Source organism: Barbus barbus (assembly GCF_936440315.1).
Source record: "Barbus barbus genome assembly, chromosome: 22".
In the NCBI taxonomy this organism is placed as follows: domain Eukaryota; kingdom Metazoa; phylum Chordata; class Actinopteri; order Cypriniformes; family Cyprinidae; genus Barbus; species Barbus barbus.
The window spans coordinates 20,933,399-21,005,487 of record NC_136750.1 but is presented as its reverse complement, the minus strand read 5'-3'; the positions used below and the strand labels follow the sequence as shown (position 1 = coordinate 21,005,487).

General features: G+C 39.0%; 3 protein-coding genes across 3 annotated transcripts in view; all 3 read left to right on the top strand.

Moving 5' to 3' along the window:
- Positions 1-21,015, top strand: part of LOC306888596 (zinc finger protein 423) — a 164,294-nt gene extending 143,279 nt beyond the window's left edge. The window contains exons 7-8 of the mRNA XM_079447023.1: positions 2,129-2,244; positions 20,152-21,015. Of these exons, the coding sequence (XP_079303149.1) occupies positions 2,129-2,244; positions 20,152-20,181 (146 nt within the window). The 3' untranslated portion in view covers positions 20,182-21,015. The remainder of the gene's footprint in view (positions 1-2,128; positions 2,245-20,151) is intronic.
- Positions 21,016-23,110: 2,095 nt separating this feature from the next.
- Positions 23,111-50,944, top strand: LOC306888435 (plasmanylethanolamine desaturase 1-like). The gene is made up of 7 exons (XM_079446735.1): positions 23,111-23,241; positions 23,463-23,627; positions 39,031-39,150; positions 39,317-39,408; positions 44,129-44,273; positions 45,397-45,609; positions 49,352-50,944. Exons 1-7 carry the CDS (start codon positions 23,232-23,234, stop codon positions 49,471-49,473), a joined length of 867 nt encoding a protein of 288 aa, XP_079302861.1. The 5' UTR covers positions 23,111-23,231; the 3' UTR covers positions 49,474-50,944.
- A 19,062-nt stretch (positions 50,945-70,006) lies between these two features.
- LOC306888216 (cerebellin-1-like) overlaps positions 70,007-72,089 on the top strand; it is a 5,250-nt gene continuing 3,167 nt past the window's right edge. Inside the window, exons 1-2 of the mRNA XM_079446410.1 lie at positions 70,007-70,610; positions 71,043-71,162. Coding sequence (XP_079302536.1) covers positions 70,356-70,610; positions 71,043-71,162 — 375 coding nt within the window. The 5' untranslated portion in view covers positions 70,007-70,355. The remainder of the gene's footprint in view (positions 70,611-71,042; positions 71,163-72,089) is intronic.

Sequence of the window (72,089 nt, the reverse complement as noted above, 5' to 3'; positions counted from 1 at the left end):
GTGGTCAGTCTGCACAAGATCAACCTGCTTGTTTCCTTTGCGGCTCCTTTAAATACAAGACGAGCATACAATCTACGTCAGAGCGTCAGCGCGTCCACAAATCTTTTCTACAGCGTCGCAGTCAGGGCGGCCAGGGCGATTTTTGACGCTCTCGCCGGCGGCGGTGTGAACGCACAGCAACTGTTGTCTTCTCTTCTTGTCTCATTTTATTTTTTTGTTTTTATTTTATTTTTTCTTCTCTTTTTCATCTCATTTTATTTTTTCCTAGCTTTTTACTTATTTGTTTTATGTATATTCATCTGATGTAATCTGTTTTCTTGTCTTCTTGTCTCTTTTTGTCTTATTTCCTTTCTTTTAGTTTGGTTTTTATCTTGTTCCTTCTCTTCTCTTCTCTTCTCTTCTCTTCTCTTCTCTTCTCTTCTCTTCTCTTCTCTTCTCTTCTCTTCTCTTCTCTTCTCTTGTCTTTTTTACTTTTAATCTTCATTCTCTTCTTCACACTTGTTTTCTCACCTCTTTGTTTATCTTGTTCTAAACGTGTATATTTACTGTACATATACACACTACATTATATAAACAAAGATCAGTTTCACTAGACCTGACATAGAAGAGAGATATTATGACACACTCTTATGCAGACGCACACAATGGTTAATAAAGTTCAACGTGGCCAAGACAGGTGGCTGCGGTTTGTGCAGGCGACCTGCTGAGCTGATGCTAAAGCTAATGAGAGCTGATCTTCCCGCTGTGATACCTGGTGGGACTCATGACCCCTGGGCAGATCGAGCCCCTGTCAGACGTTCCACTTTCAGTGGACCAGAAGGCACCTCAGTAGAATAGACAAACAAGAGCCCACAGTTAACTGGATTTGTCAAATCATAATGGCCATTTTTGTAAGCTATAAAGTATCTCATAGAAACTGCTAGTTTTTTTCTGTAGGCCAGTTGTCATGCTGAATGTCTTTGAGGTGAGAAGATCCGTGTGTGTGTTCAGGAGAGGAGAGGTCAGAGAATAAAGGGCAGGTTTATAGAAAGGCAGTGTAATCCGCTCTCGCTCTCCAGGGTAGGACCCTCCGTGTACGTGTGCATTTAGTTAAACAGGCCCAGTGTGTGTGTGTCTCCTCACACTAAGTTTGAAAGTCACTTTAGACAGTTTGTCAGCTAACCTTTGGGAATCAGAAATCATTACTTGAGCTTGTCAACATTAAAGACTGGTGTTGGAGGCCATATTGTCCCCAGCACTGCAACACGCCATTCTCCAGATAATTTCACACTGGTTTTTTATTCGATTCATCTTTTTCTTCCCTTACCCATTCTTTATTACTCCTCTTCCAGTTCCAGCTCCTTCCATATTCATTGTACACTCCCTCTTGCTTCTCTATTCGTCCTTCCCTCCATCCCTTTGATCAAATCATTTGTTCTTTTGCCTTGTCCGTCCCTTTGTCTCCCTCTCTCTCTTCCTCCTTGCGGATTAGTTCTCCGTCTTTCTTTCACCTTTACGGAGTTGTTTGGCTACACCACGTTCTCTTCCCCCTTTCCTCCCTTACAGGTACAGTCCTCTTTTAAACTTTAACACTATTCCTGTGTGGCTCATGAATAAGTAAGCGGATGCCTTCTACTCCAGGGACACTCAATAATTCATAGTCTCCACACACAGCAAACTTAAGTTTACTGAAACAAAAAAAAAATACAAAAAAATACACGAACGGAATTTAAAAACCCGAGGAAAGAGGAATGATTTATTGATAAATATCACAAGGTCTGGTGGGGATACTTTAGTCTGTCTCTGTCTCTACCTCCATCTCCCGCTGTCATCCCCTGCTCTCCGATAAAGAGAGTTTGAGAGCTTTTCATTTGAGAACGCCCCCTCCCCCTTCCTCTTTCCTTAGCGCCGACACATTGTCTCAAATCCCAAAAATTCATTATTTTTATTCTCCCTCTCCTACCCAAAGCGTGAAAGTTGGTAGTCATGGATTTTTCTTTCTTTTTTCTTTTTCTTTTTTTAATTCCTCGAACAGGATTAGTTCTTAATCGAATCAGCTATTTTCACTGCCAATTCGCTGTACACTCTTGGGTAAAGCGTTTCGGCCAATCGTTTGACTGCTGATTCCCTTCTGTCCTTTTCCCCCCAGTGTTTGTTCAGGCCAATAAGCTGCAGCAGCACATATTTGCCGTCCACGGACAGGAGGACAAGATATACGACTGCTCCCAGTGTCCGCAGAAGTTCTTCTTCCAAACTGAACTCCAGGTGAGTAATGCAGAAGCACATGGCAGTGCAACAAAAGCAGGTGAACATTCATGACTTTCTGGAATAAATCCAAAATTCACTTTTACAAGACCTGCCAATGGTGGTTGAGAATGGTGTTAACAGCCGTGAATTTTTTTAATTTTTTTTATTTTGCTCTTACAATTAAGTTTAAAACCCACATTGTTACACAAGAAGTGATAAGAAAAACAAATCTAGAACAACCAAACAACCACTGTATGTAGTAAATCTGTTGGACCTTATTTGACCAATCAGAATGAAGTTTTCCAGAAAGCCGTGTAAGAACATCTGATGTTCATATTTGAATGTTTTATGATCATATTTTATGTGTCATATGTGCAATGAATCTCCTTGTAGTAGCAAAATGTGTGTCTGCTTTGTGATGTTTGGAATATAGTGGGATTCTGTAGTCGATCTCAGATCTCAGCCCTGATAGACACAGATGTGACACAGATCACAGCTAATAAGGGAATTAAAGGAGAAAACAAGGTGCATCCTCAAGCCAGTAACGATTAGACCCATTACTCTGCAAATCAATCACACCACCTGCTGTGACTGCTGGAACTCACATTCATCCACACACACACGCGCATGCTTTGTCAGGGCAGACAACTGGGAATGCTGTCCTGGGCCCACTCTCACGCACATTTGCAATGCATATACAAAAGCAGATTGCCATTCATAGACATTGTGTACACACACACTAGTTCTGTGCTTCTCAGCTTGAAACTCTGGGTTTGGGAGAAAAATAATGAATTCAAACTTTTTTATAGTATTTTCTACCCCGTATAATTTTAATTATGAATAATTAATATTTATTAATATAATAAATAATTTTGCATATTTTGGGGGCTAATACCCTTCATATATTTTTTTTATTTTAAAGGCATTTAGTTTACTTTTACTACATTTTAGTAGTAAAAAATGAACTCTTCTGGTACTGTGTTGGGTCACAGCCAGTGTAAAATCAAACGAAACCAGTTGAGAACCACTGCACCACTGAACAATATATATATAGTATATTGTATGAAGGAATGTACACTAATCACAGTTCATATTGCCTTGAGCAGTTAGAGATACTGTACAGACAACTGTATGCCCTACAGGTTCACGCTCAAGTTCACAACACAATCTGATGTCTGACAGCTCATCAAAAGCCGTTTGCCTACTGTAACAATAACACACTTTGTCCACTTGACATTATTTCTTTCCGGATGAGTCTCTGTTTCTTTCTTTCTCTCTTTCCCTCTTCCATTCTCTTTCTTTTTGTCTTTGTATCTGTTTCTCTTTCTGTCTGTTCTACTGTGATAGATATAGTCTCTTTCTCTTTTACTGAAGCCTTTATCTGAGTTCCCTGAGGGAGGCCCTGAACCCCTCCACTCAGAGACTGACACACTCACACACATATAGACTTTAGCGAGTAAGCACTGCCACACACGTTTACAAAGTGCTGCCACACTCTGTGCACTTTTTGCTATAACTTTCCTTTATGACGCTGTGGCACCCGAAGTCCCTTTCCTTTTGACATGAATGTATACCTTGATGTGCATTTTCACTGACAGCGATTTATTTCTGTTCAACTTTATCGCACTGGCAATGTTTGCTATTGCTATTACGTAGCCTCAAATCACCTCTTTTTAAAAAGAATTTACTTCTGGTCAGTTTGTCAATGCTAATCACTGTCAGTGTAAACACACTTTAAGAAATCTGTCATTTTTTGATGCATTTAAATACTCCTTATTGACGTTCTTTGGAACCACCATGTATTTTTGTTCTTTATTGAGCAGGAGTTTTGTGTCCTCATTGCCCAACCAAAAGATGTTTTTGTATAGAAATATAGACATTCTAGTGGCCGTGGTTTGGTTTTAAGCACCTCTGGATGCTCCTGACCCGTGGTAATGATTCCCAGCGGATGCAGACATGGCAGAGCAGTGAGACACATCTGCTGACTCAAGTTTAGCTGGAGATATCACAGAGCTGTGAGGTGAAAAATAGTATCAATTTAAGCACCAATTCAAATGCAGACATCTCAGCCAAGCCTAAGGGCCAGGCAGAATTTAAATCTCTCTCACACACACACATTCTTCCCACGCAGTCCCTTCTAAGGACTAGAACTAAATGTACTGGTTAAAAAAAGTTACTGCTAACTGGTTGATTCTCCTTTAGGAACTTGTCTCTAGTGGTGCAACCTTACACTCCGATAGTATCAGCACTGGATTCAGGATTGTCAAAGGATTTTATGGCTATTTTTGGAGTTTTTCTTGATTGTTCTTGGATTGGAGTATTGAGTATTGGAGTGGACCAAATGCAATGGTTAAAGAATTATAAGGCGCAGTCATATTTACAGTTGCTGTGAGATATTTCTTGGCCAAAATCCTGTCACTTCTGTTGGAATCTGTGGATAGAGATTGTTGTAGGAGTCTAGCAGTTTGTGCATGTTTCATGAAATCTGACCCAAACCTAACCCAATGCTTGACAGTTTTCCATGTCCCATCAGAGTAGCAGACCTCTTGATGTGTGTTTGAATCTGACTCGCATTCAACATTTCCTAATCCTGTTTCTCCCCTTAAGTGACATATAGTCCAGATACAAAATGCAAAATGTGTTTCTCTAGGAATTTAACAATAATCTTAATGTACTGTTGCTAGGTGAGTGCCAGTATATGAAGGCGATTGTTTCTCTCTCTCTCTGTGTGCTGATTATGGGGCAGACAGATTGAGTAGGGGCAGGACTGTGAATAACTCAGCCCACAGTGGCTGCCACGGGCCGCTGGGGTCAGCTGCATCCTACCCTAGCCCAAGTTACATTCATCTTTGTGAGCTATGGGCCACCATCCCTGCAGCCCCCTCCAGCGCCCGCCTGTGTGTGTTGGTGGGTGGGTCTTTATAAGTAGCAGAGTGTGAGGTTAATAGCTTACTCAGGTCCATGATTTAATATTTTAGGGGCTTGGGGGTGTGACCTAAATCTCCTGCATGGTTTCAACAACCCACCCCTCCACGTGAGCCCCCGGCCGCGGCGTGACAGTGATATAAGGCCGGCGGCGCTGGGCATATGGCCGGTCAGTCCATTTAGCAGCAGGGGGATCGCTGGACCCTGTCGGTCACTGTTTGCCTCACCCTGAGGCCGGCCAACCGAGATACTCGCACCAGCCCATGGCTCAGCGGGCCCACTGCATCTCTCCCATCCGCACCACCCACCTGAGTGGTGACGGAGGTGAGGAATTGAGCAGTCAGCCGCACGGACAGCTCCGTGCCGGGTTTTACCCTGCTCCTGCCCAGGTGAAATGAGACTTGAACGTGTGTGTATGTTGTTAACAAGACTGAATGGATGGACTGGCATGGCCTATGTGCCCTACCCAGTATGCCCTCCCAGTGCGGCCCCACTCTGAGTTAATCCTCGTCTTCCCATGAGCCTTCACAAGACACGTTACTGTATCATCCCCCTCTCCCTTATGGCAAACTTTGCTTCCATCCTTTATCTTGTCTCTAATTCTTTCTCTCGTTCACACTCCCACCAACTCTCTCTCTCTCTCGCCTTTTTATGTCTCTCATTCTATCTCCTTTTCCCATTTTCTTTTTTTCTGGCTCCCAGAAGAGCCAGCCCCCATGCATATTTTAGCCCCTCTGTGTTGCCCCCACCCACCCCTCTCTCACCGTCTCCCACTTTCCTTTCTGCCTCTCCCTGGTGCCCCATAAATAGTGCAGATGTAAGCTGGTAAATAAGTGATGCTTCGCCCCGATCAGCGCAGCTAGACCTACTCTGCTGGATCCTCCACTCCTTTGTTAGAAACTTCAGAGACTTTTTGTGTGAGTGAGTGTGTGTGTAGATTTTCTTTCAGTTGTTATATTGTTTCCCCAGGTGAAATCCCAACCGCCCACCCTTCGGCCCTTCCATAGGCACTGCTGTCACTCTCTGACAGCGCGCCTCATTTTTACACACTGCCGGTTCTGATTGAGCCCTCCAGGGGGCGTCACATTCCCCCCACGCCCTGTATCCCTTCCCCGCTGGCATGTGTGTGCGCACGTGGGTGTACGGTGTTTCCTTTAGCGCTGGTTAATATTTAACCATACTCAGCAGTTTGGATGGATGGGTGAGTGAGTGTGTTTGTGTGTGTGAGTGTGTGTGTGTGTGTGTGAATAAAGGCACTTGTTTGTTGATTCCTCCTTGTCTCCACCAAATCCTTAACTAGAAGTATTTAAGGTTCTGTATATACCACCATTCAAAAATTTGGGGTCAGATGGATTTTTTTTTATTAATTGATTTGTTTGTTTGTTTGTTGAGAGAAATTAATACTTTTATTCAACAAAGATGCATTATAAATTGATCAGAAGTAAAGATTTTTACTGTGTTACCAAAAAATTCTACTTGAAAATAAATGCTGTCCTATTGAACTTTCTATTTATCAAAGAATCCTGAAAACAATGTATCACAATTTCCACAAAAAAGCAACTGTTTCCAACATTGATAATAATAAGAAATGTTTCTTGAGCACCAAATCAGCATATTAGAATTATTTCTGAAGGCTCATGTGACACTGAAGGCTATAGTAATGTCTACTAAAAATTAAGCTTTGCCGTCACAATTATAAATTACAAAATATATTAAAATAGAACAAATTTATTTTGAATAGTAATATTTCATAATATTACTGCAATAGTGTATTTTTGATCAAATAAATGCAACCTTGTTGAGCATAAGAGATTTCTTTCCAAGACAATTTAAACAAATCTTACAGACACCAAACTTTTGAGTAGTGTATTTAAAATGTAGGCAAAAATAAAAATGCAATTATTATAATTTGTAAACCGATTGGACAATTTTTGCATGGTAAACGACAAAAATATAAAAAACAAAAATAAAAATCCCATAGACTTAATTAGAAAGCAGAGAACCAAAATATTATAGAATATAATTTTTGGTTTGTGGTAGTTATCACCTAGAACACAGAACCACACAACAGTACGTTAAAAAAGCCACTAAGAATGCCTTAGCAACAACACAGCAATGCGCTCAAAACACTCGGGTGAGTTTAAAATCACCACAGACATTTTCTTCCGAAAACATAAAATTTGCCTTAAACTCAAACGCATATAAACCCACATTAAGCAAATCAAGGCGTTAACAAGTGTAGAAGCTCCAAAAACATCCATAGAATCTGTTTCATTATGAGTGATATTAGATTTATAATGTACATGGAGAGTTTGTCTGGTGTGCTTTGAATCTGCTTTTGTGTGCTGTAGATATTGATATAGGTTTCTATTGTGATGCTCAATTTTATTAGTGCCAGTGTGTGTGTGCGTGTCCCAGCTGCCCTTGCGTCTGGAGTGGCAGTGTACGTTATTAGAATGGGGATCTGGGGGGCTCTCTTCAGAGCCCTAACCCCAACACACACACACATGCCTACAGCTCCTCAAATCCACCTTACCTGCTGCCGATTGGCTGGCTGGTTGAGGGGTTGTCAGGGGACTGCAGTATAGTGTCTCCAGCTAAAGCTATGAGCCCTGTGTTTAGAACAGATCCCTCTCGAAGACCACGACATCCCTGAGTCTGCAGCCACGTCTGAGCCTTCTGACATGCTAGGCCTCGGATGTCTCAGATGGCTTTAGAGCGGTGATATGAGAATAGGGCGTATAGCGGGAACTTAGCCAAGAGTTGATAATGAACTAATGAAACAGTTCACTAATGTATTCGGTTATCTAAATATGCTGGCGTACCAAACGGGAGCGGGTGAGAAGTGTCGTGGTGTTACGAATTTACATTGCCACACGGTTTTCGATGGAAATTCTCCAGGCGGTGGGCATTGGAGTAAACTAGAATTGGAGGGGACATGTTTAAGTTGTTTACCTGTTTGCATTTGTTTTGATGCTCTGCTCTTGCTGAGATGGAGATTCAAACAAAGCTCCGGCCTGGCGAATTCAAATCAAAAACACTCACCATGGGGCAGCACTAATCTTCAGAGTAAATCAACACATTCGCATTCATTTATTACAACGTGGGACACCGGTTTCGGGCCGCAAGCATGCACGTACGTGTTTATGTTGAGATAAAAATGAAGTAAATGCCTTTTTACTAATTTTCCAGCAAACACACCCACACTCCTGATTCTGTCATGAAATACCCCTGCTTGGAACAATCTATAAAGTGGAGGAAAGAAGAGAGGACGACGTGGAGGGAGAGAGAACTTCAGCGGCATGGCACATAGGGAGATATGGTGTCTGCGCTAAATTAAATAATTTGGGGACTGGCATGAGAGGGAGAGAGGGAGGGGGTAAGTAAGAGTGAGCGGGAAAAAAAGAGAGATGTGTCCACTGGGATCACTATAAAGTGTTTTCTCATATCCGTCTCTCATGGTAGCCTGTTCCTTTAACGCACAGACAGAGCGAAGGATATGTTGAGACGCAACATGAGAGAAAGCGAGCTGAAATGAAAATGTGAAGACAACAGAAGAAGGACGGGGTGTGTACGGCTCATGCCCCAGTCAGATATGACAGTTGAGCAGGGTTGTGCTGTGGCGCTACAGCTCCGCGCTGCGTGGTGTGTGTTGTTGTCTCGCGTGCGGGTTGCCAGCTCGGGACTGGAACAGTCGTGGCTGTGACAGTGACGTATGAGTCTAAGCGCTGTCGGTGAGATGACTCTCGCTGCTCGACACTCTCAACGCTCGACGCACACACGCACGCGTGCACACTGAGCGCAGCTGTGATCTGGAGGGTTTGGGAACTGTGGATACTTCACTCTGTTTGCCTCACTCATTAACATAGCATAACAGATGAGAAGACTTTATCTTAAAGGAATAGTTCACCCAGAAAGGAAGATGCTGTCATTTATTTTCTCCCTCATGCCGTTCCAAACCTGCATGGCTTTATTTTTTTGTGGAACACTGAAGAAGATATTTTGAAAAATGTCTCAATGAAAGTCAATTAGTGTTGTGTTGACTTTCATTATATGGATAAAATTAGTTAAAACATTCTTTAAATATCTTATTTTGTGTTCCACAGAAGAAAGTTATTTTGGTTTGGCATGACAATAGGTTAAATAATGATAGAATTAGTTGTTTTTATTTCTTTATTCATATATTTCAATTTATTTATTTTACATTTTTCAAAATTTTGTCTTTATGTTTGGAGCAACATGGGTGAATAAATCATGACAAAAAAAAATTCAACTAATGTCTTTAAGGCCAAAAAAAAAACAATTTTATTCCTATATTAATTTATTTCAATTCATTTATTTCAATTTTTCAAAGTTCTGTAATGGTTTAAATTAGTTTAAATGAGATTAATTAAATCCCAGATTTTCAATGTGGTCTTAGACTTTTTGTCTTCATTGTCAAAAGTCTCAAAGGTACCGTAGCAGTTTGTTTAATTCTAACTAGACAAGTCACTGTAAAATGCTATATACTGCTTTTTAATTTATATTGATCGTTATTTATGGATGAGGAGAGACTGACTGTGGAAGTTTAGAGTTTTAAATATGATCAAATATTAAATGTCAAATGCCTTACGTTTCACAAGGAAAAACGTGTGTGTGTGTGTGTGTGTGAGTGAGCAAACAGAGAGAACTGTTCTGATTGGCTGTTTTGTGTTTCACATCAGACCCTATTTTTATGTTTGATGTCAACATACAAATTGTTTGTCACACCTGAGTAGGACAGTGTTTTATAGAACAGAATTGCTTGTGTTTTGATTTCAAGAAAGCTTCACTAACATTACAAGTGGACAAATAAATGCTACAGAAGTGTAGAATATGGCCTTTAAAAAGTTGTCTGTTTTTTTCTCTCTCAACACACAGATACTGGTAGGGGTCTCTCTCAACCTGACACTTTGGTTCAGCAGCTGGAGTCTGACAGCACACTCTATAAATCACACAGCTCTGACAGCACACCTCACACACTCTCATTCTCTTTTCCTCCTCACTCTCACTTTCACTCTCTGCCTGTTAGGTTCACATATCGTTGTGACAACAAAGTGTTGACGTTGACTGGCTGTAGATAACACACACTAGCCCTCTCTCTCTCTCTCTCTCTCGCTGCACGCCGCATCATTCACCGCGTAATGCATTTTCTCTCTGTCTTAGTTTAGGGCTGCTTTGGAGTCAAAACCTCCTTCCTGAGGGGAAGCAGGGAGGGTTTTAGTGAGACTATGACATGGAAAGAGAGTGTGTGTACTTTGAGTGCATCTCTGAGTGGCAGAACACAGCTAGCGTAGCGTAGCCTAGTGTTAGCCTAGCGTAGTGCTATCGCCCATGACACGGCTCCACTGAGGCCACCGAGCTCATCTAACATTCGAACCTCCACACTCCACAGATCTCACGAACGCACAACTGTGTGTGCATGTCCATAAGGGCTTGTGCATGTATGCGTGTATTGTTTTTGTATGTAGTCTGTCTTTATGTCTGCGTATTGTTGTTTGATGCCTGATAGTAGACGTAATGAAACTGAGGAAGCTTAGTCTTTGTTAACATGAAATGGCATTTTCGACTATTTTTTACTTACATCAGTTTATCCATCATGAATGAATTTGTAAAAAAAAAAGGGTCTCTTATGCTGCATTTAATTGATTGAAGACTGTAGAAACAGTAATATTGTGAAAATAATAATAATGTTAAAATAACTGTTTTCTAGTTGAATATATTTTGAAATGTCATTTATTCCTGTGATGGCAAAGCTGAATTTTCAGCAGTCATTACTTCAGTCTTCAGTGTCACATGATCCTTCAGAAATCATTTTAATATGCTGCTAATTTGTTGCTCTATTATTATTATCAATGCTGCAACCGTTGTTTTCAGGATTACTGTAATTTGTTATCAATTTAAAGCATCATTGCTGAATATAAGTATTAATATCTTCAACAACGAAAAAGGAAACTCACTGACCGTAAACTTTTAAACGGTAGTGTATATATGAAGAGTTCATTTCTCAATCAAACTGCAAATGGGTTATTTTGACGAGGTTAAAAAATAACTAAAAAAACAGCTAGCTAACACAATAAAGCACAGTAAAAACATAACAATAAAAAACATAATTTTTGAAAATAAAAAAAACAGAGTTATGTTTTTGCAAATAAACTCTTATATTACTACAAATTCTGCTTGTAATTATATTTTTTTCTTTACCGGTATAAGGGTCCGTCTATATGTTAGTCATGTGCCGCTATTTGATGCCTGCAGAATGTGTCAAATGTTATATTAGAGACAGCCGACAGCATATGTTGACTTTTAGAGCCAACTGTACTCTGTTGCTGAAGATTACATCATCGAGTTGCTTATGTACATCATTGCTGTATAATTAATCCCCTGTACATTTAGTATTTATTTGGCAACCTGGTGCTTGACAGAGATGTACCAATGTCAGATATACAGTATGTATGAGTGTAAACAGAGCATGTGTGATGGTGGGGTATATGGTAGCGCACGCACGTGTGTATGTGTGATGAATGTGAGGAGGCCACCCTGGAGCACAGAGGGTTAGAGGAGGTCAGTCATAGTGGAATCTCACTCCCTACGCTCTTTTCAGAGAGAACAAAACGACCATACAGATTTTGACTGATATCACCTGGATTTTTCCCTCCAAGTTGCTAAAGGCATAAAGAAAGTTTATGAATACAAATGAACCACATCTGAAAGTGTGAACAGGTGTGTTTATGCCACTATTATTTATTATTACACTTTTAGGTGCACATATATCTTGTATCGGTTATTTACATATGGTGGCATATAATACAAACATAGTTTGTATATTAAAATCAATCGCTGTGTGTGGTTTTTCTTTATATAATATTAGCTTTACATACTGTAAATATCTTTTTTATGTATAGTTTTTATTTATTTACTTTTAGAATAATAAAATGTATTATTTTTAGTATTTTTTCTAAATTTAGTATTTATTTGTAATAGTACACCTTGGCTTAGTGGGAGCTATTTTCTAGGTCATCTATCATAAGTATATTTATGTTTACATTTCATTCAGATTCACACACACGCCTCCAATCCTGGTCAGGCCAGAAAGGGGGAGAGCATTTGGACAGTGATGTGGGTGTAGTTCACTTCAGTACAGCAGGACGTAGTTGCAGGGAAGGTGCTAAATTCAGGGACAGGCACTATCTGGGTGGAGAATGGTGTGAGTAGGTGGGAAGAGGGGAGGGATGAGGGAATACAAGGGCAGGGCAGGGGGGCATTTATTTGTAGCACACTCCCAAGTGAGTTTCCTGTCTCTGGGAGGTGAGAGCTGGGAGCATATGAAGCTTTAAGACAGCCCATATGCTAGTCTCCGGCCATTGGAAGACTGTCAAGCGGGTCTAAAAATAAGCTACTCTAAAGTGCACCAGGCGGCAAAGGTGATTTTTCATTTTGTGTTAAAAACGGAGCAGAGAGGGACAGACTAGCGTCCTAAGAGCAAAGCCCCCACCTCTCTCTCTTTCTCTGGTACTCATTCACGCTCTCTCTTTTTGACAACTTTACTCTCTCTTTCTCTGTCTTTCTCATTCATGATCCCTCTCTCTTTCTTTCTAAACCCCCTTCTCTTCTCTTTTTCTATCAGCCTCAGTATTTCCTCTCCTATCTATGTTTAGCCATACAGACAGTAGACAGACTCGATAGAGAGCACTTTATAAACCCGATAGCACAGAGACACACTGTCTGTTGATTTGTGTGTGTGAGTGAGCATCTAGATACAGTAATACAGTGTGTAGTGAAGAGTGGCTCTTTCTCCTCTTCTTCAGTCTCTCTATTATTATGTATTGATATATTATTTATTAGAGATAGAGAAAATAAATATATATAAAGTAATATGTGGTCACATGTATATTGACTAATTTAGTGTTCTTTGCATTTTTATTTTGCACTGATACATATATACATATACTTATATATACAGTATCTCACAGATAACACCCCTCACATTTTTGTAAATATTTTATTATATCTTTTCATGTGACAACACTGAAGAAATTACACTTTGCTATAATGTAAAGTAGTGAGCCGTCCCCTCAAAATAACTCAACACACAGCCATTAATATCTTAACCGCTGGCCACTAAAGTGAGTACACCCCTAAGTGAAAATGTCCAAATTGGGCCCAAAGTGTCAATATTTTGTGTGGCCACCATTATTTTCCAGCACTGCCTTAAACCTCTTGGGCATGGAGTTCACCAGAGCTTCACAGGTTGCCACTGGAGTCCTCTTCTACTCCTCCATGACCACATCACGGAGCTGGTGGATGTTAGAAACCTTGCGCTCCTCCACCTTCCGTTTGAGGATGCCCCACAGATGCTCAATAGGGGTTAGGTCTGGAGACATGCTTGGCCAGTCCATCACCTTTACCCTCAGCTTCTTTAGCAAGGCAGTGGTCATCTGGGAGGTGTGTTTGGGGTCGTTATCATGTTGGAATACTGCCCTGCGGCCCAGTCTCTGCTTCAGTATGTCACAGTAAATGTTAGCATTCATGGTTCCCTCAATGAACTGTAGCTCCCCAGTGCCGCCAGTACTCATGCAGCCCCAGATCATGACACTCCCACCACCATGCTTGACTGTAGGCAAGACACTTGTCTTTGTACTCCTCACCTGGTTGCCGCCACACACGCTTGACACCATCTGAACCAAATAAGTTTATCTTGGTCTCATCAGACCACAGGACATGGTTCCAATAATCCATGTCCTTAGTCTGCTTGTCTTCAGCAAACTGTTTGCGGGCTTTCTTGTGCATCATCTTTAGAAGAGGCTTCCTTCTGGGGCGACAGCCATGCAGACCAATTTGAGGCAGTGTGCGGCGTATGGTCTGAGCACTGACAGGCTGACCCCCCGCCCCTTCAACCTCTGCAGCAATGCTGGCAGCACGCATACGTCTCATATGACTCATACTTATACGTCTTGTGCATTATTTGACTCATATGTTTCCCAAACACAACCTCTGGATATGACGCCGAGCACGTGCACTCAACTTCTTTGGTCGACCATGGCGAGGCCTGTTCTGAGTGGAACCTGTCCTGTTAAACCACTGTATGGTCTTGGCCACCGTGCTGCAGCTCAGTTTCAGGGTCTTGGCAATCTTCTTATAGCCTACTTTATGTAGAGCAACAATTCTTTTTTTCAGATCCTCAGAGAGTTCTTTACCATGAAGTGCCATGTTGAACTTCCAGTGACCAGTATGAGAGAGTGAGAGCGATAACACCAAATTTAACACACCTGCTCCCCATTCACACCTGAGACTTTGTAACACTAACGAGTCACATGACACCGGGGAGAGAAAATGGCTAATTGGGCCCAATTTGGATATTTTCACTTAGGGGTGTACTCACTTTTGTGGCCAGCGGTTTAGACATTAATGGCTGTGTGTTGTTATTTTGAGGGGAAAATAACAACACACAATAACAAAAATTTACACTGTAATACAAGCTGTACACTCACTACTTTACATTGTAGCAAAGTGTAATTTCTTCAGTGTTGTCACATGAAAAGATATAATAAAATATTTACAAAAATGTGAGGGGTGTACTCACTTCTGTGAGATACTGTATATATATATATATATATATATATATAGACTATATATATAGACTATATATAGACTATATGTATACTATTTTATATATATATATATATATACTGAGATAAGTCTTGTATCAGTGCAATATATATATATATATATATATTATTTGTATATTTTATTTTATTTTAGTAATTTAAATTAAACATTATTAATTTTATAAATGTTGCCATTTTATTAATCTTTAAAGTAAAGAAAAAGTATTTATATATACAGTGAGAAAGTATATAATAAATAATAAAATACATTTAAATAATAACATAAAATGTCCTAATGTATTCATGCAAATGTATAAATAATATATATAAGTTTAAAAAAAAATTTGGTATGTTTTATACAATTTATGTCATTTATTTAATTTTAAAATATTTTCTAGTAGTATGATTAAATAAAAACATTTTGGTTATATGAATTCATTACAGAATTTTTGTTCCAAATCATATAGCAGTAGATGTACATGCCTTTGCGTGCGTTTCGCTGGGGAGCTGCTGTTTTGCACTGTTCTGAGGTCAACTCATAGACGTCAGTAATTCCAAAGAATCCTGTTACGAAAAACAGTTTACTGACAGAATGGCCACCCTCTCCAGCAACACTCTTTTCTCTCTCTCGCTCTGTTCGCTCTTGCAGAACGAGCCAACACATTAGAGTTTCACTGACACTGCACCGTCCCCAGGGGGCACCATGGAGCCGGGAGCCAGGGGCCCTGCGGCACACACACGCTCGCACACACGAACAGCCCTGATTGAAAGTGACATGACAGCCGCTCGGTCCGGCTGTATGTGCATGCTCTGTGTGTGAAAAGAGGCTGCGTAGGGAAACGTAAATTTGATTTTCCTTTATCTTTATCTCCCCACCGCTTCCCCCTTCTCTATCCTCCCTCCTCCTCCTCCCCCTCCCCCTCGGTGAGTGCAGCAGTCTCGCAGTCACTGCATCAGTAATGTGACTGGGCCATATTTCCCAGGAGTACTCAGCTCCACAGGATTTAGCCTCTCTTTTATAACCAGTTTAGGAAAACAATGACAGCGTAGATATTGACTGAGCTCGCAGGGGCTGTTCTGCCCACTGCACCGCCTCCCCCCGCTCCGTCGCCAAGCCAAGGGAGGGAAGGGTAAGGATGCTGTTCCGTGCATTACTCCATGCCCTCCTCGCGTTACGTAGGATCAGCTGTACGAATAAAACTACAATGAGCGCGTAAAACTGCACTTGAAATCGAGAGGAAGTTGTCACATTTCTGTTGCAACAATGGCGCATGAACCGTGAGCGTTTTTGCAAACTCTTGAAGATCTTGCAACTGATTCGACAAATGTGTCCATGCGCATGTTGTGGTGCGTTCAGTCGCAGCTCATCCATGACCGTTTAAACAGCTTTCCTCTCTCCACCTCTCTTGTTCGAGCTTGCCCCCTTCAAGAATATATCAATTACAGCTGCATTGCACTGATGTCATATTGCGAGTCATTATCAGATTCAGAGACACACACCATTCTGGCGATCGATCGCCTGCGGCTTAATCAATAGCGCTGCCCCCGTCAACGCGCTCGGATGAAGAGAACAAACTGCAACCGGCCTGAAAATGTGTTTGTTCCAACACACTGATTAACTAATTTAAACAAGTGTTGCTGGTTTGATCGCCCACACATCAGCTGCCATCTTTCAAGAGAGATATCGGAGTGATGGAAATAGATGTGTTGGGGTGTGTGTGTGCAGTGGGCAGCTGAAGTGCGACAGTGTGTTGCGTTTATAAGGGTGTGTGTGATTAGACCGAGCAGATGTATGATACCACAGTGGCTCGTATATGCCAGAGTTCATGAAATAAGCCGACGGTGTGTGTTGATTGTGGCTAGTGGCCGTGTGTGTGTGTGTGTGTGGTGTGTGAGAGGTAGTACATAGGCATGTGTGCTGGGGAGTCTGAGCGCATGTCTTTTGTTTTAGTGAAGGATGTATGTGTGTGTATGAAGGAGGTTGTGTACTGTATGTTAGGTCGGACTCCCTGCACCCCTCCAGTCCTACTGTGCAGTTTCCATCAGGCCACTGCAGTGCTGGTGTAACCCTAGACCCCAGGGATCAACACTGCCTCTCTGTCCCTCCACCTCCAAATCAATACAGCTCCACACAGCCCTGACAACCTGGGGGACATATACACACCATACATACACACACACACACACACACACACACAGAGTAAGTATATTGCAGGTCATAAGATTTCAATATGTAATTTTATAATCTTTGATTGTATAAAAAGAATTTATATTAATTTCGAATTTAGGGCTCTAAAGATGTTTTATTAATTCATTAATTAAGATTTTAATTAAATAAAATTTCAAATTATATATATATACACAATGTTTTTTTATTTTATTATATATTTTAAGTTAAAAAATTATATAAATGTATATTATTTATGGAAATATATATAAATTATAGAAATAAATTATCATACAATTATCATATCATTAATACAATTATTGAAGAGATATTTACAATTTATTTATTCTATTCTATTCTATATTCACTTTTTGTTATAGGAAAGCATAGACAGGAAAGTACGGGTGAGCGAGTGTTAATGGTTTCAGGACCATGTTAGAGTCAGACCTGGGCTCTGACACTGTATTGTGTGTTTTAACTGGAATGCAGTATTGACCAATCAGAAACCAGAAAAAAATCAGTCTGTTTAACAACATGTAGTAATTTATTCTTAATTTAAGATGCCAAAAACAAGTCACAAAGGCTTGATCAATGCCACTACTGAATGAATTGAGATTAAATTACATGAGATTATTATTACTATTATTAGTGTTTTTATTGTTTTTGTTGTCATGATCATCAGCGTAAATGAAAAGATAGGCGACCCAGATGTTAATTTGGTTTCACATCGAGTCATAGTATCAGGTATATAATGACAATGGCTGAGTTGCATTTGGCTCTGCAGCAGGTGAAGATTGGCTTTGTGGGGAATAACTGATAATTGATTGAGCAGCAGCATATTCTTGGGGACTCAGCTAAGGCAGGTTTGGGTAAATTGGGTCGTTAGTTGCTCTTGACATGTGCACATGTGACAGTGCGGGCAGGTATGCCGTATTGACTCATTGCTCATTGTCATGTGAGTCCCAGGATTATTTTCAGTTATGTTTCACCATGCCATCACTTTTTCCCGTTCCGTTTTGTTGTAATTCCGATATGTGAAACAGGTGCTTGATGATGAGGACAAATGATTTGCAATATGTTTGGGTTTTGTCCGATGTGCACCTCCGTCTCGTTCTCCTCTCCGGCAGCGCTCAGAGCGAGACATAGACAAGGCCGGCCTCTGCTGGAAGGGGGGCAGCAGCGCAGGCAAGAGAATGCAAAAGGAGAAGTGCTTTGCTCTCATAATGGGGTCAGTGGCTCCCAGAGAGATGCGTCTCCTCACTCAAGAGCCCTCCTCGTGCACGTCTCCTCTCTGTTCCATGCAGGAGGGGTGGGAAAAGAGAGAGAGAGAGGCCAGGATGCAAAGAGAAGGAGGACGCGAGACGCGCATCCCCTGTCAGGCTGCCATTGATTCGGTCTGGGGTTTTAAGACCCAGTGGTTTGTCTTTCCTCGGATGGAACTGCCCATCCCCTTTTGCCAGCAATCATTTGCAAAATATGTGCACTAAGATAAGAGGACGAAGAATAAGAATAAGTATTTATCAACGAAAAAACATGTTTAATCCTTCAGATTTGTCTCCCCCTTTCTGTTTTCTTTATATCGGGCATAAAAACACAGCCTATCTCTCTTGGAAAGATTAATCTGGGAAAGGAGCTTTGAGAGGGAAAGTGGGATGATTGCCGGCTCTTCTCTGGGAATTGGGTTTATGGTCCAGGGAAAAGCATGCGGAAAAGCAGAGCTGCCGAAAGACCTCGGCAACACAATAACCGTTTAGCTTGTGCATATCTGCTCCGGTTTAACCCCTCTTGCAACGGCTGATTGATCTGTTTGTGTGATCCTGGTTTTAGGACATTTGTTAGGCCGTTATGGCTTCCTTTGTGCACAATGTATGGTGATTTTTTTTTTTTTTTTTTTTTGAAGTTGTAAATGAAACAAAGATTTCACTTTTAAAAATAAAAGTTCTTTACTGGCATTGATGGTTCCATGAAGAACCTTAAACATCTATGGAACCTTTCAATTGCACAAAAGGTTCTTTAGATCAAAATATTCCTCAGATTAAGAAATGGTTCATTTATGAATTGTTCACTGAAAGATTCTTTGGGGAACCAAATATGGCTCTTCGACGGCATTGTTAAGAAAACCCCACTTTGGAACCTTTTTTTTAAAGAGTGTTTTGGAGTATGTTTTACAAGAAAATACGATTTCAGTCTTTTCAGTCAAAACAAAAGCAAAACACTGCTCCGGGTGTGTGTTCACGGTGTGTGTGTGTTCACTGCTGTGTGTGTGCACGTTGGATGGGTTAAATGCAGAGCACGAATTCTGAGTATGGGTCACCATACTTGGCAGTATGTCACTTCACTAAAAATTTCATATTTAATCTTTAATTCAATGTTACTTGCTATTTCTTAGTCATTATTTGTGAATTTTACTAGCAATTTCTGAGTGAAAATTGTTTCTACAATTTCCAGTTTTTTTAAAGTGTGCATTCTTAAAAATAAAGTTTTATTGGCAGCTATGGTTCCATAAGGAAACTTTAACATCCATGGAACATTTACATTGGACAAAAGGGTTCTTTATATTGGAAAAAAAGGTTCTTTGGATTAATAAAATGTTCCTTATACTAAAAAATAAAGGTATTTTAAGAACTGTCCACTGAAAGGTTCTTTAAACACCCTTTTGGAACCTTTATTTTTTTAAGAGTGTGATTTGACAACTCTTTTCTCTACTACTTTTCTTCTACACTCATGTTATCATAAATGTATGTTCTGTTCTCAGGAGTCCAAAGAACGAGAGCCTCATAAGGCATTGTGCTGATTTAAAAGATTCATAAACATGTATCCAATACTCTAGAATAAACAAATCAGTTTTTTTGCATTAGAAACAGAGAACTCTAAATCAAACGGAGGACGAATGTTGTGTTTCTCTGCCCGGTGCGGAAGTGCGGCGCGTGGGTGGATGAATGGGATCGCAAGTGCACATGTGCCCAATATTTAATGGGAGGGTGTGGAGAAGAAAGAAAATGGGAAGAAAGGAAGGTGTTTGCTCGTGGCTGCAGAGCTCGAACTCCTCTGTCAAAGTGGGGCTGCTAGCCTTGAGATGGACGGACAGGCCTGGTGGGTAAATGGAAAGAGAGATGGATAGAGGGAGAGAGCGAAGGAGACGGGTGGAGGTGTGGGCACGTAGCTTATTATTTCTCTCCTCATGTGTTCTCTTCTGTTCCCCTGCAGAACCACACACTGAGCCAGCACGCACAGTGAGACTGGGCCCCGCAGGACTCCCGGTTCAGCCTAGAACCCCGACCCAGGCCTGGTGGGGGAGGAACATTTCAACATCACAGCCAATCAAAGTGTCATTTGCTACTCACATGTAAAACTCTAACGATTCCGCCACCAGGCGCAGCTATTACGAACGGTGGGGAATGAATATTAATGGGATATGCTATTAAAAAAGAAAAGGAGAGAAAAAAAAGGAGATGGAGAGAAAAAGGTATTCTACGTGCAGTATTTTTTATCGTCCCTTCTTCCTGGTTGTGTGTTCCTTATTTTCTCCCCGTTTTCTTTTTGCTTTTTCTTGATTTTTTGGGGACAAAACATGAAAAAAAAAACGGAAGGAGAAGACACCCTCTGCCTGATTTTAATCTCTAGAAATGCATATCTTGTCCTCTGTTGCTTCATGTATCAAACTTCATACGTGCCAATTTTGTTCTTTTCCATGCATATATTCTCAGCCCTTTTTATTTGTTGATTTATTTGTACCATTTATTTCTTGCAGTAAATAGGTACTTGTGCTGTGCTGTGATTGCTTGCCAGTCGTAATATTTTTCCTTTCTATTATTATTGTTATATATTTTCTTTTTTCTAATTACAGTAAAAAGACAAAAAACATATAAAGAAAAAAATAAAAAACATAATGGTTTTGATTGGATTTTCCAGTACATGGGCCTTATGGATGTTGTAAAAATGAATATCATTGATTTCAGTGCAACTGGATGATGTCTGCTTTTTAAATGTGAATTAACCAGATTGCAATAAACTAGTACAGTTGAAAATAAACAAATAAATAAATCATGAATAAAGGGAATCCGTGCATCTGAAGTGAGTGTTCTTTCAAAGCGCAGATAAAGCGTATTGAAGTGGCTGAACTCCTTAGAGTGGCTCTGTTCCCCGGATGCTGTGTGAGCTCTATTCGTCTTGCCATGCTTTCTATTTAACAATAAATATCTGGGAGCCACAGTATGCTGCTCATAAAACATACAGATAATTTGCATTAAAAAAAAAACTATAATGACAATGATGAAAACTCTTGAACGTGCTTAACACAGGCTTAGTTTATTTTTACATTAAGAGATATTAAATAATAATAATGGAAATATGTGCAGTGGATATTGTTATACATGTTAACGTGGTAACAACTTAATGAATTTTATATAAATTCAAGTCTACTATGATTCATGCAGGAGTGAAGAACAGTGAGTCGATGTTGCATCACAAACCATGATTCATGCTGCTTTCATAGTTTAATTCAATACAAAAGGATCTGAATAAAAGACTTGAATCTTTGCCAATTTTATATGGTGATTATAGCACTGCTCGCTGTAACATGAATTCAATTGCAAAATATGACGATCTGAAAATCATGGGAAAATGGCAACTTTCATTGGTATACTTCAAATTTATTAATCAGGTTTTAAAGGGAAAGATTTATCTTGTATAATGGTAAAAAAAATCATAATGCAGAACTATGTATGATGCAAATTTCCCTGAATATTTAGCATTATGATTGCTGTAAATAGGGAAAAACCCAACACTGATCATCAGATGATTTAATGCCTGTGACTCACTGAATAAGGGCAGAAACATCTATTTAAAGTATATAGTGTTTCTTTTACCAGTGCAGTTTCTGCTTTGATTGCATCCATGTGTTTAAGCAGCTGGTTCGGCCGCTGAGTCTCATAACTTGAGCTGGACAGAAGGTCGGTGCTGTTCCCAGAAATCAGCCATCGGAACGCATCGATACACTATGGGCCCCGGGGGGCCTCTGAACCTGTCCGCTTGGGAAACAGGGTTCAGCACACCATCTGAGTAATTCCTAAATACTTGAAAACTAGCATGTGATTTTATGAATCATCTACAAATACCCAATAGTACTGAAAGATGCCCTTAATAGGCTACTGGTGTTTCAGTTGTTTCAGTATTTCACTTTACTGCACTAGTTTATCAAATCTGTGCTGTATTATGAGCATGTGCTTTTTAAGGGTAAATGGAGATTTCCAAATGAGGCAAAGTTCGAAACTGTACATTTGTATTTTATGGTAGAATTATTTTAAATATTTGAGGATATTAAATTAGCCAATCAATTAACCAATCTATCTGACTGTCTAGGTGTTGCCAATGTTCACAGCCTCAGAGGGTTTTACAGACCCCCCACACAGACACTCAGCATCCCAAGGGCTCTCAATATGACGAGATTTTCTCTAAAACACTTTATAATTACTTTCATTAAGAAAATTCAACAACATTACCACTTTATATAATGCTTGACAGATCATTAGCTAGCAAGTTAAAAATAATCTTCAATTACATACATGTAATTACAATTGCATGTGTGTGCTGTATACAATTATTAGCCTATTTTTTGACATACCGTTATAAATGATATATTTTTTATTTTTCTGTTTGTTTTGTTGATTAGCCTAATATATTATAATATTCATTATTATACATCCGACAAAACAAACTGAAAATATATATTCATAGAGTGATATAATTTATATTATTTTCTATTATATTGTGACTGTGAGCGTTTCAGTACCACATAATCCAAAAGATTAACATAAACATAAGATAATATGATTATCTTATCTGTTGCTTATCAACAGGTAGTACAGAAGTCGTATGTACTCAAACAATTTCGCCTCAAGATGCTTGTTTTTCTTATCAGCGTCTCAAAGTCTTATGATAGACTCGCATGAGCTGTTAGGGGCCATCAGTAAAATACCGCGCATATTTGTACGATTATAAAATTTAATGGACAACACCTGTATAACCACACACACACACAAAAATCGTTAGTACACATTTAAAATATAATGTATTTTTGTGAATTATATTAATCCTCCAAGAATAACAGACAGTGACTACAACGATTGTTTCGGGTCACAACGCAAACATACATTTTACCACTGTCCCTAAGAACACTCCACACCAGAGAGCACAAGAAAAGTTTAGCAAATATTCACTTTCTTCAGGCTATCGGACAGTTTAAAGACCTGGCTCGAGCAATATTTATCAATCATTTAGCTAACGAGATGAAACAAGGTAAATAGTAATAATTATTATAACCTGTCTGTTTATTGTAGCGAAGTATTAGACAGGCAGTTCGTGCGTATTTTAGTTCCGGGTGTGTTTCACTAAAGTAGGAACCTCAGTGGGCTTACCAGGAAAGGTGTCATTTAGCGCTAATCCCTGTGTATTAGTTACTGAATGCACGATACAGCGTCATTATTAATGCATTTTCTCTGAAAACTGGCCATCATAAGGGAGCATGGCTGCGGCGCTACTGTCAGAGACGGAGATCATGCATCGGTCTATGGCAGAGGAGGATCCGAACGGGAATGAACATGGGGCGGCTGCGCGCAGCACCGCGCCTCGCTGGGGACCGCAGCACGCCGGGGCCCGGCAGCTCGCCAAGCTTTACTCTCCGGGTAAGACAAGCACATCTGTGTTTATATGAATCGTTCTTCTACTGTTTCACGCTGCAGCATCATCGGGCCACATTAAGGCCAGGAATACACACACACACACACACAAGTTACGTGCAGCTTTGTGTATGGAGTTCAGTTTGAGATCAATAATATGTGACAGCAACGCATGAATGACATCAACATAATATAATGAATGTTGGTGCTTGTATAACATCCTCCTGCACATAAGACTTCCTAGTTATGGGTTGCGTGTATTGTGTATTTGCTACTTTATAAAACTTGTAACACTTCTGTGCGTTCAAACCTTTAGAAATAACTGACATTAGAAATTGTACCTCTAACGTCAGTTATTACAGATCGTTTGCAAATCTTAAAGGGACTGTTCACGCAAAATTGAACATTCTGTCATTATTTTCTCACCCTCATGTTTATCAAGACCTTTTTGACTTTTTTTTTTATTGCAACACAAAAAAGATTTTGGGCAGTCTGTCACCATTCAGTGCATCTTTTTTCAATAAAATGAAAGTGAATTGTGACATTCTGCTTTGAGTAAATGATGACATTTGTTTTGGGTGAATTTGTTTATGATTTGCTGTACAACAGTTACTTATTTATAGATTGCATAGGTGCATATGAATAATAGCTTTTTAAGTTGTGTTTTTTTATTATAAATGTGTATGCATATTCACATTGGAAATATTAGGGATGTTTTATATTACTTTTTATATTTTTTAATATCAGGGATATATGGAAAAGTCATAGTCAGTTGTTAACTCATTTAATATTTCATTTTTCACAGATAAGTGTAATTATTTATATCTTTTAATTTGAATGATTGGTTCCTGCTATGCAGAGGAAATATTCTTCAGAAAATCTATAAAATTATTATGGTAATTTTTCAATAAGGTACCATCTGCTCTGCATTAATAACATTAACTAACAATAAGCAATACATTTGTTACAGTATTTATTCATCTTTGTTAATATTAGTTAATAAAAATAAAGCCGTTTGTTGTTAGTTCATGATAGGTTAGGTCTAAATAGTATTAAGGATACAATTTATGATTTGAATAATCTACAGTATTGGTAAATGTTAAAATTAACATTAACTGCGAAGTCTGCGATGCTTTAGCATTTTTCTTCATTAGTTCATGTCAATTAATGCAGTTAACAAATAGAACCTTATTAAAAGTGTTAACGTGATCTTAAAAATCAAGCATGCAATAATCTAGAATGACAGCGGAAGTCTATTGTGATGTTCCCAGTTACTAGACAAGCTGTGCTTTTTTATTTGACCTGTGTCCACTGTGGGGAGTCTGATACAAAACATCAAATAAACAAATTAATGCATGTTTCAGATTTGACTTCATTCCACTTTTGGCTTAATGGAAAACAGCTCCATCTCTGCACATCATGAGCCGGAGATCAGCAGCGTTAGGAAAAGCCTTTAACCCCCAACCCCACCATGCCATCCTTCTACCCCCCAACTAAAACAAGATTTAGCATTGAAAGTCCCCCTCCACTGTCCTCTAGCTGCAGAAGCAGTCTCATTGTGTCATGGGATGCTTGTAGTTTGCAGCTGCAATTAAAACTACATCGATTTAACTCAAAATGCTATTAAGAATGATAATGACCACTCCATTTTCTTTGGCAACGCACCCAGCGCGTTAAGCATATGCTACCACCGGCACGTCCAGCATGTAAATTACTTGGCCATGTTGAGATCGTTTGAGAGAAGTTTTGCGAGGTTAATAAGATAATGTTGTGATGCTTCTCTCTATGAATGGGGGGGTTGGGTGGGATTGTGGATGGGATTTTTGGATGAGCTCAGTCGAGTTTAGTATCCACCAGCTGTGAAGTGCATGTCGGAGAGGCTTATCTGTGGGATTCTCAAGGAACGTACGCTGGAATTGTTGTTTTGCTTGTGCTGTGGTTTGCATGCTGTTTGCAGTTGTAATTACCACACTTTTAAAGTTTATCGACCATGACATACAGGATTGTGGTTGGGGGAAAATAATATTTCATAGTATTGCAATATTTTACCTCAAAATGTGAACTAATATTCTCAGAAATATTAATTTTTTTAGATAAACACTACCTTTCAAAAGTTTGGGGTTGTTTAGGGTCACCAAGGTTGCATTTATTTGATTAAAAATCCAGTAGAAACAGTAATATTGTAAAATATTATTTCAATTTAACTGATTCCTATTTTAATTTAAAAATTTAATTTATTCCTGTGGTGGTAGAGCTGAGATTTCAGCAGTCATTACTCCAGTCTTCAGTGTCACATGATCCTTCAGAAATCACTCTAATATGCTGATTTGGTGCTCATTTGGAAACATGTCTTATTACACTTTCACTGTTTTTCGTATATCTTTTTATTATCAACACAATTTTCTGCATAATATTTTTGAAAAAAACTGATAACATTTTCTCTTTCAGGATTCCATGATGAATAGAAGGTTCAAAAGAACAGTGTTTATTTGAAATATATTTTTGTAACTTAAATGTCTTTACTGTCACTGATCAATTTTTAGTCCTTGCTGAATAAAAGTATTAATTTATTTTAAAAATTACCTCCATTAAGAGCTAGTATTTAAGAAGACGAAAAGCACCTTGAATTATTTCTGATTCTGATTTAAATTTAATTTAAATGGTGTTAGCAAACAGGATATAGAACCACAATTTGAACATGATGTAAGGAAATAATACAATTGAATTAATTTGTAATAAACTGCTAAAACAAGTTTGTTGAAACAACTTTTCATTGCTTTGAAAAAGGTCTTGAAGTTTGAAGGCTTGTAGGCCTTAAGGAGAAGTAAATAGATTGATTGTAAATAAGTGTGAGCTATGGCCAGTTTAATTCCAATTCAATGCATTTTGATGAAGACTTGGAATTTTTGATTCTTTAGGTGTTTATTTCCGTACAACCAGAACCATAAGAATTTGTTTCTGCAACTTTTACGCCATAGAATGGCACCATGTAGTTCCAAAATTATAATGACTCATGGCTCGCTTCTTGCAGGTATCGAACCATCAACCTTGTAGTTACCATTCCTGAATCTTTAAGTACACCACACCACCCCCAAATGGTCTTGTCCACCTCAAGCCCTTGTATAATTCGATCCTTTGTCCACAAAAATTGCCATAGACTTGGAATCCAAAGGTTTGGTTACCTAAGAGACCCTTGACTACTTCTGATGGAATTCAGCTGGCATGAGCTGATGCTGAACTGTGGTCCGTCTGGAGAGGCCATGGAGAGCAGAGGGTTGAGCCACAGAATATAATGTCAAGGATGCTAAAAGCAGACGCTCCGGAGGCTTGTCTGAAGCTGGTTTGTGCCTGAGATGAGGTGAGCAGGAATGGCGTTTGGAAGTGTTGAGGTTTACTGGTGAAAAGGGATTGATGAGGCTTCAGTCTGCTCAATGAAGCCTCCGGCTCATTACTGTAACCCCAGGACAGCGAAACAGCTGGACGCCTCTCCCTGCCATATGTCTGCGTGTCATGCACCACTGACTGCTCTTTGTGCTTTTTATCCCACTTTACAGATTCGCTGCAAAGTAAACAGGATTTACAGGCTACTTTCTGTTTCCCCCATCGCCTCTGCCAGCCGCCATGCTCTGGTTACCGGGGCGCTTGCCGTGTGTTCGAGAGTGTGTGTTCAAGAGAAAAAGAGATCAATATAGTATTACATCGCAAGATCTAGTTTCCTATGCAGTCAGCGATCTTGACTTCAATTGGTTTAGTCACTTCTTATTTGTGGCAGGCAGATGTCTTGACTACAGAAAAGCTTGAAACGTGAGGAAAGGTGAATTATTCAAGCTGTAAATGGGTGGACGGCACTATAGACACACTGACCTACAAGTGCGAATGTGATTTTAAGCTTATCAGCTGTCAAACACCGCTATATTTATTTACAGTAGCAATCCTGCAGATAAGCCAACAATGTGTCAACACTGCACACTAGGAGTGTTACTCTTCTTTGTGTCTGAATCCGTTCCGCCATAACAGTCCACTCGGAGATACATTCCTGTTGTACACGCACCTTTATGTTTGAGAATAAATTGATTCTTCCTCCTGCAGGCTTTGAAGTTAATATGAAACTTTATGCAATTCAAGAGCACGTATATCTTTTCTTTAATCTTTCTGCCTGGAAACAAAGCTGTATTTCCAAAGCACAGGGTTGATATAGTTGAACACTTTTGTTTTATTTTGAAGAAATAACCACAGGTTTTGCCGATATTTACAAGATTGGTGACATCAAATTGAAAAAAAAAAAAAGTTTTTTTTTTTTTTTACTTATTTTTATCTTCGCTAATTTTGTATGGATATAATTTTAACATTTTTGTGTTTTCTGTATTTTTTCACTCCACTCTATTGTGATATGGTCCATTTTCGATTAATCCAATGAAAAACAGTGCGTAAAAACAAAAACTATGGTTGACTGTTTTATGTTGGTCAGATGGTTTCTTCCTGTCTAAGTGGCTAGTTCTGGGCCAGAATAAACTGCAGTATGTAGACCATCTGCCAGTTGCAACAAACTCCTTAAGTTACACAAAAAAAACTGAGTGATAGTTTGTTTACAATTATAACTTAGGCTTTTCTTAACTGGAGGGGTTGAGGGGTTTTGCAAAGGCTACGCAAAGTCTGACCACTTGAAATCCAGCTGTTTGCTTTCCTGTCACTTTAAGTTGTGACCTCTTGCCCTAGATCAGTCTGAGGGAATCTGGTGGCCTTGGAGATGGAAATTCACAGAAGAAATTCACACTGAGTGTCTTTAAGTTGCAGCTGCTATGTCCACCTTTAACCCTGTAATCTTAGGTTCACTCCCCTATACTCTCTCTTAATGATCTAATCTGTGACTGACTCTGAATGCCGTCACTGTTTCATCTGTCCTTTAAATTCTCCTAACCCTAATGGACTTGTAATGTTGTTATATATGCTTGTTTGTCCAAGTGATTTTTATATTTGGCACATGTAAATATTGTCACCTTCTTTACTTAGCCTTTGTTTTTTACTTATTTGTTATATGTTTGGTCAATGGGCTTCTGTATTTGGCACATGTAAACACTGTCACGTTCTTTACTTGCATAATAAAAAAAGAAAGAAAGAAATAAAGAATTCTCCTGGATGTAGGTGAAGTGAAAGTGTCTGAGCATTTGGAAACTTTCTTCCATTTTTTAACTTTTTACCAGCTTGGGTGATTTTTGGTGAACATATGATGTGAGTTCATACAGATGTTCACACAGATGTGCTAGCAGAGTAATTACTGTTGTATTTCTTCACATCAAATAGGAACATACACCACCATAAAAAGCTTGGAGTTTCTATGTATAATTTTTTTAAATATTTTACTTTAATACAGCAACGATGCTTCAGTTTCATCAAAAGTGTCAGTAAAGACATTTATAATGCTACCAAATATTCCTTTTGTACTTTCTATTCATCAAAGAATCCTGAAAAAAATTCCACAAAAATATTAAGCAGCACGACTGTTTCCAACATGCAGAGAGTTAGAAGTCTTTTAATGCGTCAGCCACAGTAAAGTATATTTTCACTGTTCTGCACCCGTTATCTGTTAATAGTAAGCTAGCAACAGAGACGCTGCAACATTTCCATGTAAGAAATAAAAGTTACAGAAGAGCCTGAGCCAAAAAAAAGCAGTCGATCTTTCGGCTTGCTGCCTTGTAGGCAAATTCTCCGGTCTGTGGCGCAGGGCCAGGGGTGTGTGTTACAGCACAGAGAAGAGATCGGGCCACGGAGTAGAATGAGACACCAGACACGTCTGTTTGACACTGAGCATAACCCTGCCTTCAGTCCTGCTGCACTGCACCACACGCTGTACAACACATCCAAACACACCCACAGTCTTCAATCACTCAGATGAACACCGTGTACAGTATGAGTATGTGCTTCTAATAGATTGTAAATCTATTGTTTAGATTAATCACTTTTTTTAGAATGCATTATAAAAATATACTGATTTACTGTGCAATGAAAACTGAATGAGAAGACTGCCTTGATGAATGAATGAATGAATGAATATACACTCCATACATAATTCAGAAGTTTGTGATCAGTAATTTGTTTTATTTTTAAATAATACTTTTGAGCAAGTATGTTTTAATTTATCAAAACTGACAAGATTTCTTTCAAATACATGTTTTTTTTTTTTTGCAGCTTTATATTCATCAAAGAATCCTAAAAAAAAATTAAGCAGCAAAGTTAAGGATCATGTGACACTGGAGACTGGAGTAATGATGCTGAAAATTCAGCTTTGCCATCAAAGGAATAAATTATTCTTTAAAATATATTAAACCATAAAACAGTTGTTTTAAATTGTAATGATATTTCACAATATTACTGTATCTACTGGGGTTTTTTTTACCAAATAAATGAACCAAAAAGCGTTAATCCATTTGATAAAACAGATAATACTTTATTTTAAGGTGTCCTTGTTACATGTACTTACTATTGTAATGGCAATAAATTATGCAAAATAACATGCAAGTAAGCCAAACCCTAATCCTAACCGTATGTAGTTACATGTAGTTAATTAATACTACTCAGTACTTAAATGTATAATTAAACTGTAACAAGGACACCTTAAAGCAGGGGTGGGGAACGTTGATCCTGGAGGGTCCCTGCAGAGTTTAGCTCCAACCCTAATCAAACACACCTGAACCAGCTAATCAAGGTCTTCAGGATGCAGTTAGGGGTTTTTTTTTTCAGGGTTGGAGCTAAACTCTGCAGTAGAGTGGCCCTCCAGGATCAACGTTCCTCACCCCTGCCTTAAAATAAAATGTAACCAAAAAAATCTTACTGCCTCAAACTTTTGAACAGTAGTGTATGACTAGAGAAAAAGTTGAGTTGCATTGGACTCTCCTATGTACCTGTACATTCCTGTGCAGATTTTGTTACAGAAGCCAAAATATGAAACATCTGTACTTGTATGACTTTCTTCTGTGAAACACATACTGTAAGGAGATGTTTAGCAGAATGTTTACACTTCTATTTGCCATACAATAAAAGTATATGGTGACTAGGGACTTAATAAAAGCACTATGACAGTATCATAGACCAGTGTTTCTCTCTCTGACACAGCTCTGAAATTCCATTTGTGCGTTTGAATATTTAAACATGGTTTGTTGTGATCTTGACAGACTGCTTTAATGATGCAAACCCCTGCTCGCAATTCACTTTCACTGTATGGTAAAGCAAAAATTCACAGTCTGCTAAATGTCTTTTGTGTTCCACAGAAGAAGGAAAGTCATACAGGTATGAAAGAACAGGAATGAAGTTAATAGCTTTATGAGGGACAGATGTGTTGAATCTTTCTGGTGATACATGACATTTATCTACTAATACAAAATATTTTTTTTCCAAGTAGCCAAACTTTTCAGACTTACCTGAGTGTCGGTTGTTAAATTACACTCTGGTTCTTGCAGATTCTGTCCTCTCTTGTGGCAAACTGCAGACTCCAGCTAATGGTCTGTGCAGTCTGATGACCGCAGTTTTTCTTGCTAAAGCTGCTGGATGCAGCTTTCACTGATTTAGAGAGCCGAACAGCTCTGGGTGCACAGCTATTCTAATCTCATAGTCACTTCCTGACTGCAGAACTATTGCATTTCTAACTCTGTTCCTCTTGAAGTTCATTCACACCGGCCCAATCAAACACTTAAAGTTGCTTAGCCATGTAATGTTATCGGGCCAGGCCAACACTGCCCCCTGGCAGCACCAGAGCCCAATCTTTAATGGGTTTTCTTTTCTTTCTGCATGTGCATTAGAGTCCCCTTTCTCAGTGGAGTCTGACCTGCTGTATAATTTATCCTGCCTTCCCTTCAAACTCACACCAAGTTGACCTCATCATGCCTGCCGAGTGCTCTTGGCTCTCGTACACTGACCCTGGGGTCAAAAGGTCATAGGTTCAAGGTTCTGAATGGCTAGCTCTTGGCCATACACCTGAGATGGTCTTGTGACCCGGGCCGCAGCAGAATCTGGCACTCGCTATGTGATGCAAAACATATAGTGTTGCTCTGGTTTTCACTACACCACTCTGTCCAGCATAAACTGCACACCGGCAGCGTAAACAAAAGCCAAGTGGGCTCTCGAGGGGAAAGAGGGAGAGAAGAAAAGAGAGGGAGACAGATAGACGAGGAGGAGGGGAACCTGGCTACCTGCAACCTCTCCTGCTGGGCTTCTCAATTATACACACACCAGGGCAGCTAAATGCATTAGGACCTCAGCTGTATACATGATACAAAACCAGATTCGCTCACTCAAATGCACACACACACATAGAAAATTGTCTCTTTTGCATGCCTACACGCACATAGAAGCGTACCAGGGCGCCCAAATACATTTAGACTGGAACCACACAGCCTGTTATTAATATTTGATGGAGTTCTCCATCAGCTTTCTGTGTGGATTCAGGTGGTTTGTGGCAGTTGGGGACAGGGACAGTGGGTGAGCCGTATAATTACTATTATCTAAATTCCATTTCTGAACGCGGCCCTTCCCGCACCATCCTCAATCAGTGCTGTATTTAGTATGGAGTTCTCGGTGAAGTGGCTCCGCTGTGAATTTTCAATATTTAAAATCCACTCTCTGCATTTTAATCCCTCTCTCCCTTATTAATGAATTTCAATCTAAAGGCCATAAACCTGCTTAACTCTTTGCATTCCCGAGGTCAGCGGTTCAGATTCTAGTTCGTAATGTAAAGATGTGAGAAACATCATTTCGAGTTTACGGGACGACATGTTTCGTTCAATCTGTCTGTCCTGACTGATTGCGTACAACCTCTCGCTGTGACCTTCAGCACTCATCACTCTGGAGATTTGGAGATATTAAAAGGTAGCGTGTGTGAGTGTGTGTGTGTGGGGGAGTGGTCTCAGGGGTCGCTCTTTCCTAAGCCTGTCATCTGTGGCCCTTATCAGGGTCGGTCTGACTGGGTACACGCACAGAAACGTATAAATGTGTGTACCTATCTCTCTCTTTAAAAATGGGGGTAACTAGAAGGAATGGGAACCGAGAACCAGTTCCTTGTTTAGAAAAAATATTTTTTTAATGATTTTGTATGAAATCATATATATATATATATATATATATATATATATATACAACCTTTCAAAAGTTGAGTTTTTTGTTTTTGAGAAGTGGCTTATGCACACCAAGGCAGCATTTATTTGATAGAAAATACAATAAGACCTGAAATATTGTGTAACAACATTCAAATTTACAATGTTTTCTATTTTAATATCCTTTGTAATGTAATTTTGTGAGGGCAAAGCTGATATTTAGCAGCTATTATTCCAGTCCTCAGTGTCACATGATCCTTCAGAAATCATTAAGATGCTGATTTGATGCTCAAGAAACATTTCCTATTATTAAATAGAGATAAAAACAGTTGTGCTGCTTAAGTTTCTTTCATTTTTTCAAGATTCTTTGAATAAAAGTTCAAAATACCATCATTTATATGAAATTGATTTTTTTTTTAACATTATACATTTTTACTGTCACTTCTGATCAATTTAATGTGTATAAAAAGTATTTTTTAAAAAGTATTGAAGTATAAAAATTATAGTGATCCCAGATTTTTGATGCTGTGTTGTTAGTTTATTATCTAAATTGAGTGCAACAAAAGAAAACTGGTCACCGTGACATCATACAAAGTCAATAAATGTCTTATTTGTAAACAGTAGTCAGTCATTTCATGAATTGGTCAAGAAGCCTCACAAAACAGCCTCAAAGTCATTCGTTTGAATCAATCTAATAATCATTATTAGAGTGGCTCACTGACCTACAGAACAGAATTATTTGCTTCCTTAAAGTACTAAAATATTTGTTCATCTTTAAGGAATCAGAATCACAATTGTTCTTTTTTTTATGATTCACATCCCTAGTAATCAACTTTTGTCCCTAGTGGTGAACTTTTTTGTTCACCCAGTCCAAAATGTTTTTGTCTCTCTTTTCTAACAGAAAAACCTGTCTATCAGTCCTCACACACTTGGCTGTTTTTTTTAAATAACAGAGCATTCTATGGCACAAAGTGTGTGTGCGAGTGTGTCTGGGTACATGTGTTAGCGTGTGTGTCCCAGGTTGAGTTGTCCTCTGAGAACAGATGAAAGCAACAAGGCCTGTGACTGATCCATTTGTCCTGATCAGGGGAATTTTACCTCCCTCTCTCTCACTCTCTTTCTCTTCCTCTCGCCATGTATGACCCACTTTTCCTGTCTCTCCTTTCTTTCCCAAAGTCCCCTCTGAAGACAGGCCTACAGAGAGCTGGCAAGGGGACAATCTGTGTGTGCGTCTGTGCCATTATGTATCCCGCTAAATATAATTGTGTGTGCTAATATGAGGTTCATTTTCCTGGCCAGCATTTGATGTTCCTAAATCAATACCGTTTCCTTTTTGCCCACATGTAGATGCCCTTGGCATTGTTGGGGGGAGGTGAAGTGGGGTAGAGAATGGCTCAGTCATGGCATGTTGACAGGACTTTGTGGCATGGCCGGCCCTCTGAAAGGCTGCTATTCTGAATCTGTGAGTTGCTTTTTGTCTGCCTCTCCGGAGGAGGTGAGAGCCGTTCTTTCAGTGCCTCGGCTGCGCTGAGAACAGAGGGGCCCGTGCACCACCGCAACCTCATCAGGAGAGCCCGCCGAAGAAAAGAGCCCTTTGTTCGTTGAGGATAGAGACAGAAAAAACACCCATCTCTCCGCAGCACAAACAACACATACTGTTCACACTTGCTGACTTCTGCTAGCGTGACAGGTGATAAACCCCCGCCCCGCCCCTTTTCATCTGAACTCACCCCGACTCGGCATGGGATCTAAGCGTCCTATCAGACATCCCATCAGCTTGTTAGAGCTGTAAAAGTTTTTCTATACTCATTTATTACAGGATTAGTCCATCCAAAAATGAAAACTGCCATCGTTTAAGTCTTTCCAAAACTTGTTTGACTTTCAGGAGGACACAACGCAGGACGTTTGCAGTAATGTGATAGAAAAAGAGGAACCTATGTAATTACATTGAACGAGGTGGAGAGTTTAAGCGCTGAAAAGAATCTAAAGTCTCATAAGTGGTCTTAAATGGCATAAAAAGTTGAATTTAAGTAGCTGTTTTACTTAATTCTGCTGCAACCAGATTATTGAGTCTGAGCCTAATTTGAGAACAAGACCAGTTTTGTGAACTGGATCAGCTGGTTCTTTGAAAAGATCTTATTTAAAAGAGTCAGTTGATTCATTCACTACTCCTTTTTTGAGCTAGCTTCAGATATCCATATTTGTAGTGGATAAAAACTTACATTTTTGTTTGTTCGTCACAATTCTATTGTATTTCTTCAGAAAACATGCTCTTAATATTTTATGACTTATGGTACTTTTAAAGGGATAGTCATGTTATTTCATGCTGTATGCATATTTTTTTATGTGGAACATAAAAGAAAACATTTGGAAGAATGTTGCTTGCCAAACCGTTTCGGGTCCTATTGACAATTTTCGCTCATACCATGAATCAGAGAAACAAGTGCAATCTTTAGATTTTTGTCTTTTGAACTTCCCGTTTTGTGGTATGCTCTATAGCAGTGGTTCCCAAACCTATCCTGGAGGACCCCCTGCCCTGCACATTTTGTATGTCTCCCTAATCAGACACACCCTATTTAGTTATTGCAGTCTCTACTAACAAGCTGATGAGTGAAATCAGGTGTTTTAGATAAGGGAGACATACAAAAGGTGCAGGGCAGGGGTCCTCCAGGACAGGTTTGGGAACCACTGCTCTATAGAATCACTGTTGAAGTGTAATTAGCTATTGAAGTGGATTTACTTATTGTAGAGTTAACAAAACTTATCATGTGCATTGTAATGTTTGAATCGGATGTCTTAACAAATTACAGCAGACTGGGAAGATTTTAAAATGCATGAGCTTACCTTCACACTGTGGAAATACAAATGGAAGACAGAAGACAACTTGAGCAACACTGAAAAGGGGCAGAGCTACATAAGGTCTATAGAAATCAGTCAGTGGGAACTGAAACTATCCATTAGATTATTTTTTATTTTTTTTCCATTTTTGGAGCCTTGCAGACAGTCCTATTAACTTACTGTAATTATATTCACGTTTTGTTTTCAACAAGAAAGGAAGTCATGACATGAAGATGAGTACATGATCATATTTGGGTGAATGATCCCTCTGAACCAGCATTTTTTAAAATTTACAGAAGTGTGATGTTGAACAAAATGGCTTACCCAGGAAAGATTCACCAGGTTTTTCGCCTCAAGTTGTGTAACCATGCTTACATGCATCAGCAGGTGAAGCATGGCGAAACTCGAGGATGGACGACAGCGTATTACAGCTTTCTGCAGAAACTTGCGCACATTATGACAGAGCGAGAGAGCAAGAACGCCATTAGCATTCACGGACGTTGTTTGGCACTCCAGCCGCCCCTCTGCATCGAATCAGGCGTAGTTGATTAATTTCAGCCTATTAGCACCCCCTACCCTCCCCCCGCCCTTCCCAGGTTAATTCCCCACGCCAGCGAGCGGGAAAGGGGGCTGCGGGTGTGAGCGATGGTGCAGGGGGTTGCAGGGGAGCACGTTGTTGTCAGGACTGTATTAATGAGCGCGCCGCTCAGGTCCCGTGGACAGGGGGACGGTGTTCCTGGCTGCGCACGGCGACGGCGGCTCTGTCGAGGCCTGGCCTAGTTTCTGCCCTCACCGGGGAGCAAGAGGATCCAAGGAGTGAAGCTGATCACCTGACAGCGGCCCCACTGCTGCGAGAGAGTGTGTACGCACGTGTGTGTGTGTGAGAAACAAAAAAGGCAGGAAAGAGAGGACGCAAGTGCTGGAAGTGGGTAAAGTGGGTGTTTTATTATTTATTTTTTTTATTTGGGGTTTCTGTCTCTGAATAATTTTGGAACTTCTCAGAGATAGTGTCATGTGAAGTGTTGATCAGCGGTAGATATTTTCCCACTTTTCCTTTCCATGACATTCTGTCAACAGAGCTGTAATATTGTTCCTCTACAAAAAAGAATTACTGTAAAAGTGCTTTCATGCAAACCTCGTTCAGATTTCGAGACCATGTTTGAGGCTGCTGTGATATTGGTGTAAAGAAAAGAGCACTATGTCTAGTTTTGAGCCCTCGTGGTCATACACCTGGATGTGCTAACTTACACCTGGAATTTCTCATCCCTCCAATTCCTGTTGAGCTACCACATTTAGTCCAACTTCACAGTTCATTGTGCCATCAGAAAGTGAGTATGTGCTCTATAACAACATCAGCTGACCCTGGATCATCTGTTCCCTCATATATTTACTGGTATATAGAAACAGGTGTTTTATGTTCATACGTGGTACTGTACGACATGAGACAGAACCAGAATTTTATATTCTCCCTCTTCCTGATGGCGTTTACAGTGTATTGGTATATAGAATCTTCATTATCAAAGCAATCATATTTTAAAATAAAAATGAAGTAATTTATCCAAGTTGTGAGCTTGCAAATAACATCAAATGTGATATATTTTGTAACGCTTTACAATTCTGTTCAATTTGTCAGTACACTAGTCACTGTATGTTTTTGAGCACCAATAAAAATGGCGGAATAGAAAAATTTTTAATGTCATGAGACAATTTTTTCAGGACAAACTTTATAGTACTTTTGTAAGATGGACCCCAGAAAAACTTACTTTTATTGCAAGTTCAATTAAAGAACCTTTTATACTGTATACAAATAGTTTAGTCTTTTTTTTTTATTATTATTATTTTTTTATGTTTGTCTACCCAAAGCTGTTTACTGTTAAATAATGGCAAAACAAAACATTTTTCTATTGGATTGTCTGCAATGGCTGCAATAAAATATATATCCACTTAAAAAGTATTTGAGGACAATAAATGGAAGTTCATTGCAGCCTCAGATTGTGCGATGATTTATTTTAGCTGAGACCCAGGATTTGGTTGTTGGTGTGCAACCGAATTCAAAAGACAGCTTTCACACAAATCCAGCAAACAATTTTACAGTCCATTGAACTCAAGTCTGCACAAAAACCTGTGCATTGTGGGATACAAGCTGTTAAGTTAAGGATTCCATAGGTTGGTGCTCTCATAACTGCACGAAATATAGCGCAGACTTTTGAGTGCATTATAAGAACCGTGGTCCATCGTTCAGGCACACGGTGTTGGCTGGCCCACTGAGGCGCTATAAATAGCTGTCATCAATATCTTCTTCTCAACCTCCTCACGTTCCCAATCCACTCAGGACGGCTCCTCTAATGGCATTAAATTTTCAAAAGAGCTGAGTCCACTGCGCCTCTCCGTGCCCACATCCACCCAACAGGAGAGCAAAGGAGATAGCGATGGAACGAGAAGAAAGAGTCACAGTGAAAGAACGAAAGACTCAGACGTGGTCGAATGCGGTTTAAAATTGAATATGCAAGTTTTTAAAAATGGAGATTGAATGTAGGCTGTGGAGTGATGGGGACATGTAGATGTGGTCGGTGTCCATATAGACTAATTCTCTACTCTGTTGTGAATAATGCATTAGCACTTTAATCATCCTCTACGGCCACCCGCCGTGCCACGCCGCTGTCATGGTGGTCTGAACAGTGCCCGTTGTGGCCCCTCCATCGGTGCCCTCTGCCCTGACCTGGGACGTTTAGCTGTGTCAGGCAAACGCGCCATCGCAAGAGATCCTGACCCTCGCCTCTACCTACAACTTGTCCTAGTCTAATCGATTACTCCTGAGCACACAAGATAATGGGACACACACACACTGTTACACACGTTCAGCTCGTCTCCTGTCCACCGACCCCGATGACCTTTTCTGCTTTTGAGAGATGTCGGTTCGCTGCTGTCTGTGACCTCGCAGTGGATACTGTAGTTAAATATACTGTTACTAAGGAGAATTAATAACATTCAAAAGATGGCACTTTGAGTTCTTTCTGTTGTTTTTACATTTAACACCTGATGAGAGTCATTATGGTCGACTATTCATCCAATTACTGACTAGTCAACAAGGAAGTTTTTTTTTTTTTTCTTCCTTTGTCTGTACAATTTCAACAGTGTGTCTTTTTCCCATTCTGTTGTATCTCAAAATGTTTGTTGTTTTGGTTGTTTTTCCCCCTGTTCTTCTTTTGAATATTTATTTAATTTCATTTCATTTTTATTTATTCTCTTCTTTTATTTATTAGTGTTGTTGGTATTGGTCCAATAATTAATTAGGCCAACACACAGTATTTAAGCCAGGACAATTTAACATCAGAGTCCAAATTCATAGTTGGTCTATCAATTGTTAAAATAACTTTTTTTTTTATGTATGTGATGTATACATTTTGTTTCCTCCAGTTGTTTCTTTCTTTTTTTTGTGTTAATAAAATATGTACTAATGTGCCTTTATGTGTTTGTTGTCCCTGTAGGAAAGCGGCTACAGGAGTGGATCTGTGTGATTCTGTGCCTCTCGCTCTTTGTTATAAACCTCTCCTTCCTCTTCCTCAACTTCTCCACAGTGCACATCTGCAAAATCATCTTTGGCATTTGTAAGTCTTATTCTTTGTGACATTTCTGTTCATGTCTTTCCTTTGTTTTCTAATAAAGTTCTGATGTCCACAGAATCCCACTGGTTGTAGTGTACTTTTTTCCATGTCATGGTCACTTTTATTTCAGTACTGACTGAATTTAACAGCTTCTGTCTTTCTCTCAAAGTGACTGGTATTGTGACAGCAGACTTCGCCTCTGGGATCGTACATTGGGGAGCCGATACATGGGGTTCAGTGGACATCCCAGTAATTGGGAAGGTAAGGACCAAGGCCTATGCATAGTTCAGTATGTATGGCATAATTGTCTCTATACTATATGAATGTGATTGGCTGTAGGTGTTTGGGCACATTTCGGTACAATGGCATCATCTTTCTGGCACACATGCATTTCCCACACACTCATATGCACAGTGTGGTCTCTAAGCGTAGTATCTTGTTTGATTTTAACAAATTACCCTGTTTAATTTTCATATCAGCTTTTGCTCTATTGGCCTGTTGTGGTTTACCAGGCTCAAAAAACGGCGAGTGTGAAATGCCATCTCCACCCTGGGGAGTTCAGCCCTTCCTGCTTTCCTGGAGCGCCACATCTTAACCCCACCCACTCACAACCCCAAAGGGTGCTGGGGATACTCAGGAGGGTTGCATTAATGCATAGTACGGTTGCACTCTCCTTGCCCAATCAGAGAAAAGGTCACCCCCTCGCTGTCCAATTAAAAAGCAGCCGACACTTGCTTTCTGTGTCGGACAAGTAGGGGCCATGAATCTGGGAGCAGTTATGTGTTTTTGTGCTGACAGGGGTCATTGTGCTATTATGTGGAAGGGGGCAGTAGAAAAATGGCTAACCTAAGCTAAATCTGGTCCCGTGTGCCAATTATTAGGCTACTTCTGGAAATATGGACTGTTAAATTTGATTACAGCAAAAGGAAATGACAAGTATACAGGTTTAGCAATGATCAGAATACACTTGACAATGAGTGCAGCCATGAAATTTTCACAGTTTGAGGCCTGTCCTTTGAGTAACACCAATCTTTCCTGTTCTTTTCTGGCTGATGTGTGCTCTATAGAAATGGCAACCTGTAGGACTGGGCAGTATGAAGCTTTATACTGTGCAACTCCAATTAGTCTGCTTCAGCATTTATACCTTGACATGATTTATCATGATACATGAAATATCAATATGTATATATTTCTCAAGAATCTAATGTTAAATACAGAAAAATGAAAAGGAGTTCATCTAATTTTATATATTTGCATTTAGTCAAAAAAATTAAAAACAGTCTGTTATAGCATTATAATGTATAGTGTGAAAATGGACAGATGCATCACTTATTACACAGCTTTTCACCATATAAATAATTGGGATATGAAATATTGATTTGAGAAGTAACCATTTTAAAATCTTGCCTGTTTGTTATTTTATAATATATTGCAGTGTGAAAAACAATCGTTCTAACAACAAGACGAACACTTCAACAATATTACTGTAGTATATTATTAATATTACTGTTTCATTTTACAGTAAATGCAGTTAATAACTGAGGCGTAAGATGGTAGCAGCTGTGTTTGAATGAAATGAGAGAGTGCGTTCCTCGTGTGATATAATAAGACACGTGAAAGAGGCACTGGTTAGGGCTGAGAATCAATTCCAAAAGAATCAATTTCGATACTTGGGGAATCGAGAGTCGATTCCAAAAGTTGGAATTGGTTCCATTAGGTGAATTCACTCCTCTTTTTTTTAAATTCAGAGCTAATTATTAATTTGCTTCGCTAATAGTGATTGAAAGCCTGATTCATTTCTGTGAATAGGTCCGTTTGATTCAATGAAATCGTTTCAGAAAATCGATTCAGTAGGTCTTTTGCTCCATTGTGTAATGAAATCACCTAGAACACATTTCTATCAACTCAGTGTTGTGGTGGTATGTCACTCTAAAACCTTCAAATAACTGCACATGTACGCATATAGCTAATTCTTACATTTCAGTGGTGTTCGTTGTCGCACTTTCAATTTGTGGTCTTGCATGTCAAACCTGGCCGGAATGTACAGTGGGCTACTGATAAATATTGAGTTGCCTACATATTGGACAAGTTTCCTGCGATAAAGTGTTGCACTCAAAGCATGCCGTACAAACACTACTGCTGCTATAATATTGAACACAACTCCATGCGCTCTTATTTTTTACTTCAATGTCCTTAATGTTGTGGTTATTTCAGGGTACGGTTTGCTTTGTACATTCTGTGCAACTTCATATAGTTAAAGTAAACTTCATCATTAAACTGAAGCGTGCACAAGCAGTTTATACATGTTATGCTCTTGCTCCAACCATGCGATAAATGCACGTCCTTCAATGAGCGTTTTTGTGTTTTGCTGCTTATCTATGGGCTAATTGGAATCGTTTCCGATTGCTTGTTCTCCAGTAGTTTCCAAAAAAAAAAAAAAAACAAATCTGAATAAAACAACCATAGCACTGGCCTCAAATTCCTGGATGAGTGGCCATTATACGGCATTCATTGTCAGGGAATAACTGACTTAAGAATGTCCCGACTGACCATTCATAATCAAGCAATTCTGAGAGCCATGTAATTGATAATTTAAGATTCTCTAATATTGTCCATGACCGATGTACCGTGGTTTTGGTCATACTGCCCACTCCTTATGCCCTGCTTCTATAAATGGGGCTGTGTTTACATGCTGGTCATTGAGGCCATGAATTGTCCTATATGGCCAATACTTTGAGGCCAAGATCAGGATTGTAGAGAGCAGGTGATCTGAACGGCCCGTCCAGCTCCCGCTGTGGGTCAGGCCTAGGGGCCTGCGTTCTCTTGCTTTCATCATCGTCCGTCTGTGCTGTAAAACGGCTCAGCCACACCGCCCCACCGTGTAGGGGTTTCCACCCGGCTCCGCAGCCACCACTGATCCTTCTGCTGTCGAGGATAATTAGGATCCACCACCTGGGAGTGATCGAACTTCAAAAAAAGCGAGGGAATTTACAGACATCCAGAACGCCGCGCTTTAAGACCCTTAACCAGCAGATTAAAGGCGGCACTTAGCGGACCCATATATATGGCTTTTTGTCCACATGTTCAAACAAGAAGCACCAACTTGAGGGAGAATCATTAATGACCGTGATTAAACAGGCACTTAAGAGCAAAGAGCGTAGGGAGGAGGAAAAAAGGCAAGAGAAATGAAATGGATCTCTCATGTGCGCTCTGGGTTAAAGGTGGGGGAGGACGGGCTCCGGTCTTCGGCTGGGTTGCTAGGGCAATCCGAAGATGTGAGTCGTGATTAGGCAGAAGGCGGGTGAGGCGAGGCGAGGCAGGCCGTTAAACGGTGTGGGATTAGCGGCGGCGAGGCACAGGTTTTCCGCTGCGTGCCGGTGAGTCGACATGCACGCCGTGTGCTGTCTGGGGCTTAGCGCTCTTTTAATCTCGCGCACAGAGAGACAGAAAGGAAACGAGGAGAACAGGAGGGAACATAATTGTCGAAATATCAACAGATAGTTTTCTCCGCTCCAGCAGAGTGTCGCCACGCGCTCTCAGATATAGGTGTGATTGAGTTCAGCCCACAAACACGCGATAATGACCCCCCCCCCCCCCGCTCCCCCCGCTCTGTCTCTGAAACGCTATGGTAATGTGGCTCCAAACGATTCCTCCTTTTTATGTGGAAAATAAATTACCTTCATTCTTGTATTTTCCTTTGTGCTTGTACGATCCTTTCTCTTCCTCCCTTTCATTTTGCGACACCCGCGCGGTCGCAGACGGGTTCCCGTCTCAAAGCAGCACTCCAGGGCGTGAGTGACAGTGCTGCTGGGTTATGCTTTTTCATGATGCTGGATCTGAGCCGTGGGGAAGTGCTGTTTAATGCCAGGTTATCTCTCCGCTCCGTAACGTGTATCTCGTGCCGCATGCGTCATCTTTCATTTAGGACCTAGTAACATTACTATACAATTTGCGTCTATCAGTCAATTTCTAACCCCACCCAACCATGTCTTGCGACCAGATCCGGGCGAAGTCTACCTTTTCGCATTTTCAGTTCTGTTTTTTTGTGGTAAATCTGCGGTGGCTACACTCTAGCATACTTTTTTATTATTATTACTTTATTGACTAGTCGCACAGTGGGTTGAACACCTGGTTGACTGATCTTTCTTAGCTAGAAGTACTAATAAATTAGTAGGCTGGTTTGGCTTCAAATGTCTGTTTTTCTTACACATGGCACATTCTTGCTTTCATCTAGACAAGTTCAGTGAAATGGCACAGCGGTTTTAAATGTTGGACTATTTTTTATTTAATTTTTACTGGATTTGTCATCTTAAAAATCCAACTCTTGTGATGAAATTCTCACATTTGGCTGTAACAGTGGTGCTTTAATGGAGATCAATTTTAAAGGTATAACTTTTCCAGAAGGTTTTTACTCTGCAAACTTTTTAACCACTTAAGTACAACATGCTAATTAAAGGACTATTGCTAAAGATATAAAAATGAATTCATTCGACCTTAGTAATCAACTAGTCAATTGACCATTGTGACCCATTCTTATTGGTATAGTAGCTGAAACAATGATCAAATGAGGTCAAATATTTATTTAAAAAGCATGCAAGGGTGTCAAATGTGTAGAACTTTGTGACTAATGTTTCTGAAGAGTTCTGCGCACAGATTTTCTGTGGGCTTACAGCTCATTATCAGTAGGGAACTTCAAGCAGAGGATGTTTCTGGTTTCTGTACTGAATATTTTAGATTAACTTCCTCTTCTTTTTTTATTTCTCACCTTAAAATGCACATCCAGCTTGCTCAGAGTCTAACTATAACACAACAGTAGCTTCTAGTTTGACCCTGCACTGTCTTTATTATAGACGTACCCATTCATTACCACAGGGTAATGGATCTAAATCACAGCCCTAGACACCCCTGCCCGTTTTTCAATTGAACCTTAACCTCCCTTTCCCTGCTCCCTCCATCTCTTTGCCTCTCTCTTTCCATTCAGGCATTTATTCGCCCGTTCCGGGAGCACCACATTGATCCGACGGCTATCACACGGCATGACTTCATAGAGACTAATGGAGACAACTGCATGATCACCATCCTGCCTCTGGCCCACATGGCCTATAAATTCCTCTCCTACCCACCAGGTACACACACACACATCCACTCACTTTTCCAGTGTGTCGTTAGAGTGAGTCAGCGTGACTATTTTAGAACCAATGAGTGTGACCCGAGTGCGACTCCTTGTCCTGGAGCCGTCCGTGTGTCCCACATTCATCTTAAAATACCTAAAAATTGGTAAATCAACATACGAGGATATGGTTTGAAAAGGGTAAAATGTTTTCAGTTTCATTTTTGCCCTGCATGGGTTACAGGAGCAGCTCAGACAAAAAAGGAAAATTGTCATCCTTTACTCATGCTCACATTATTCCAAAACTGTATGACTTTCTCTCCTCCTTAAAACACAAGAGTAGAAGTTTAGCAGAATGTCCTAGAGTGCTTAAACGTTACATATATTTGGATAATTTTCTTTCTTTATTTAAATTTCGAAATGTTCACAAAAATATTGTATGCAAAATCCATATTGAGTGGTTTTGTGTAGTGATTTTATATTGCTGTGAGAATATGTTGGTTGAAAGGAGTCGGTTATGATGGAGAAAATGAAAATAGTCATCCTTTACTTGTACTTATGTTATTCCAAAACTGTATGACGTTGTTTCCTCCTCATAACATGAGGAGAAATTTAGAGGAATGACTCGATTGCTTTCATTTTCCTTAATTAAAGTGAAGTAATTTTAAATTCTGTCTTGTTTCTTACACAAAACTATCATATGAATTGACAAGACTTTGAATACTTCAAACACAAGTTGTGTAGGCCAGCTTAATGGTCCTTTTTTTCAATTTTTTTGGAGAGCAACAGTATCCATTCCATCCCAGTTATGGTTTCCAATCATTCTTGTTTAAGAAACATGAAAGTAAATGGTGTCAGAATGTTCATTGGATAAAATTCCATGTATTCAAATGAATTAAATTCAATTCCATTCAAACATTTTTGTTGCTGATGATCTGCTCAATCCTAAGAAAGTTGAAAGGTCGATTTGATTCGATGTTTCTCGTGCTAAAGGGTAAGGCTAGTACTTTACTACAGGGTTAGGGCATGTTGTATTAATTTGCATATCATTTTTTTTCTCTCTCTCTCTCTCTCTCTCTCTCTCTCTCTCCACCTTTTGTCATTGCTCCTTTATCTCTCCATACACCTCTCTTTCCCAGATGCCCTTGCAGAGTCCTACCCCTGGGAATGTTTTGTTTTTGCGTTGGCGGTTTTTGTAACCATGACTAATCAGATCCACAAGTGGTCCCACTCCTACTTCGGCCTGCCACGCTGGGTCACACTACTGCAGGACTGCCACATAGTGCTGCCACGGAAACACCACCGGATCCATCATGTGTCGCCACATGAGACGTACTACTGCATCACCACAGGTACACACTCGTGCTTCACTTGATGAGGTGGAAGCCTTGTGGTAGTGTTGTCTTAAAAGCATAGTTCACCCAAAAATATGAAAATTCTATAATTATTAACTCACCCTCATGTCATATCAAAACATAAAAGGAGATATTTAGAACATTTTGTCTAAAACAACAATAGACGTCATTGACTTTCATTGACAAAAACAGTGGAAGCATTCTTCAAAGTCACACAGGTTTGGAACAACACTAGGGTGAGTAAAGGATGTTTTTAGGTGAACTATACCTTTAAATATACCCAGAGTCCCGTAGGCATCTTTACAACAATAATATATACCGGATCGGATTCAGATGAGGTACGTGAACTTCCTCTGAGAGTCCTTTATGTAGTTGATCATGGTAACCTACAGTATCTGGCAAGGATTCTTCCACGGAGCGTGGCCTGCATCACCAGTAGCTGTGAAGATTGGGTTAAAATAACTTTTTTAAAGTCAGCTGTGTGTGTTTGCACATAAGTGTGTGTTCGTGTGTGTGTGTGTGTGTGTGTGTGTGAAGGCATTAAACTCCCATGATAGCTCGAGCACTCAGTATGCGACGTGCGTCTCTGGGAGAGAGGGGAGCGAGGATGCTTGTGCGTCACCCTGCGCCCCAGCGGACGACAGATGTGTGTGTGCACGCATGCTCAAGAGCACAGACCGGTCCTTTTGACCCTCCCTCTTTCCTTTCCACTGCTGCTCCCTGATCCCACTGGGAGACACTGATGAAGGGAGAGGAAAGGGTCTCTCTCTCTCTCGCACACATACACAAACGCGCACACTTGGGAGTCTCTCTCTGCGTGAGCCCTGCTCCTCCACCCTCCCTGCCCGAGTCCCCGGGGGCCGGGGCCCGCCTTTGTGTGTGCCAGTGGCTGACAACCTCCATGTATATTTAATGCTAACCTGCTGTCAGTGCTAACAAATAGGCTTGCCTGAAGGGGGGGTGAGGGTGGTGTGGGTTTGACAAAGATGAAAAATCAAACAAACATGATGAGCTTTTCTGCTCTCCTCCTGCACCAAAAGGGTCACTGTTGAGAGAGGGTACAAACACGCACATACACACACACACACACACACACACACACACACACACACACACACACACAGCTGACACAGACGTGACCAAGGAACAGTGTGGTGCTTATATACAGACATACAAGGGCAATGGATGACCATGTGATGTCATAATCAGGGGCGCTGAAAACAGTACTGTGGCAGTACTATGGTACTGTCATGGTGTCAGGTGGAAATACAGGTGTCAGGATATTGTGAATATCAGTTTGAATCTGAGTTACCAAGCTTTATTAAAGAGAATCATTATTGTATTTTTGTTATTTGACTATTGAAGTATAGTTCGCCTGAAAATGAAAATCCGCATTAATTGCTCACACTCATGTTGTTCCAAACCCATAAGACTTTTGTTCATTTTCAGAACAGGAATTAAAATATTTTTAATGAAATCTGAGAGATTTCTGTCCCTTCATTTAAAGTCCATTCCACCAAAACGTTGATGCTTCAGAACGTTTGTAAGATTATAAATAAAATCCATCTTCTTCTGAAGAGACATAGCATACACAGAGCACTTCAAATATGGTAAACGGAAACTCGGCTGCTATTGCTTGACCTGTGAGAACAAACCTTATTGGTGCATATATAGATTTGTACAAAAAAAAATATTGATGTTTATTACTAAGGGTTTCTATATTGCTGCGTGAAAATGGCTGGATTTTTAACTGTTGTTTTTTGATTCTAGTTGGTTGTTCATCTGATTGATAGAAAACAATCACCCTTTAATACCGTAGCAAAAAATATTGAGATATATATTAGAAATGGTAACATTTGAGATTTTTCTTCGCTATACCATCCAGTCATACTACTATAGTGAGTATCCAAAGAGCATAGTACAGTAGTATCATGGTCATTTTTAAGACTTTTGTTTTCCTGTTTGAGACAAAAAGTATATGAGTGTCTTTATTGCATTAATACATTCAAATGGTTTCTGTCTTTATAATCTTTTTTAAGTCTTCAGCAATTGTGTGAAATTTAAAATAATGGTTGACTAATGTTTTTTTTTTTTATTGCCCGAAAACTATTTCTAGAGTACAGGGGCCAATACTAATACTAGTAATAAAATTCTATAATGGCAAATAACATATACACAACTTATATATAAAAATAAAAATGCATTTATATCCATTGGAAAAAAACTGAAAACAGAATTTGGAATTTCTGTTAATTTCTCAAGTATACATGATTATCAGCCAATAATCTCAAAATGGCCAGATGCCTCATTATTCGGCCTGGATGATATATCGTGCATCACTGCTTTGAACTTTGTCCTGCATGTTTTTCTGTGTTAAACGTCTAAACGTGTATGGTTGAAATGGTTTTCTTGTCAAAACCCAGTGGAATGCATGTCTGTGAGCACAACAGAAGTGTGTGTGTGTGTGTGTGTGTATATAGTGGAGTTGAGGCGGGCTAGCTGGGGGTGGGGTGCTGCTACATATTTATAGCAGTAAGTGTGTACATTACTCTACTGCTAGCGCCTGATCTTCTGTCCATCCCCTGGGAGTCACCATCCAGGAGCTTCTGTGTCTCAGCGCTTCTTGATGTTGTTCTCTGTGCCTTCCCCTCTTTCTTCCTGTCTTGCTCTTTTGTCCTTGCTCTCTCCTTTTTGCTTGCCTTGCCCTCTCCCTGTTCTCTCTCTCGCTCTCCTGCATTTCTCTCTTTTCTCTCGCTGGTGAGTTTTCAGAAAAGTGTGTAATTCTGCGAGGGGAATGAATTTGTATGGTTGGTTTTACACATCAAGCCTGTGTGCTTCACCTTTTCTTTATTCCTTTTTCATTTTTACTCCTGTTTTAAAGTACTCTGGCATGATTGTTTTATGACTGTATTACATACAAAATTAATGAAATATCAACCGGAAAAAATACTGTTTTACTTGTATTACAATTTATTGATAATACATTTATTAAAATGTGATATGAAGTTTATCCACTTTAATCTTGAAATTGAATTTGTTATGTTTCATTTCATTTATTTATTTAATCAGGGACAATGCACATTAATGGCACATACAATATGTAAAATGCACCAGATTTAGCCAACACTGGCTAATTTTCATCCGTAGTCCCTTTTGGTTATGCTTTCTAATTATATACACTACTATTTAGAAGTTTGGGTTATTTAATTCCCTTTTTTATTTCAGTATTCAGTGTCACATGATCCTTGCAAAATTATTCTGATATGCTGATTTGTTGCTCAAGAAACATTTTTCATCATAATCACAGCTGAAAACAATAGTGCTGCTTAATTTAATTAAATTAATTTATTTTTTTGGAAACCATGATACTTTTTTTCAGGATTTGATGTATAGAAAGTAAAAAAAAATTATTTGAAATAATCTTACTGTTGCTTTTGATCGATTGAATACATTCTTGCTGAATAATATTATTTTGTTTTTATATTTTTATTTCAATAAAAATAGCACACACGCATGCGCCCAATTTTAAATCCTGTCTTTGCTGCTAATCTGTACCACTTAATTATCTAGTTTTGCATTCATATTAATAACTACTTGAAAGTCAAAGTGTTTTGTTTTTTCTGTTTTATTCATGTCTTATCTCGCCTACGGCACTAAGTGAGCCGCTGACATTGATGTCCCTTCATAAACATTGGTGCCTGACACCCTGCTTCTCTTTCTCTATCATTCTCTCCCTCAGGGTGGTTGAACTACCCGCTAGACAGAGTGGGATTTTGGCGGACATTGGAGTGGTTGATCGAGAGATTGACGGGTCAGAGGCCACGCAGTGATGACATGGCCTGGGCCAAGAAAACTGAGTGACCAGGAAAACAGGACTTAACCCCTCCCTCATCCATCTTTCCCCCTGTTAAGGGTGAACAGAAACCGAATATGGACCTTACCTCTGTATCCCAAACCTCTCTCCTGTAATGTTCCTGTGTCCCTCCATCTCCCCTAAACCATCTTCTCCACAGCACAGAACCACAGAGCACTCTTACTGCTGGGGCCTTTTCTTGTCACAGGTCTGCTACACACAAGCCATCACCTGTTTTCTCCTCTATTGACTTCCTCCTCTGCTTTGTAGATGTCCACATGCAACGAAATATTAGAAAGACAAGATGAAGTTCAAAACGGTGGTTTCAAACGGTTGAGATAATGATGAGAGACACTCTGTTCCTCTCACAATCATTTCCTCAATCTCCATGTGCTTTCTCGTTTCGGTGTGTAAAATGTATGTTTTCTGGAGGTTGGGCTCTCCAGAGGACTGAAACCATGTTGTGATATTCCCAGCATGGTTGTCATAGCAGTGCATGGAATGAGAGAAGCAATTAAATGTGGATTTGATTCCAGAAACTGCAAGAACAGATTTATCTATCTCAGACACTCTCTCCAGTTTCACGAAAGCATCTCGGCAGTGTTAAAACCCTCCCTTAGTTTGGACCGAAGGACGCATGGAAGATCCATTTCTCAAAACGCAGGGAAAGGGTTTTGTTGGCCAACCAGCATGGTCAGTGCTCAGTTGACCCAACTGAATGTTTTCCCTTAACGTTTCTTACTGAGCTCGTGTTGGCCTTAAGTACAAACCCATTACACTTATTTCTAATCAGCTTACCGGGGCTTAGCGATGATGAACATTGATTGCGTCTCTGGTGTGTTAGCGTGACATGTTATTGATATTTGGAGTAGTATTAGTAGTCTAGCCAGTGATGTCCTCCTGCTGTATTCTGTGGTACAATGGTTAAGCAAAGGTTGTACTAGCAAAAGGTCACTTTAGAAAAAGGTCAATTTGAATCTGAGTTACCAAGCTTTATTAAAGAGAATCATTAATGGGTTTTTTTTCTTATTGAATGATATTTGCACTCTATTTGACCAATGGTACTTCTCATGCAAAACTGAAGTGAAAAACAGCCAAATACACTCCCTATTTTTTTCTCTCACATATTTACACATGCACACTTTCGGATTTTCATCATGAACCCTAAAAAACACTGAATTTCCTGTGGATTTTTGACGCTTCATTTGCGCTGTAATGATAAATGGGGAAAATAAGAGTTTTATAAAGTGTTTCAGTATGGATTGTTTCACGTTCTCTTACAACAGCTGCAGCTCCATAATATGGGTTTCATTGTCTGGATTAAAAAAAAATCACAGTACAAAATAACTTTCAGCCTTGTATTTGTTATTTGTTCTTATTTTCCATCTCGCAGCTAATACTTGCTGCTAGTCTGCCTTAAACCGATGTTTTATTAGCTGTATGATTTAATAAATATCTAATAAATCATATTTGATTATGTATTGTTTTTTATTTGTAACTCGAGTGATTTTTAAATGTTGCTCATTATTACATGTAAAAGTTAGAAGCAATAATTTAGTTCTCTTTGTTAAAATGAAACTATAAAACAATTACGAAGCTTTGCAAAGATAATTGCGCCTGAAATCTGCAGGATACTTTGAGGTGATTTAACAATGAGTCACAAGCGTCTTAACGCTTTGTTCTACTCAAGCAGAAAATGTTTATGCGAGATTCAGGGGGGTTCATTCAGCATAGCACGAAACTGCCACCTTAATTTAATAATTTGCAACAAAGAATTGATTGGAATTAGCAATTTATGTAAAATGGACTGCGAGGACCGTAAATGATGAGTTAAGAGCTCCCTCTGGTGGCTGAACAATGTCCACACAGCTGGATGAATGATACTGTACTGTATTCCCAGAGTCCAGCTGACTATGCCCTAACTAAAAGAATTATAGTAGTACCATGGGTAGTAAATGAATAAGCCAGATATTCAGTACTATGACATATTATCTGAATCCATCACTGTACCATAGTATCACCACAATACTTTTTTTTTATTACAGTGGGCTCACAATTAATCTGATCATTATGTAATGTATTTGTAGTCATTAAAATGTTGTTATCACTGCATAATTAACAAATTAATTCTAAACCTGCCAGCTATCACTGAAAAAGGTGTTTGAGAAATCAGGCTTTTTGTCATTGACATGAGGTTGGGAAACGACTGCTTTTTTTGACTGAATAATGGCAGAAGAGGTAAGTGTTTTCAAAACCTTTTTGGTTTTTCTGTTTGGTGCTGGTGGCACAAAATCATTTATAACAACTTTAAGATTCTCAAATAAAACAATTGATGGTAAACATGTAGTGCACAATGCCATTGTCAGTCTTTATCACAGTGCTGCATTGTTTGTCCTGTCAGCTTCCTGTTTCCTGCAGCAGAGGGTCTCTTGTGGGGATAGAGTAATGCTGCTCTAGATCTACCTGAGAAAATAAAATGTTTTCTTTAATTATAACTGATGTGTGTTATCTAATGAGCTTTAAACAAATCTTGTATTCAAATTCACACATATTGCCATTGTATTTTTAATTTGCAAATTGATGTCAAGCAGTTCAGAGGCACTTTGTATTGGTGTGAAAGGATTTCTTGTTTTTAATGAACAGAATGTCTGACCTCCGTGACCTGGTGGTGAGGACAGCAGTAGAATTGGGTTTTTCTACTTGGTGGCAAATGCATCTCACATTCTTCTTTTATAATGATCTTGACATTAGCAAAATGCAGAATCTACAGTATATAGGACAGGGCAGAACAGAAAATATATTTTTCCCCCTCAAGTCCCTGAATCTAGTAGAGGTTATGTAACCACAAAACAAACACTGATTGCAATAACATACTATCAAATTAGCCATGATTCAGCTGCAGAAATTCACTAAGCTTTGGAAATTACAGATTGCACTTAAATGCAGTACTATTCCTAGAAGTCTCTCATGAATTTTGGAGTCAGTTTAGGTTTATTTTAAAGTGCATTTTTACATTACCATTCAAAAGTTTGGGGTCTGTAAGATAAAATGAATACTTTCATTCATCAATGATGCATTAAATTGAGCAAAAGTGACAGTAAAGACTGTTTGAAAAATTATGGTGGTTTCTCCAAAAGCTATTAAGCAGCACAACAATCAAGAATAAGAATTGAGCGCCAAATCAGCACATAAGAATAATTTCTGAAGGAACATGTGACACTGAAGACTGTAAGTAATGCCTGCTAAAAATTATGCTTTGCCACCACAGGCATAAATTACATTTTAAAGTAGTTATTTTAAATGGTAATACTATTCACATTATAATGCTTTACTGTATTTTTGATAAAATGAAAAACTTTGGTGAGTATACAATGATGGTGAGAAATTTAAGGACCCTAAACTTATAAAGATGATGGTATTTGCAGATGTGCTGAAATTGAACATTTGACTAAATTCACTGGGATTGACTTGTTTCTCCTTTTTAAGAGTTCAACACCTGGAGCAATATCTTTCTGTGGTTAGTGTTTAGCAGTCACTATAAGTTTAACTTCATGCATTTATGCTCAGGGAATGGCTCATATTCTTAAACTAAACAATGAAATATCTTAAAAAATAAACATAACTGACATGATACTTCTGTCTGGTGGTATTTTAAACGGGATAGCTTTATAAAATTATCTACGTAATCCCATATAAAATATACTGAAGCCATCTGCTGTAGCTACCAGTCTACTGACGGAGACGTAATCAGAGCCTTTCTGTGGTTGGCTTTGTGAAATAGTTTGACAGTTTTGCTACCAATCATGTCCAGAGTGACAGAGCCGGATCTCTGGCGCTCCGTTTCAGTGAGGGTATGCTGACAAATTATGGACAGACCATCTGATTTGCATAACAGTCTTGACGCCATCTATTAGAGTGCTGGAGGCAAGTTCCTTCCCTCTTTTTATTCACTGAAGAGTACACTGGAAATGATTGGGAAAGTGGGAAAAGTATAGGGAAATGCTGATGGATCTGAATTCACATCACTCTATTAGCACCACAGCTCAATATGTTGGAGCATGTGTGTTGATCACTAGGCCACAGCTTGTGTTTAAGCTAAATTAAAACTAAAGACTGATGACACAGTTCCCTCAACTTATTCTGAGGCCATCACATAATGTTAAATATAATAAGAAGACTGACCACATATTTAAAGGCTATGGGTGATATTTAATCACGATCTACTAGTGCTGATTTGTTAAAAGCAAGCTTGTAGTTAGCAGTTTGATCACAAAGGAAGTGATTTCCACTCTGTAATGTAATGTAACATAGCTTTTCAGCAATTTTTTGGTATCTGTACCAAAACATTACTGAAAAGCTATTTAACATTACATTACAGTATCAACAGATGTTGATTGTCTCAATGTAACCCCAAAAAAATAGGCTAAATTATGTTAAATGGAGCTCAGTATTTTTACATATTACTGTGTTTGCCCGGTATATGGTTAAGGGTGTAGGCAAAGTGACATACAGGGTGAACAGCAGTGGTACAGAGATAGATATAGAGAGAAATGAACTGCTGATTCAGGCCACTAGAGACCACAGTCCTGTCAACCTGTCAAATCACACACAACTGTCACTTACTGGTATAGCTGCTGGAGTCTAAACTAAGTGTTCTAGCTGAAGTCAGCATACTTATGCTTGTTCTTCTCCTCCAGACCTTTAGATGGCCCCCTTGTACCTCCTCTGTGACACCTCTTCCACATGCAGGAGTGGCAGATGTTCTTTATGTTGCTGACAGAGATGAAAGTAAAGATGTCAATTAGGTGGAAGATGTAAGATCTGTACTTGATGTATATACATTGAATATGTACTTGTGTCTCGACTTTCTTGTCAGTAGCTTGTAAAGAAGTGATTGTTTGTGTGTGGGTGTGGCCCAGATTTCTGGAAAAGTCCCTAAAGCTTAATTTAAGATCAACGGAAGTCAGATGGAGGCTCTTAGAAGTATAGATGTGAAGTTTTTCATGTACAGTATTATATTTCCTAGACAGTAAATGGAGGCTTTAGTTTAAGTTTCCTGCTTCTCAGATATTTTTCCTGGAAAAAAAGACTTCAGTATGAACTCAAACGTCTCTTATTCTTATTCTTCCAAGACCAAATTTTTTAATACAATATTATTATTCTAAGGTATAGCTATAGATTGATAGCTGTAGTATCATGCTCAGTCTGTTACATTAATTTTTCATACTATATCCCAACAAATATTTTGTTTGACAAACTTCTAAGACTCCATTCTGGTACAGTATGTATCACCCACTCAAGTTTTTTCTCACTGTATATCCTGTTTTTCTCAGAAATACTTCAAATTATGGAAATAATCTTCAATTCGCATTGTCTCCAAGTATACTGAACTGCAAAAGCATAACCTCTGAGCAATTAAATTTCCCTTTGGGTCTGTATGTTTGTGTGGGCATGTGCTGGAAACATGAACTGTGAGTCAGGAGAATCAATATGAGTTTACAAGAAATATCAGTGAGTGGTAGTATACATCTCAGAAGCGTTGGAGGAAGTGTAATTACACTTATAGCATCCCTGCTGTACGTTAGCCTATGCTCTGATTGCCACTCTAATCAGTGACTGATTAAGTCCTCTGTTCAAAGCTCCAGGTTTGTGTGAGTCACTGGCCTTGCTGTACTCTCTCCTGGGCCCCAAGGGGCCTCTCTGATTGGGTTTTAATTTGCCGGTCAGGGGTTGGCACTGGTGCTTTATTAGCTCAGCGATGGGTTGAGTTATGTACAGCGTCGCTTCGTGCTATTGATCTGTGATTTCCACAACAAGGTCATTGTAAGGAGAGACAAGGGAATGGATTAATCAACAACCAATAATGTCATCGCAGCACCAAGAGTTACCTGCAGACATTAAACATTTCCATCAAAGTTCCTGTTTAATTGCCGGCCGTCGCTTCACTAATGGCATTAGGGAGGAGCTGTATGTACACGTGTTCAAAGTGCCAATAAGAATCGGTGGCAGAATTCATTCCATTATTAATAATCTAAAAAAATAAGTACCTTTCATATTGTGAACACCAGAACCAATAAGTACATTTAATATTGTGAACACCAGAACCATTTAATTTACATATATCATATCATATCATCGTATCATATATCATATCATCATATCATATATAATTTCTAAATATAATAGCATTTTTATTATAATATTTCCTATTATTTATATATTTTCTTTTGTTTATTGTACAGTATGAATTATTGCACACATTCAAATGTCTTCTTTAGAAAAAATAAATAAATACTTCATATTAATACAGTACATTGTGCAATATATTTTACACTGTGGGAGGTAAAATAATATATATTTTTAAATTATAAAATGCATTAACAAAAATTAAAATAATATTGATATATATTCTTGCACATTCACATTTCTTTTCTCCTATTCTCCTTACTCTAATATCACATAATATAATATAATATAATACAGCTTTTTGTCAGAGCAGACTGCTTATTTTCTCCATGACTGTCTGATTCTAGCAGGTCTGCAGGCCATGTGCTTAACATTAAAGGGCATTCAGATGCATTGAAAATTTTATATTTAATGATTCATATGAGGCAAAATATTGATGATATGTCAGAGAGATTGGGTGTTTGATGATGGAGACTCCGAAGCAGTGCTTTTGCCCTGGAGGTCTTTCTCTTATCTGTGTGGTCTCAGATTGAGATGGACTAGCTCTAATCCAAATTCACTTGCCTGAGTTTTACCATACATTCATACGATGTCATCACTAGAACGCTCTGATGAGTCTTGGTCTGAGATCTCTTTTTTTTTTTTGCCTCATCCCAAGGCTGGATGGGAATTTACATTGTTTGTTTGAGAAAGAGAGAGCAGAAGGGCACAAATACATGTCTTTTCTAATACAGCGTGTCATAGGCACAATGTAAAGGTGTGAGAGAGTGTGTGTGTGTCATGTTAAAATCTGTTGCTCAGTGAGGGTAGAAAGACAGATGTTGGGCCCTGAGTGAAGTGACAACACATGTCTCCTGTCATCCTTCTCTCATTTCATCACCTTCTCCCCTCAATGCTCTTCTCCTCAGCAGAACGCACAGATGCCCTCCACCTGGGTCGCCAAGGTCCCGTATGCACATCCCTTCTGCTCTCTCACACACTTCTACCTGCTCTTCTCCACTTTGTTTATACCCACCATCCTCAATTCTCTACTTCCCTCATATTTCCTCATTTCTCCACACTCATACATCCCAATTAGCCACACGTTCGCATCTCTCTCTTTTCTCCTGGGCCATATCTCCTTGCAACTGGCGTTCTCTCTACTTCCCCAATTCTTTCCAAAGTGATCCTTCATGATGATCACATGGTATTTTCATACGAACGATTTTAGGAAAACTCACTGCGCATTTTAAAGAACGCAAAACGAGGAATTATAATGTGTCTAGACCACAAACATATTCAGGATGAGGTTTTATATTGAAGAAAAATATACAGGGCTGCTTGAAAGTTTGTGAACCCCTTGCAATCTGTGAAAATGTGAGTAATTTTAACAAAATAAGAGAGATCATACAAAATGCAGTACTGTCCTGAGTAAGCTCTTTTACATAAAAGATGTTTACATTTAGTCCACAAGACAAAAAATAAAATAAAATAAAAAATAGCTGAAATTATTCAAATAACCCCATTCAAAAGTTTTGGAACCCTTGGTTCTTAATACTGTGTGTTGTTATCTGGATGATCCACAACTGTTTTTTTGTTTTGTGATGGTTGTTCATGAGTCCCTTGTTTGTTCTGAACAGTTAAACTGAGCACTGTTCATCAGAAAAATCCTCCATGTGCAGCAGATTCTTCAGTTTTCCAGCATCTTTTGTATATTTGAACCCTTTCCAGCAGTGACTGTATGATTTTGAGATCCATCTTTTCACACTGATAACAACTGAGGGACTCAAACACAACTATTAAAAAAGGTTCAAACATTCAGTGATGCTCCAGAAGGAAACACGATGCATTAAGAGCCGGGGGTGAAAACTTTTTGAACTTGAAGATCAAGGTAAATTGTATTTAATTTGTCTTTCAGGAAACATGCAAGTATCTTCTGTTGCTTCCGAAGGACAGTACTTAATGGGAATAAAGTACTTATTTCTACAAAATAAGAAAAATTTGGACATCTTTATCCCATTCAAAAGAGCTTACTCAGGACAGTACTAAATAAAAAATAACATGAATTTTGTATGATCTCTCTTATTTTGTTAAAATTACTCACATTTTCATAGATTCTGCAAGGGGTTCACAAACTTTCAAGCAGCACTACATGCCACTTATTTCAAGAAAATGGCTTTTGATGTAAGTACATAGTAGTTAAGGCCACCTAATATAAAATGGGACCGAAACTTCTGTCATAATTTACGTTAATTATTACAATACTGTATAATTAGACTGTTTTTGTTTCATATTATGGGGATAGAGCCACAGATATAAACAGATAGAGACACTTTCTTGGTAAAGTGATGCAACTGGCAGCACTTAATACAAAGATGCATCTTTTCTGAGAATTTTACTGAGTGAACTGTCTAACATCTAAAAAACAGCATGCTAATTAAAACAACACTGCTAAAAATCATTGTCCAACAACTAGTCGACCATTGTGGCCCTGTCTTGCACTATGACCACAGGCCTTTAAGTGTCTGATCCTACCAGGGTTTTTCCGAGACCTGGAACAGTTGTAGCAGGCTAGATGTAGGCCTGCTGGTCGGGTGATGTTGAGCGAGAGGCTGGAGGGTAGATGTGATGTGATATCACTGACAGAGGACAGTATGATGCTGAACTGCTGCTTCACTATAGGCACACAAGCCTTGAGGCTGCATGGACCTAGTGACAGTAAGTGAATGTGATTGAATGAGAGAGTGTGTAGGCTATATATTCATCATGTGCTGATAGATGCGTACCACAGTAGTAGTGGCCCATTTGAGACCTTGTGACATCGAAATTGTGGCTAGTAGTTGTCTATTTGCTTTAATACTGATGCAGAGATTTTTACACTACATTACAGAGCCCATTTGCTACTTAAAAAAGGGACAAGCCCTATGATATGTTAATATGACTAACCCAAACTTATTGTTTCAATAGAAATACATCAATGGAGGAAAGAAAAGTATGCTTTAAAGGGATAGTTCACATAAAAATAAAATTCTGTCATCATTTACTCACTCTCAAGTAGTTCCAAACCTGTATGAATGCCTTTGTTCTGCTGAACACAAAGGAAGATATTCTGAAGAAAGTTTGTAACCAGGCTTTTTTGGGGCACCATTGACTTCCATAGTAGGGGGAAAAAAAATACTATGCAAGTCAATGGTGCCCCAGAACTGCTCTATTTCCCACATTCTTCAGAATATCTTTGTGTTCAGCAGAACAAAGGCATTCATACAGGTTTGGAACTACTTGAGGGTGAGTAAATGATGACAGAGTTTTATTTTTGGGTGAACTATCCCTTTAAGCATAGGTGGGATTTTTAAACCTCTTATGCAGTTAATTTCTGTTTTGTCCACTAGATGGCAACAATTAAACAAAATCACTAATATGGTCTTGGTTTCCTCACTGGCATTGAGTGGCTCTGACTCAATATGCATTCATTTGTCTATCATTTATCCATCCACCCATTCCACCCTTTTTCTTTTGTTCAGTTGTCCTTTATGTCTGTTCATCTGCTTATCCATTTCACTTTCTATCATTTGAGTTTATTTTGCCTTTTTTTCTCTGAGTGGCTCAATGCAGGTGGAGGCGCAAGTGTGTGTGTGTGTGTGTGTGTCAGATATCTGGGCTACTCTGACAGCCATGCTGAAGGCCTGTCATTAGTGACCTTTCTCGTTTGACTAGTAGGAGGCCGTTCTGTTTCTGTTCTTCCACCAGAAAGAACAGAAAGAGAGAGAGAGATGTGGTGGAGTATTACGAGAGATTTTCAAGCAAGAAGAGTCTGAATTATGATTTAGGTGCAAGTGAAACCAGCAGACAGAAAACCGAAACCAAGACATGGAAGGAATTTAGGGAATTGTTTTCGTGTTGATGTCTCTCTTGCTCCCTTCCAGGAGATCGATTTTACACCCATATTATGCTGGATACACTTCCTGTGTAACCATACTTTGGTAATCAAATGTACAAGTTTGTGTGCTTGTTTAGCAGCCAGATATAAGATGCAGCTATTATACACTTCATTAAACATTAAAGAGTGCGCACATATCACATGAAGTAGTCCAATTTGGTCTTAAAAGTGTAGTTCATTTCCAGAATGAAAAGTTCCTGATCATTTACTCACCCCCATGTAATCATGCCTTTCTTTCTTCAGTTGCAAAGAAATTACGTTTTTTGAGGAAAACATTGCAGGAATTTTCTCTATATAATGGACTTCAGTAGTGGCTTCAGATGAGCATTTGAGATTAAAAAGTATATAAAATTGTATTTTTCTTAGAAAATGACTGATTGTTTCTCTGGATAAGTCCCTTATTACTCGGCTGGAATTGCGTAGAACCCTTTGAAGCTGCATTGAAATTGCAATTTGGACCTTCAACCCGTTGGCCACCATTGCAGTCCACTATATGGAGAAAAATTCTGGAAAGTTTTCCTCAAAAACCTTAATTTCTTTTCAACTGATGAAAGAAAGATATGAACATCTTGGATGGCATGGGGGTGAGTAAATTATCAGGAAATTTTTATTCTGGAAGTGAACTTCTCATTTAATCTACTTTTGTTGAACCTTCATAGCTGTATAGTTGTATGGATATTCTGCAAAGCTTCTCCTTTGTATGGTTTTGGAATGATTTGAAGATAAGGAAATTATATAACAAATTGAATTTTTTTGAGAACTATTTTAAAAGCGACAAAGAAAAAGACATATTTACTCTCACATCAGTCTTCTCTGCATGTCCACAGCCAGCCTGTTTTTCCTTTCTGCCTTTTAAAGAAAACTTTTCTGTTACCATGACATCACATCTCTTCATCTCTATCTTTTCCACCCTGTTCTCTATTTTCTCTCTCTTAATTTTCTCCTCATCCTTGTCCTGTTGGCCCCTGCATAGCTGGCTATTGAGGTCTGGAAAAGCTGAAGTGTGCATCTCTCTGCATAACCGCATTTTTAAACGGTCTCTCTGTTTGGCTGTCGCACACTCTCTTTCTCTCTTTAAATGTGTGTAAAGTGTGCACTTTAGGAAGACCTCTCTCAGTGCAATGTTAACATGGTCAAGTTGGCTCGTATCTTTGCATACATTTAGATTCATTAGGATGTATGAACCAGACAGCTTTTTACCTCCAAAATCATATAAGGTACATTTTTAACACTCTCAGAATGCAAATTGCTACCTGAGCAACACTCTCTCTCCAGTCTCATTTTAGAACGCATATGTACATAATGTTCCTTTTGTGAAATGGGATGCAAGAAAGATGCTGTACACAGGCATTTATGGTTTTCAGCTTTTTTAGCGGTTTTCAAACTCCATTATTTTTTGTAATTTCATTTTAAATTAGCCTATAGTATTTATAGTATCTTTAGTATTAGGGCTGTTAAATTTAGATTTAAGAACTTAAGATATTAACTAAATTTAACATTAATGTTTCATAATACTATGAGTTATCGTCCACTTTTATTCAGCAAGAATTCATTAAATTGATCAAAAGTGACCGTAAACATTTTTGCATCGTTACAAAACTTGTATCATGGTTTCCACAAAAATAGTAAGCAGCACAACTGTTTTCAATACTGATTATAACAGGAAATGTTTCTTGAACACCAAATCAGCATATTAGAATTATTTCTGACTGTTCATTTGACACTGAATGGAGTGATGGCTCACAACATTACAACGTTTACAACATTTCACTTCTGTACATTATTATTTTTAGGAGTGAAACAGAATATTCTATACAAAGAAAATGTAAGGCAGGGTTTGATTTTTATAAAGGGAATGTTTGAATCTCAAAAAGTGGCCGTTACATACTAGAATGGAGAAAAATGAGCTTGGTGACAATCTTTGACAGATATTTGATTGATACTTTTAAGAATTTATTATGCTTGTCAGCCAAAGTACCCATCCAATCTAGTTCTCCCACTAGAATCCCATCTCTCATGAATTCATTCAAGTGTACATAGCACAGTACTTGTCCACATTTGTGGCCACTAGGAATATATATATATATATATAGAGCTTGAGATGTAAGAACCTCATGCTGACTCAAGCCCAAAGCAGCCATTACCCCCATTCCAGCGATTCATCAGATCTGATGAGCGTGTGTTTACATGCGTGACTGGCTGCATTTGAGTTTTCGCCTCTTTTTATTTTAGAATTCTTGAAATTTTCTAATATGTAATTTAATACCTGTGCATGTTCAACAATACTTTGTTTGAACAACATCTCACAAAAGTTTATTAGTGTGCATGCGTCTGTTTTGAAGTGTTAATGTGTGAAATATACACACAGATATATTGGGAGAGAGATTGTAAGATGCTCATCAGGCTGAGTGACAAGCGTGTATGTGTCTGTGACACTGGCGGTGTTATTACCCAGGGATCAGAAGTGAAGATTGTTCCATTTCCCATCAGCAGTGGCCCAAGTATCGATCTTTTCTGTCAACACACCACTCCTATACTCTGTTTACTGAGGATACACACACCTCGTGCTGAGTGCAGACTGTATTTGCATGCTATACAGGGGGTGTCGAGTGTTTACGGTATTTATACAAACAGTCTGGTCATATTTCACATACTGTACACATGAAGAGAAAGTACTCACACAAACATATTGCTGCTTCGTGTGATTACACACCAACTGTGCATTGCTCACGCTAACACAAGGCTCGAACTACTGTCAAACTTCAGTCCGAAGAAAGCTACCTGTTAACGTTAGCATTCTTAAAGGAAACTTTAAGATTGCTTGTGTATTATAGGGATGTTTTTATCAGTTGTTTGAACTCTGGGGATATAATTCAAAATTTCTCCAAGTCTGTTCTGATGAAGAAACAAACTCATCTATATATTGGATAGCCTGAGGGTGAGCAAATTTTCTGCAAATTTTCATTTTTGGCTTTGCTATTCCAAAACATTTTTGTTAGAATACTCAGTTTTACATAGCTGTCAATGGAGAAAGATGTTTTTTGCTGCCAGATGGTGTAAGCAAACTGGGTGACACTAACCAGCAAAACCTCAACCTCTTAGTGCTCACACATATCGCAGTCACAGATTCACAGAGTCACTACCCTCTCCTACTTAAAATAGATATGCTCACACCTAATTATCATTATCATAATCTCTTCAATATTCAATCCAGTTATTTTCCACCACTCACTCATCAATATACAGACTATTTCAGTAAGTAATGAATGCACTTATTGCTGTGATCCTGGAATATTTTAGGTTGTTATATCTGGCCTCATGAATGATAGCGACAGCTCTGGGTGAGGGATGAGTTTTGTGCTGAAATTTGCTACTCGTTGATTATGACTTTAGAACAAACCTTTTACTTCATGGTATTTATAATTAAACCACTTCAAAGCATGACCTGTATACTCAAGTTATCTTCTGCGTTCCTAGGTATCTCATCACGTCTCATCCAACTATAAGTTCTTTCTCATCATATCGCTCTCTTCACACATCTTTTTGCACATGCTTCTGATTCATTTTCTAGTATGACAACAAGGTGACAGGTTTGTTTAGTGGTGTGAGCTATTTCTGTGAATTATATAAACAAGAAATGTGAGAGTAAAATGTGCCACTCTAGTGAATTCCGCTATCTTACATATTTTCTTCTTATGTTTTTATATGTAGTATCCTATTCTAGGCGTGTTTGCTTATGGGTTCAGATACTGCATCAGATATCTGTATTCACCACTTCTGTGCTGTTGAATGAGTAGCTAATATAATGCCCAACACCTCAAAAACTTGAAAGAGATCAAAAAAATAATAATAATAACAGTGACTCAAAATGTACATAGACTGCAGAGAACTGTATAAAACAGGGAACTGCTGGTTTTTAAAAAATATATTCAATTATATAATATATAACCCCCAACACTGCACAGTTTTGATGTCTCTCTTATCTACACATGTATTTGAGGTCTACAAATCTTAACCAATGAGCTTAAGAGTTGACTCTGCCATACCGAAATGTTTCAAAATGTCATCTTTTGTGTTTAACAGAAGAAAGGAATTCATGCAGTTTTGGAGAGTAAACGATGATAAAATTTAAATTTTAGGATGAACCATCCCTTTTAAGTCTGTGTGTTGTGCATAAAAGGGTCACTTTTCAGGCTTTGAAACAGTTAACACTGGGTGATTCTTTCTAAACCCTGGTTAAACGGAATCTTGGGTTATCATATTTCACTTTACACACTGCTCATAATTTACTCAGAGATAACAATTAATCCTGGGTATTCATAAGCTGACGTTTTATACTGTGCATTCCTAAACCCTGAGTTAACAATCTTGTTTTCATGTTTGCGGTGCAGTGTTACTAATTGGACGAACGCGGCACACGACCTGTTTCCATAATGGCTTGTGCATACTCATTGCTGCCTTATTTTTCCCATAAGAGTGGGTGCGGCCATTTGTAAATTTAATGTGTCTGGCTTCCGGTGTCATCCACTTCCAGCTAATTTTAGCTGTACAAAACAGCTCGTTTTGCTGTTTAATATTGCAAACTGGTATTTTCTTACCATATTATTTTAATGTATTGTCTTAATTATAAACACTGGTTTGTAGCACAAACTGTTCTTCCGTTTACTGTACTTTGTTAGTCTTCTCATTATATCCTTACATCAGCTAATGAATCGGAGGTTTCCTGAATTGGCTTTTCCGACTATAAATCAAAGACTTAAACGGTCTTTTCTTTACTCCAGTTGACTCTCTTTCAGTCACCATTTGACACGTTTCCCCTCAATGCGGAAACAATTTTGTTTCTGTGACTGTCAAAAACTTGTGAAGAGGCACAGGATTGGGTGTCTGTTATACATCTAGTCGAAACATTTTAACACTGCATCATTTCATGTTGTATAAGTGTGAAATATTACAACTGTGAAATGTTCCAGGGGTCAAATTGGTTTAGAACAACAATAACCCGGGATTAGTATAGGCTATAAAAAGCCATCTTGGCTTCTTAGTTTTTTTTTTTTTGACTTTTAATAGCATCTTGAGGTCTCAGATATGGCTATGAGCACCTATGCAGCTGTCTGGAGTCTTTATCAGCACCATAACAGAGGTAAATACTCCTCATATTACATGACTTGCTCTTTGCACATAGTGTCTCTTCCTGTTTTTCTCTCCCAGTCTTTCTCTCTCTCTCTCTCTCTCTCAGGAGCATCTTCCCTCTCTCCCACTTTAGTTTCCTTCTCCCCTATCCTCCATCTGCCTCCTATCAGGCTGTCTCTCTTTATTACAGCCCGCCTGCGTCTCTCACCTTGTCCCATGAAAACCCCGCCTCACGAATTAGACCCAGAGAGAGGCGGAGTGACTGAACAACCGAACCGATAGAGGACCGAGAGAGCGGCCAAAACCAGCGAAAGTGATGACAGGTTATTTTTCACCAGCCCTCCCTAGACAGAGCAATGCTGTTTTCTCTTCTCCTCTGACACATGGAAGATTTAATCTAGCCATCTCTGGGCGGCCCTTCCGCTCCTGTAACCAAATGAAAGCCATGATTACACACGTTACAGGCGAAGGGGGGTCTGGAGGCCTCTGCGTCAAAAAAAAGGCCAGAGCAGCAGATTCACTGAGCTCAGTAGGGTGATTCAGAGTGCGTGTGGGTGCACATGTGCGGACTTGCTTGCATGTAAAACATTGTCTTTATTGTTATGGAGGTTTATTGTTTGTGCACCAGGTGGGAGACATCTTGAACTATAAAAGTGAATCTTACACCGAGGACTTGCACTCCGCTGCTTTAAATGATTATTCTAATGGCCTCCCTCCTCATCTAAATTTCTCCTCTCTTCCTCTCATCCGCTTTGACTAAAATTACATGCAGCAGGGCACAAGCATAGCCTTTTATTTTTATATATAACGACATATGAGTCATAACAAGTTTATGGTGCTGTATACTAGCAATTATACCATGTGGACTCCTTTACCTGATGTATCAAAAGATGGCACAACCCTTTACATTCATGCAATTACAACAGTTGGTGGAGATTTTCAAAGTGATTCAGTGGTTTCTGCAGTTTTGCCCGCAAGGAGTCTTGTGACTGTCTCTTTAAGAGTCAAGTGAGTCCTATATCACTGCATGCAATATTTATTCTATTCCACTGCAAGGCCTTAATGGTTATTTTCCCAGCCAGCTGAGTGCACCATAGCTCCAGCGCAAAGCAGCAGGGAACATGGAAATCAGAGGGATATTTTATGTTTAGGTAAGAACGTCTAATCGGAGAATGCACTCAGATAAAAGCCTCTCATACGCTCATGATGCTGTAATTATGCAATTTTATGTTTGCAAACTCTGATTAAAGCAATGATTTTTCAGATTTTTACTGAAAACACACAATTTGAATAATTTAACCTTATTGTCGCTGGCTTAGAGAGCTGTTCATTATTTTAAGTGTTCAGTGTATACCCATGTCTTTTTATTAACTTGATTAGGATTGTGCTATCTGTATACCAGTGTTGTGCAAAATTCACAATTGAATCTAACTCTCATTCTCCCTGTGGTTTACTTACTGAACTTTGCTTTTCTAGATAGTTACATGAATTTCAATTCAATGTAATTGTGCTTCTTTACATTCAAAATCAAATTGCAATTCTACACTCTGTTTGCTACCAAAATCAAATTGGAATTTAAAATACATTGTGAAGGGTAAACAACCATACACACCTTTCCCTTGCTGACACATAATAAATAGTTTAAAGCGGTGACACCGATGTACACCTTCCCTTTTGTCCTTGTGTGTCCCCGCTGGAGTGGACTCGAGCCAAACTCTTTTAAAATCATATTACTGAATCGCCTACAGGACTGAAACGATATTTCTGACGAGCCACCAACAGGCCTCCAATAACAGACTAATGTGATTTGTCAAATTGCATTTACAATGCTTTACATTCTTGATTGGATTACCCTCAGCAAAAAATTGGTTGCATTCCTCTCCTAATCAAGTTAATCATCACTTTCACCTCAAAATGTGTAAAATGAAAAGAGAACAAGTTCATTAAATATACAGTGCACCAAACTCAAGTTTTAATATGATTAGTATCAATCTTTCATTTCAGAAAGGGAAACAAGCTTGAGGCAATATCAGTTATGCCTCCCAATCCTGTTTGGAATCGAAAACAGTTTAGCTCAGAGGATTATTTGCAGTCAATTGAATCTGTATTTAGTTACACAACTACAAAGCCAAAGCACCTCTATGAGAAGCTTGCTTTTTAGTTCTCCATAAACAAACAATAACTAAAGAATGCTTGGAGTTATGGAGGCTCTCAGGGAAAACATGTCATTTGCAAGGTGATAAATATTTTAGTGTACTAATTACTTTAGTTGTTAACTTCTCCTTTTGAGAACTGAAGTGTTTGCATGCTAATTGTTCTTTAATGACTGTGTACCGGGTAGTCTTACTCTGCTGGGAGGGATATACACTTACCTTGATTTTCTTTTTCTTATCATTTAGACAGACATGCGTTTTGTTATTATGTACTAGAGGTGTTTTCCCGCACTAGCAGCCAGGCATTGCGAGCCAGCTGGCACCAGCGCACACACCGTCACGCCCAACATGTCACTGACACACCTCTCTTTCTCTCTCTTTATTTCTTTATTTACACCATTCTTGCTTCATGATGCGGGGAGATGGAAGCACCTTAGGCAACAGAATGATGCAACAAGACCTGCGGGATGTGGAGTGTGACAGGACATTCCTCACAGGGAAGCTGTCACAAGACAACATCTGTCCTGACGCTCTACTAACCTGGCTTTCATTGTTCATCTACAGCATCAGGCGACTGTCATATCTATCTATTTATCTATCTATCTATCTATCTATCTATCTATCTATCTATCTATCTATCTATCTATCTATCTATCTATCTATCTATCTATCTATCTATCTATCTATCTATCTATCTGTCTATCTGTCTATCTGTCTGTCTGTCTGTCTGTTTGTCTATCTGTCTAGCTAGCTATCCATTCGTCTGTCTGTCTTTCAGTTCGTCTGTCTATGTCCATACTATATGATTTCTAAATGACATGGGGTCAGGTTATGAATGTGCTACTCTGGGCCTCCAATCATTAAATTAGGTTTCCAAAACGTGTTTCTGTTTGTTTGAATATTTAAAATGTCACATAAAGATTGAAATTTGATTTTTAAGAGAATGTTTTTTATTTGTATTTATAACCACCAAACTCAAAAATGAGAGGGGTAAATTAACACAAAAACAAAAAAGAATAAAAAAGGAATAAAAAAGCATTTTTTAACGTTCAACACCACTTTGATTATTTTTTTTATTTATTTTTTTCAATTTTAGTGTTTTTTTATTTTTTAAACATTAGACCACTGCAGTCTTGTGGGTGGCTGACCTCACTAAAGCTGTGTCTACAGCTCATCTCTTCTTTAGAACATTTCTTTTGATAAAATGAATAGGTGTCTTGCTGACTCCAGACCAGCATGTTTTCCTCTCCTGTTGAGATATAGAGGTGAGATATAGGTGGTGAGATACTGTTTATTCTCTTTGCTTTCACCATAACAGCAGGTGTCCATACATTGGTGTGTGCACAAAAATATCTGTGACTCAACAAATATATATATATATATATCACTCATCTTTTTACCAGCTTCAGGTCTGATACCAAACAAAAAACTGTTCTCCTTGATAGGATGGCATCCAATTTAATGAACTCTTCAGCTCATCTCAAGTATTCTCCTACATGCTTTGTTGTCGCTGTTTCTTTCAAATGTCAAGCTCGTCCTCTGTTCTTGTTTAGCTCGCCATGTCTCCTTTCCTGCTAAAACCTGCTCAGTGATCTCATTTATTAAATGTCATGTAGGAACTGCGCTGGCGCAGATGAGTGCTGTCAGAAAAATGAGAGTCGCGCGGGCCTCAGACGCCACATCCCATCAGCATGTTCAAACTCTGGGCGAAATATTTTGAGCAACAGCATATGCTCCCTAGATTTTGTGGCATATATATCCTAAGCAGGCTTCCCAGTGTATTCACAATGCATCATTCATGAGAAAAATGTGATAAAGATTGATGGAGTAGTATTACGTCAGTATATTACAGTCAGCTGGAAGTGTAATATGATATTGATTTTGATATCGATTGAATTATCTGGACGAGGTCCATTAATGTTTTACATTTGTATAAAATTCTTTTAAATGTAAAATAGAAAGCTCTTAGCCGTGGTTGCCAGAACCTCACAGTAAAAATCAACGTTTCAAGCGTTATGGGAGGTATTGTGCCTCTGTATTTTACATTTCACAACTATGGACTATATAATATGCCATTAACTGATGTTAACTTACCAACGCACTACTTGAACAATTAAAATCTGCTTCGTGGAAAATAGCAGATCTTAAATATAGGCTAATGATAATCGCCATAATTGAACAGGTTTTTAAACAGAAGGCCACATTATGGCCTGCGTTAATCAAAAACTGATTTTTTTATATTAACCATAACAAAAAATAGGCCCAGACACCACAGTGTTCTAAAACACCACCAGGCTTTCAAATGAAATAATTCAACAAACAACTTAGTCAAAACTTGTAGGCTAACACCTTAATGAACGTAAATTACTGCAAAAATATAGCCTAATAAAATGCGACGCGAAATCTCTGGCAGGAAAGTCTTTACTATTTTCTACCAGGAATGTATTTTTACTATTTTAAAGGGTTTCGAGAAACAAAACAGTTTTCAGATTGTAAACGACATGTTAATTCTTGTTGAATGTTGATAAAATGTTGATGCAAATTAAGTATGGTAATTCATTCTTTTAAGTCTAAAACCCTCTTTTTTACACTGAAATTACATTTCTATTATCCATTATATCTAATGTAGTTTTATTTACATTTCATAAGGTAACCAATTAACACCTCTCTATCTCCTGTAGCATATTTTTTTCTGTTAAAATTGCTTCTTTAGTACAATAGTCCTCCCTGATTAAAGCTGGCTTGTCCATCTGTAGAAGAATGTCTAATCATGACTGCTCTCGTGAAGTGTCCTTTTCTCAGCAGTAGGTGTCCGATAGTGAGCAAATCAACTTTGTGAACTTCTTCCACCCGGCGTTCGTAAAGACAACCTCCGCTGAGTTTCCTCGCGCTCACAATCCATTAATCTTGAGTAACATTTGAACATGGCACGGAAGAACAAATCGCGTCCTTGTGTCCGGTAGAACGATGACAAAATAACGCGCCCCCATTTTCCGAGGATCGGGGTGTCATCCCCTTCTGTCTGCTGAGTAGGGTCCACCTGTAAGATACTTCTTTTGAGGGGTGGGACCCCACCGGCGCTGTCACGAGAAGAGGCGGTCCGTGCGCTGGCTTGGAAAAGGATTGGAAAAGTAAAGACCGTCTCCTGCGCTGATTGGGGGCCCGGAGGGGAGAGCGAGGAGGGCGGGAGCATTGCGCTCACGAGCCTTTGTGTTTCATTTCTAATATCTCACATATCAATAATTAAGCGCGCGAGCAGACGGACCCCACGCGCTATGTATTCTACTGCGCGCGAGCTCGGTAAGGGCCTCGATCCGTTTTCAGTCGGCTCTTCCACTACGGACTGAGACGGGAACGAGGGGAAAAACTGTTGTAGTTTTGACTTGAACTGTTTGGGAGGACTTGGTTTTACAGTGAGGACTGGCTTGGAGTGGTTTTGGTTTTGGGATTTGAGCGCGCTGCGTCTTTGCAAGAAGACTGCTGTTAGGTGCGGAGTGAAGTTGGCATGATGTTGACGTTGGTGCTAGGTGCAGTGTGGTTAGTGTGCCATGCATACGCACAGAACGAGACAGAACCCATCGTACTGGAGGGGAAATGCTTGGTCGTGTGCGACTCAAATCCCACCTCGGATCCCACTGGGACGGCTCTTGGGATATCGGTGCGCTCGGGAAGCGCCAAAGTGGCTTTTTCCGTGGTGAGGAACACGAACCACGAGCCGTCGGAGATGAGCAATCGAACAATGGTGATCTACTTCGATCAGGTAAATTTTCACTCTGGAAATGGGCTCTTCTTTTGTTTGATGTTACTTTTTACGCGTTCGCCGGTTGGGAATTGCACGAGGATTTTTGTGTCACGGTTACAAATACAAACTGGATCACAAAATCAAAGAAATATTACAGCAATTAAACATTTCACTGATATGTGTAGTCTGGGGAGGTGTCACATTCCCTTCCACTTCGTTAAAGGTCAATTACAGGCTAATGGCTTTCAATTAAATCTAATAGCCGTGTACTTCTTTTTCGTGTCATAAAACTATTCTCCATTTACTCTTGTATATATAATGAATCACGAAATGCTTTAAACCGTTTGCTGCTCTTTTGTAAATCTTCAAGTAAGAGCCAAAACTTCAAGTAAAAAGACGCGATATTACGTATTATTTGACTTCCATTCTGATGTCTGCATCCTCCTTTAGGTACTTGTGAACGTTGGTAAAAGTTTCGATGAGGAAAGGAGCAATTTCTTCGCCCCGCGCAAAGGGATATACAGCTTTAATTTCCACGTAGTGAAAGTGTATAATCGTCAAACGATCCAGGTAAGTGATCATACCTTTATGCTCACCAGTGTCTGAAGTGTTCTGTGTTGCGCATGGGACGGTAAAGTGTGTGACGAAATTTGAAATTTTCAGTTGCCTAGAGAAGAACGCTTTCTTTTATTCCCTTAATTAGCACGAGATTAACAACCAGCCAAAAAAAATTGGCTCGTAGACAAGACTGGCGCGTGTTCAGGACCATGGACAGAGAACGCGCGTGATAGATTCGCCTCCTGTTTTTGTTGAAGTCGACACAGCACAAATAATAAAATAAGTCTATATATTATAATATATTTATATATGCGTATAAATATGTAGGCTGTCTTTGGATAATTAAAACGCAGTCGCTGTCTTGTCTCTCCGAGGATTCACAATTACATCCCGTTATTCCGCTCTGATCGGAAACTGATTTAGAAGCCAGTCAAATCACATATTTCTGTATTCATCACTGAAATGCACTGAAACATTGACTGATTGAAGACAATGAGCTGGAGCTGTGTATACGACACACACAAACAAATATAAGATGAGACGATATATATATGAAACGAAAGCTCTAATCCAACAAAATCATTTAATTAGGACAAATATCACAAGAGCAAGCACTTGAATAGTCTTGTATTGGAGGGCCTTTTTACATTTTTCTGTTTTTCTACCATGTTCACAGGAATTACAAGAATTATATTTGTATCTTATACATTTATTTATACCTTTTTTATCAGGTAAAGTAGGAGCCTATAGGTTTAGGTTGTGCTGTGCATTAAGTGTGAAAGGACAGAACAGTGTTTTCAATGGATTCTTTTAAAATAAAAGGATTGTTCTGATAATGCTTAGTTACTAATTCTTTACTAACTAATTATGACTAATTATAACTAGGAAACCCGTTGCCTTAAAATTATAATTAAAAAAATAAGTTAAGTGAATTGTCAA

Excerpts from the sequence above, each read along its gene's own strand:
- LOC306888435 (XM_079446735.1), top strand. Across the intron at positions 39,409-44,128 it reads ACATCCCAGTAATTGGGAAG|GCATTTATTCGCCCGTTCCG; the intron begins GTAAGGACCAAG and ends CTTTCCATTCAG. Across the intron at positions 45,610-49,351 it reads GTACTACTGCATCACCACAG|GGTGGTTGAACTACCCGCTA; the intron begins GTACACACTCGT and ends TCTCTCCCTCAG.